This window comes from Coloeus monedula, assembly GCF_965178545.1.
Source record: "Coloeus monedula genome assembly, chromosome: 6".
Lineage (NCBI taxonomy): Eukaryota > Metazoa > Chordata > Aves > Passeriformes > Corvidae > Coloeus > Coloeus monedula.
Window position 1 is genome coordinate 54,805,033 of NC_138786.1, and position 52,069 is coordinate 54,857,101.

General features: G+C 47.2%; 1 protein-coding gene across 1 annotated transcript; it reads left to right on the top strand.

The window, feature by feature from the left end:
- Positions 1-13,267: 13,267 nt before the first annotated feature.
- Positions 13,268-30,921, top strand: TNFAIP2 (TNF alpha induced protein 2). The gene is made up of 12 exons (XM_082282996.1): positions 13,268-13,325; positions 19,047-19,398; positions 21,091-21,718; positions 23,000-23,114; positions 24,335-24,460; positions 25,190-25,290; positions 25,380-25,478; positions 25,667-25,790; positions 26,762-26,884; positions 27,773-27,928; positions 28,997-29,118; positions 29,536-30,921. The coding sequence occupies exons 2-12, from the start codon at positions 19,059-19,061 to the stop codon at positions 29,675-29,677; spliced, it is 2,076 nt and encodes a 691-aa protein (XP_082139122.1). The 5' UTR covers positions 13,268-13,325; positions 19,047-19,058; the 3' UTR covers positions 29,678-30,921.
- The last annotated feature ends 21,148 nt before the right edge of the window (positions 30,922-52,069 follow it).

The window sequence follows — 52,069 nt, forward strand, 5'->3', positions numbered from 1 at the left end:
ACCAGTTTAAGGTTAACCCCATTATGGCAAGGCCACGGTTCAGTCCTGCCCCAACAGCTGTGCAAGCAGAGAGGAGGGTTGAGGATGGGTGAGGAATAGGGGTGCCCCTGAGCAGGGGGATGCTCGGTCTGGGCTGCAGAGCAGACCCTGGAGCCAGCTGAGCAAGCAAAAAGGAAGGGATGTGCTTTCCAAAATGAGCTGCTGCTGTCCAGCTGTCTTCTGTGGAAGACCCAGTGTTCATTACAGCCATATTTCACATTCCAAAAAAGAGAAGAAAGGCCTCCCAAGGCTTTAAAATGTGAAATATGCTGGTCTTGTAGGAAAGTGCCTGTTAATTCCTTCTGCTTGTTGTTTCTCTGTGAAGAAAAACACCATCATCCCTATTCCTATCCCAGCAGGGAGTTACATTCCCTCCCAGACACACTTCTCACTTTTACCCCAGAGGGCCCAAGCTAGTACGTGCACATGCATCTCTGGTGAATAATGCTGTCTCAAAAGTGTCAATCTAAATGGAAAAGCCAAACTCTCTCCAGATTTAGCTTCTCAGGGGTGGATGTTGCATTGGGGGGGTGGGGTTGGGGAGGCAGATCTGGCTCAGCTGACAGTGCTGAATGGGTGGTGAAAGATGGTTTTTTTTGTTTCAGAGGTCTCTGATGTTTCACAATACTGTTTGTTTCTGGTTTGGGGTGAAAAGCAAAGGGTCATTGACAGCAGCCAGGGTGCATGAGCTGACATTTGCCCTCTGAGACCAGCCATCGAGTGCCACTATTTCAGCAATTTTGCTCTGTGAAGTTGTCTTTTCCTGGATTGAAGATATGGGAAACAAGCTTGCTTGAATCAAGAAAGGAAGAGTACTAAGACATTGCAGTGAATGACCAGGAGGCTGTTCCTCAGCAGGGGATGATAATCAATCAGTCAAAATATTCCTGAAAAAAGCCTTTTAGTGCAGCACCACTACAGTGTTTAGCTCCCTGTCATGTGGTATCTTCAGAAATGAGTTCTCAATTGGTTTAAAATATTAAGGATGATCAGAAAGAGGAGGAATGATGTATTGCATCCACTTTACAGGCTGAGTGATGTCCCAGCACACACACCTGGGATGACAAGAGGTGCCAGGGCATTATTATCTCAGGGATGGCTGAAAATTAAAGTTTTATTAATTTTAGGCTTAACTGCTTTAGTAGTTTATCACACTTCTTCCAAGTACCAGTATTTAGCAAACATTTATCTTCTTCTTATATTCTTATTCTCTTCTATTTTGCATCTTTCTCCATGAAATCTTGTGTCTGGATTATTGCCCCAAAGCCAGTTATTTTGGTTCTTTGGTATTGGGCAGATACAGGAGTGCTCTGCTCAGGATCACCATGCACTTCCATCCCTTGAGGACAATTATATGTAATACTGCTAACGACACCATGACATTACTACTGGGATTGGCCCACCTCCCCCATAAAACCTGAGCAAGAGAGCAGTCAGGTTGCTGGAGCACTGATTTAAACTATTTGCTATCACTGTTACAGTAAAAAGAGAGTATTGGGAAAAGGTAACGGCTGATGTACATTAATGGGTAGCAAAAGTGCATTAACTTTTAAAGAACTACATGAACTTTCTCTAGTCCCAGCTTGAGGACACTGAGCACGTGAACTTTGCCTCCCTGCCTTCATCTCTGTCACACAGAGCACTGCAAATAGCCTCTAATACTCTTCCAATGTAGTACTCAAACAATTTGTGTTTGTAAATTCATACCACGCCATTAGAATGCATTTTCCCAGAAAAGAATACGTAAGGCAAAGAAAACTCTGGAAAAAGGCTGTTGTAGTATTTTTGCCATCTTCATACTACCTGAAAGTCCTGAAATGCCTGTGTAAGGCTTTCCTCCAAGCTGCACAGAGATTGTAGCTTTTGCTAAATGAGGCAGAAAGAGTGAATGGCAGATTAAAGGTGTGCACCTAAGTCCCAAGACGTCTGACCAGGCATAGTTTATGCTTGGCCAGGCATGAAATTGTGCCTGGCAGCACAAGTAGGCCTGTAGCCTGAGCTCCATAATGAGTGTGGGACTGGAAACATGCCATGGCTTCATTAGGGGGTGCAGGATTATGCTTTGGTTCCCAGGACTGTGGGGAAACTGGCATCAGGTGAGACAGAACTGTTTTTGTGTGAACAGCATTACACAAGCGCAGAAAAAGCAAACAGAGCCAGAAGGCAGAAAGGGGGCTGCACTCAGCCCCTGGGAAGGGGATGGTAACCTGCAGCTGGGAAAGAGAGGCTCAGAATCAGAAGAAAGCCCAGAAAACAGGAATGATTTAATGAACTGCATCTACAGAGAAAGAGAGCTTTGCTTAATATTGGTCAATGCAGAGCAGTGGCCTTCAATTTTTTTCTGTCTATGGACTAAGGAAGTACTTCCAGGGGAGGCATAGAGCACAGATGTGATAATTGTCTTTCAGTTGGTTAAAAAATGCCTGCAAAAGGGAAGGAATGTGCTCCTCTCCATTTTCTGTGGGGGTCAGGCATAGAGAAGCTTCTACTGCTGTAAGTAGATCCAAGTTAGCAGCAAAACCACCACTACTGCTGACAGGGCTGGACTGCTGAGGACAGCGTCTCATCCCAACCATCAGGGGCTTTTACAGAATCACAGAATGGTTAGGATTGGAAGGGATGCCAAAGATCAATTTGTTCCAACCCACCTGCCATGAATGGGGACACTTTTCACTAGACCAGGTGGCTCATTTCCAACAGCACTTCCTGGTGAAGCACATCATGGGAATCCCAGAACTGAAATGAAGGGAAAAATCAAACTCATCACAGAAGCCCAGCACCTTGAGCAAGGCACAGACTGCTGGGGATCATTTCCTGAGTGAGAGAGCTCACAACTTTTCAATACTTCTGTCCAAAACTTGGTGAAAAAATTTTCCTGAAAGAACTGTGCTATGAATAGAAGGTCATTGAGTGGATAAGAGGCAATCATGGAATTAATCATCAGGGATTCATGAAGAGGCACAAGGCCAAAAGTCTGGTGGCTTTTGTCTCCAAAAGCACGTCATGTGCTCATGGACCGTCATCTTCCCCTCATAGCCCCAGCTACAGTGCAGGAATGAATTGGTCATGCTTTCATCTTGAGAGCTCTTTAAACAAGCAGGCCTTGAGCCTCCAAAGCACCATCAAAAGCCCACGGTGCCTCTTTCCCTCAGTAGTCTCAAGGCTGAATCCACCCTGTGCCTTGCTAAGCAGCTGTTAGTCACCCTCTGAAACAAAGAGCGCTCCCCTGGATGATGGGAACACTGTCTGCAAGTGGACACGGACAGAAACAACAGCCCAAAGGCCAGGCTGGATTTGCCTGTGGTAAGATGTCCTCCCAGCAAGCTCAGCATGGAGCTGTTATTTGGAAGCACCAAATGGAATTCCACATGTGACATTTCAGCACTGCCTGCAGGGAGGAGGCTGAACGTGAACATACCATTTCCTCTGCTTTTGGCCCGACCCTTGCGTCTGGGATTTCTCATTTCCCCCAAAATGCCTTTTGCAAGTGATTAAATACTGAGACAGCTCAAGGTTGTGTATCCTAAGTGAATTAATTTTTTTAAAAAAAGAAGATTTCTTTGCCTTGCAACAGGGCAGGAATACTTGAATGGATGTCTAATTTTGTTCTATTAAACATTCAAAGCAGGAAAAAACGGTGAGTTAAAAAAACTGCCTGCAGACAGGCATGACAAGTCACAGCAATATTATTCTGTTTCCCAAAGTTATTCACAATCCACTGCAAACAAGAACTGCTGTGTCTTCACAATCAGTTGACCTTCAGCCTTGGTGTATGGATTTAGATGCCATTGTTTTAGTCACAGCAAGAAAAATGAATTGCATTGTTGCTGTTCCAGCTGTGTTTCTGGGAAAATGCTTGCATGGGGTGTACCAAACAGACCCCTCAAAGGAATATTATTTTCCTCAGTTAAATATATATATATATATATAAATATAACTGCCCTTTCAACCTCTTATGAGTGAAGCAGCTTTTTCCTGATGCAGGTGGAGAGAAGCCCAAAGGAGTTTAAAACACATGCACGGGGCTTATCTTTACATACTGCATCCGAATTATTGACTTTACGTAGACATCGCAGCACTGGATTTCATATCCAGCACTCATATTTACTTACTTTAGATATTTTCCTCTTTTCTCTGAAGGTGATGTTCAAAATAATTATGACAACCCCATTCATTTAGCAAGTGGTTTAGGAAGGATCCATGTCTGGCCACTGTGTTATTGGGAAAAATCCCAGGAGAACAAATATGTACAAAGCACCTTACCCAGCCCTATGGTGCAGGCCGTGCCAAGACAGGGGAGGCAAAAGATGAAGTTATTGTCCTGAAGATCTAACAAGATTCCTCAGATATTTTTTGAGAAAAGGACAATTTCATTGCAAGATCAGTAGGAATTTCAGTCCTCAGGAGGACTGTAAATCTCATTCAGAAATATGCCCCTTTTTACAAAGAAATGAAGGGCTGTATTCTACCACCAGTAAGTTTGGCAGCAACAACTCTGTTGATTTCAACAGTGAAAGATAAACAATGAGCTCCTTACTGAGTCAGAGGGCTGTCCTCATGGCTGCTTGGACTTCCCCTGGAAACTTCCTTCTCTGCCACTCATCAAGCCAAGTTTCCTGGGCACATGAACAGAATGCCACAGGAGAGAAGCCAGGAAAAGGAAGGGGCAAACCTTGAGGACCCACAAGGAAGTTCAAAACAGAAGTACTTCTTCTGTTCACTTTCAAGACCTCAAAGAGAAGTACTGCTTTTGCAGTTTCCCAGGTGCTTTCCCCCAGTACTTTCCACCACCATGTGATGGGAAGTTTATGGGATGCCTTTCCTGCTGGGCAAAAAGAGATGCCCCAAGAGAGAGAGCCTGGGGGCAGGGAAGGTGCCTGGACTGGGGTAAAACAACTGCAGTGAAAAGAGATCATGATTAGTTCCACCAAGTCTAAACACGATGCTGCTGCCATCATGAGGGCCAGTTGGAATTTGGTCCCATCCAGTGACCTTTCCAGTGTTTCATTCCCTGATCTAAAATTAGGCCTCTCATCCCTTGCACACAAGCCCTGTGCCAGCCCAGGCACAGCCATGGGTGACCGGAGAGGATCCACCAGCTGAGCACTGGTGAGGACAGGCATGGCCCAGTCCCAGCTCTTAAATACGGATGGACACATTCCTCCCACACCACAGGAGCTGCTGACACAACTGCCACCGGGTGGTTTTGGCAGTTCCAGGGCTCAGCTGACAGAGCAGCTCTGTCAGGACACCCAGCCCTGTGCTGCGCAGCACAGCTGTGCGCTATCACACCTGGAGCACTCAGCCACTTGCAGAGAGCATAGGTGTCTGATGCTGCTTGGGATGTGGCTCCTTGCACCATTTCTTGTAGCTTAACTGCTGAGGCAGTTCCCATTTGCCTTCCCTCAGCCCCTGGCTGTGCGAGCCTCTGAGGGCATACAAGTAAAAAGCATCCCAAACTTAGAGACCCCTATTTAATGCAGGAGCACTGTAAGAAAAGCAACTTGCGTCTTGGAAGCACACACACATTTTTCTGGCTTCACAGAGAGCTGGTCCTTGTGTCTTTATGCTGAACCTCAAAGGCATTAGGAAGTTGTAAACAGAGAAGCAGTGTTATAGAAAGAAACAAGAGTAAGTTGGTATAAAGAAAGGACTATGGGATGCTGGAGTACCTTAAAAATGGGGTGCTAAAAGTAAAGGTGCTTTTCTGTCAGAGGATCCCTGAACTGTCTCTGAAGCAGCTGTGTTTTTCAGAACATCTGTGCTACAGGCAGCTGGGAATCCCCCACAATGGCCCCAGCCAAGAGCTCTTCCAGATCTGCTCTGAACCCCAAGCCCGGTGCTGTGACCCCACAAAAGGCCGTCCATTTCCCAACAGGAGTGGGATAGCAGGAAGTGTGAGTTCCCACTCATCTGGGGTGAGTTGTGGTGAGATGACTGGACTTCCACACAGGAAAAACACTTCTGGTTTCCTTCAGGTGGAAAGGAAAAGCTACACCCTTCCCTCAGCACCTGTTGTTCCTCCCTAAGTCATCATATGCCAGATGTGGCAATTGCCCACCAGACTGCAAGTAGCATCAAACACAGGGACAATATCACCCCCTCCAATCCGTGGGGGAGGGTGACTTTTCCCAGGCTATGAAGATGCCTGGCTGAAGGTGCAGGGATAGCAAACTGGGAACACCTGGCTGCCAGGGCTTTCGGGTCAAGGGGACTTTCCTTCCAGCACATGAGGCCTCCTGCCCACCGTGAGCATGTCAGGGACAGCTGCCCCCAGCCAGAAACCTCTGACATGAATCCCTCCTCCCTCTCCATGTCAGAGCAACCACAGAAATGCACACTTCCTTTGCTCCAATGCCAGGGGAGGGTGCCAGGACAGCCTCAGGGACAGATGCCTCATCTACCAGAATATCACAGCAAAGGTGTCATCAGCCTCAGCCACAACCACTCCTCAAGCAGAAATACCAGGATGGGGATGCAGTCCACGCTTGAATACAAGCTCTTCCTTTGATGAAAATTTAGGACATTCCTGTCAGGTTTGAACTACTGGCTCATTACTCAGACATGTAGTATCTCTAATGCCAGAAGAAACCAAAACCAGGAAAGCTCTCTTTGATTAGCTTCATCCAGATATGACCAGAGAGGATAAAACTATCATCATGTGAGGCTGGTACCATTGGTAGCAAAGTTCCCAAGAAGGGTTCACACTGTTGAAGCTACCAAATCACAGCTTTGCTGCAGATCAGATCTCCAACATTGACCTCCTTCAAACCAACCTAGGAAAAAATGTGTTTTCACCACTTGGAGAGGAAGACAACAGAGGCAGGACAATGACAAGAGGATGCGGATAAACTGCTGCCATGGATGTTTCTGCTTGGCTTTCACAGCTGGATTCAAAAAATCATGAGCAGATCAATCTTCTCAGCACAAGGGCAGGCTTCTACCTGTGGCACCAGGGTCCGTGTTGGAAAAGACAAAGTATTTTGCAGGAGAAAGGAAACTTTTTGGATCTGAGAACACTAGGTTAGGTAAGTGCTTTAGTACTTTAAAAAATATTCCGTATTGTTTGGCTTTAAGATCTTGGGTTTACATGTTGCTTTCAAGGAGTAAGACAATACTAGAATTGGCCGACTTGGTTGTTCCCTTTAATCTTAGGCTGATCTTCCACAGATACAAGTGAAAAGTTATCACAAAACATAACCTGCACATGGAATTCTTTGGAGAAGGCCACAAGCAGGCTTCAAAGACAGCAGATATCTGTCCCTTGGTGTGCTTCTGTGACAATTTTGAATGCCAATCAATGTTGTACTTAAAACTATATAACTTAACACATGCATAATCATCAAGGGTTGTGAAGCACAAATGAAAACAAAGTTGAGGCAGGGAAATAGTTCATGAAATAACAAGAAAAATGAGAGGTTATATCCTGTAGTCTAACGGGTGTCTCAGACTGGCTAAAAACAGCAGTCCCCTCAGACAGACAGGTTTCAGACTTGCACCCAAGAGGTACTCTCCATTCACTTGTGGGCCCTAGGGCATCTAGAAGAACTCCAGTTAGTTGCAGTCTAGGAGGTTCTCTTGACACATACAGAAACTGGAAGAGAAAGCAAAACTTCATCCTAGTGATTTCCACTATTGTCTGGAGGGAGAAGTCCTGGATATCCAGTCTTTGCCCACCACTACTTGGTTATATCTCTTACACAAGGCATGGCCTGCCACAGGAACTTTTCCCGCAGTAGTAAGCACTGTGTGACACAATCTGCTGGTGAATTCAGAGCCCCATTGCCCAAGCCCTGCTCCTGTCCCTCACCACTACCCAGCTCCTATGCTGGAAGGCCAATACTTGGATGTATACACATAGCTCTTCTGAGCCTAGTTGCTGATGGAGGAAAAGAAATCCTGCTTTTATTATTTGTAGTCATCATGAATACGGGAGAGGAAGACACCTCAATCAGTTGGAAGTAATATTGTTACAAGCTGACCCAAGTAATCAGAGTTAAAATGCACAATAGTCTTCAGAGTTGGATCCACCTCCTCTAGACCTCCAACCACTTACTGGCTGCTCTGCACCAGCTGCTGAGCAGTGACAGCACCTTTGGAGCCAGCAAGTTCCTCCACAGCTTACTGACCTGTCACATCCCTGCACTCAGGGAGGGGAACTGGGCCCCCTCATGACTGAGCTGACATTGCTCTGGCCTACAGAGCTGAGCCAGCCTTCAGAACCCAAACTTTCATTCCTTTTGCTGACCTCAAACTTTATAGGAAAGAGACAGACAAATGTGGTAGGTGTGATCTCTTGGTCTTTTACCTCATAATGAGAGGCCCAAATCCTCTTCTGCAACCCCTTTTTGCACATGCCCCCACTTTTATAAAATTATCCCACAGTGAACAGAAATAAAAGAGCTATTTCCCAGCACAGGAGGATGAAAAGCAATCAGCTACAAGCACATGCAATCAGGTCACAGCACATGCTACTTCACATGCCTCCCCAAGCACTGCAGGGAGGTCAGCCACGCTAGAGACATCCTTCCCTATTCCCCTCCCCAGGCAGCTGCACACCCCATCCCACATGGAAAAGCTGCTGGGTATTACCTGACCTGATTTTGCAGTGTAACCTCACCCTGAGAGTACTTTCTGACTCTCTCAAGCAACAATTCAGGCACCTCTACTTGGGCCTGTGTGCCTCACCAGCTCCAGGAGATAGCCCCATATTCCCAGCAGAAGGTGGCAAAGAATGCCTGCTTACCCAGAAAGCTGCTGCCAGCCACCTGCACCAGACCTGCTGCTTTTCTACTCTGAAACGTGCACAGCTGGAATTGCTTAGTACAAATGAGCTCAGCTCATAGAAAATCCCACATGAAAATTACTATCTTCCCTGTCTGGTAATAAAGGTAAAGAAAACAAGTTTAAACAAAAATCTCAAATACCATTCAATGAATAAGCATATCAAATTAATGGACTCCAGGAAGAACATCTTTACTCTCCTGGCAATCTGCTTCTTGACACACCTTTAGCTGGCAATGAGGATAACAGCTTTTCAGCATCTTGAAAGAGGGAATTAAAACCACACTTCAAAAATAATCTCCTTATAAATGCTTCTTGTTGATAGTATCTTCATTTTTACAGGTAAACCTTTCATTGTGTAATGCAAAGAATTTACAACTTTTTCTAGTAGAGACACATCCCATTTGCAGGCTCCTGCTCAGCTAAATCTGAATATTAGGACTGGCAAAGAGATTGACTTTGATACTCAATAGAGAAGGGGGAAACAATCCCATGCAAGTCACTGTTCAAATTTAAGGAAGCAGCTGCAAAACAATTACAAATCTCTGAAGTACATCTGGCTTTTAAGTGTAAGTTTCAGGTGAGAAATATATTCTGTGTATTAGAGAAGTCAGGCATAAATCCCTGGATTCCAGGGATTGCAAACTTCAGTTAACTTCTTAGGTAGCATAAACTATAAACACAGAGTATCAGTGTAGCTCTATGCAGTGCACTGAGTTGTTACAGAGCACAGAAAAATTCCTGTGCAGCACTGGAAGATGGGCAGCCTGGTTTAATGGGGTTACACCCTACCCAATATTATTTAAGTAAGTACAAGATACCTGTGTCCGGAATCAGGCTACATAGACAAGCAGTGTCAGGCTGGTGTATCAGGAGGAGGTCAAAGTGCTCTGATACGTTTGGTTTGGGTAAACAAGGGCACCCAGAGGATGACACCTAAGCTCTAGGTTTTCAATTTAAGACCAAATTACAAGATGCTTCTTGTTCTCTCTGCTGGCAGAAATGCCCTGACCCCACTGAAGTTAACTTAAAACAGATAAAGATGAGGCCCAGCAGCAGATTCCACTACATGAATTCAATTTGGATCCCACATAAATCATTCTGTACAAACATTTATGCAAGAAAACAACCCAGGACACCCACAGATCTGCAGCTACATTTGCTAACACCAGCTGAGCATCCGACTCCCTTGGACTTTCCCCCATCCCTAGCTGCAAGACTCTCCTACAGTCAGGGTCCCCAGTGCTAAGCTGGGGATGAGACATTTGTCTGAGCCAAGTGCAAAGACTCCCTGAATATTTAAAGAGAGGTTTCAGTGGGTCTGAGATGTGTCACTGAGCCACTTCCCAATGCAGATTCCCAACACATCTGTGACAGACACCCCTGCACCCTTCAGGGATCACATAACTGAGGATGTGAAGAACCAGCCCCAGGTTCCCCCTTGCATCCACGACATCATCCTCTGCCTTCAGACAATCACAAACACTGCCTTGCCAGCCATGCCCTGATCTGTGTGTGCGTGCGTGTGTGTGTGTAACCCTTGGACCACACTAGCCACCCTGGTTCCTCCCAGGAGCCATATCCCTTCACCTCCTGCATGAAAAGGTCATTGGATGCAGCATCAGGATCACTTCCAGCTGCACTGCACTGTCCCCAAACCAGCTCTAACTGCTGATTTCAAACCTTGTCTCCCTTCCCTTTCACATTGGCATTGGAGGAGGTGATGAAATACAGAGAAAGTTTCTGCACTCCAGGGCCAAATCTTGCACTGTTTCTGATGATTTTCAGACTCATGTGACGCAGAATTTCCATCCCATGAACACGGTTATTTCTGGTCATTGGTTGTCACGGAGCAAGGGGACCCAACCCTGGGGCAATCCCAGAGAGGAACCCTCCGCCCAGCACAGCCAAAGGCTGGCGTGATATGAATCAATGTTTTCAAGAGACCGGAGATCATGGGTTTGCCCATCAGGGTGGCCCCTCCACTTCTGCTTCCTGTTTTGGCAGACATTGCTGGGGATGAGGTTTTTCCCTACTACCATGGACTTCTTAGGAAAAGAGTTCCAAGAGAGGAAAGTGTGAGTGCCAGCAGATAGGATGCCTGCCAAAAAGCACAGACCAGGAGAAGCATCTGTTCTCCAGCATTGTGCCAGCTCACCTGGGCATCTCCTTCCAGTACAAACCATGGCCCCAGACCATGTCTGCTGCTGGGGGATGTCCCCACACTGGACCTCCATAGATGAATAGCCCCTCCAAAAGTTGTGCGGCCGTATGGGCATCAGCAGCACCAGCAAAGCCCACAGTTCACACTCAGCTTTACATCTCTGGACCATTTTTTTTACATTTTGCATTAGACCAAAGCTATCAGATGTAAAACAGAAATTGTCCCGAGCACAGTAACCAGGAACTTGGACTTTCTACCTGCCCCACTCCCCACCCCACATCAGCTTCCCAAGAAAGAGGGAAGAGGTAGGCTCTGCAAGACCACAATATTTTGATTTTCCACCTGCAGGGCAACTGCTTTAACCCAAATCTCATCCAGATGTGTGCAGAAGATGCTTCCCATTGAGGCTATCTAAGCAAAGGATGGCACAGCCCTCACAGACCCTCTGCAAAGGCCCCCCACAGCCACTGCTGTCACCCAGGCATCCCCTGGCTGCCCTCCAGCCAGCCCCTGCTGTGGCAGCACACATACTTCCCCAAGTAACAGGCTCGCCACATCGCACTTCATGGCCAGGGATGCTGGTGCCTAGATATCAGGAACAGAAATCAAGGAAACAAATCATAGAATAGTTTGGGTTGGAAGAGATCTTTAAAGGTCATCTAGTCCAACCCCCCTGCAATGAGCAGAGACATCTTCAACTACATCAGGTTGCTCAGAGTCCTGTCCTACTTGACCTTGAATGTATCCAGGGAGGGAGCAACTCTCACCTCTCTGGGCAACCTGTTCCAGTGTTTTACCCCCCTCATCATAAAATGTTTTCCTTATCTAGAATTAAATTGACCCTTCTTCAGTTCCAAACCATTACCCCTTGTCCTATTGCAACAGGCCCCGCTAAAACCTTTGTCCCCATCTTTCTTACAGGCCCCCTTCAACTACTGAAAGGCTCAAGAAGGTTTCCCACCCACAAGTGGAACACAGAATTTCAGAGGCTTTGGGGTAAGGAAGGAAGCCTGTCTCTCCCAGTCCCTAGGCAGGGAGTTGACCCCTGCTCTGAAGATACTGGAGGGTGTTGATGTCTCCTGGGAGTGCTGTGAACCCTGCTCTGGGGAAGGGACAATGCAGGACCCAGATACAGCCAGCTGTGCTTTCAGGCATGCACCTCACCCCCAACAGCCTGCTGGGGGCAATGCCCTGCTCAGAAAGCAACACTTAAAAGAATCATGGAATATCCTGAGTTGGAAGGGATCTATAGGGATCATGAAGTCCAACACCTGTTTCTGCACTGGACAACCTCAAAAGTCACACCACATGTCTGAGAGCATTGTCCAAATGCTTCTTGAACTCCGGCAGGCTTGATGCCATGACTACTTCCCTGGGGAGCCTGTTCTATTGCCCAACCCTCCTTGGGTGAAGAACCTTTTCCTAATATCCAACCTAACCTCCCCTGACAGCTTCAGGCCACTCCCTCGGGTCCTGTCACTGGTGAGAAGCGAGATCAGTGCCTGCCTCATCTCTTCCCTTTGTGAGGAGGCTGTAGGCTGTGATGAGGTCTCCCTAAGTCTCCTCTTCTCCAGGTTGAACAAGTCAAGTGACCTCTATTGCTCCTTGTATGGCTTCCCCTCCCAACTCTTCACTATCTTCTTTGTGCTCCTTTGGAAGCTTTGTAATAGCTTTATGTCTTTCTTATATTGTGGCACCCAAAACTGCCCCCAGCATTTGAGGTGAGGCTGCCCCAGAGCAGAGCAGAGCAGAGCAGGACAATCCCCTCCCTTGCCTGGCTGGTGATGCTGTGCCTGATGCCCCCCAGGACAGGGTTGACCCTCCTGGCTGCCAGGGCACTGCTGACTCATGTTCAACTTGCCATCGACCAGGACCCCCAGGTCCCTTTCCTCATTCCCCAGCCTGTTTGCAGATCCAGAGATGACCACTCCAGGTGCAGAACACGGCATTTTTGGAGGCACCTGATCTATCCCTGACGGTGCGTTTCCAAGCCTTGCAGTGGGACATTTCCCACAGCCAAGGCCTCGGGCAGTGAGCCCAGGGTGCCGCATTCACCGGTCTGTCGGGACAGGGTGCCGGGGCTCCGCTCCTGTGCAGGGACCGACCCTCGGGGCAGGCACCCCGCGGCCAGCCACTTTCTCCGCCGGAGGGGATTTCTCGGTTCCCTTCGCTCGGGGGGAGGTGCAACCGGAGCTTCCCAGCAGCCGGGTCCCGCCCCCGCCCTCCTCCCCTTATAGGCGGGCTGCCCCCGCCCCGGCCCCAGAGCCTGTGACAGTGCCGGTGCCGCTGTCCCGCATCCAGCCCCGCATCCAGCCCCGCCGCCCGGAGCCGCCGCAGAGTAAGTCCGTCAGTGCTCCGTGCCGCCCGCCCGGAGCTCGGGTCTTTCCCCTTCCCCGGCGGGCCGGCATCTGTCCCGCTTCTCCCGAGCCGCTGTCCCGCTCCCGGCTCGCTTGCCGTGAGCTCGGGGGCTCTGTGCTGGGTCCGAGAGTGGGGAATGAGTGGTAGATGCTGAAGGGTGGGTTGCCGGATACGAGGGACAGGTTTCAGCCCCACCTTGTAATTATCAGAATGGGGAATAAATCGGACTGCTGGCAGAAGGACAGCAGCTCCAGGCATTCCCCAGGGCCGGGCACAGCCAGGATATGTGCCTGGCAATTCCATTGTGACAGCTGGGTCTGATTTCTTCTGCTTTTCCCCAGAATTTCAGGGCACAGGCTCCAGCAGTGATTACTGTAAACCGTTCCCACCTTCCTACCCCTCTGCCTTCCAACATCTTTCCCAAAATCCAGATGTAGGTCTTGGGCACCAAAGCATCCTGAACCCAGATCTGGCACTGGGTTCCAGATCCAGCGTGGCACTTCTGCCCTCTCCTCTTTGTCTCTATTCAAAGGAAGTGGTTTTCTCCCAAACTACAGGAAAGTAATTGGATTATGATTCAGTCAGCTTGGCTATGCTTAAAAAACACCATTTCAGAGCCTGGACCCTGGATGGCCCCAGGCAACCTCTATGACTTGCACCTTGTCAGGGTCACTGTGCCAAGCTGGCACATTTCTGCATTGCCATGGTCACCCTTTTGTGACTGATTTTTCCTAGTCAGAGAAGTCCCATAGCCCCTAGGACTTGCTTTTTCCCAGAGCACTGAAAACCCTGTAGAAATTCCCTTACATCCTTGTGCAGCAGCCCCATATCCACTGCATCAGCTCCTCAGCACAAATTGAAAACTTCAGCCCAAGGTTAGGATCCTTGGTGTGTTTAAAGTAGGATATCTTTTTGAGGCTGCTGCAAAGGAAGAGACTTTCTGTGACTAAAGCATATGGCTGATCTAGAAGCCATGGTCCCTTGCCATCACATCCAAGTTCAGAGAAGAAAACCTGAAGAAAAACTCGTTCTCCAAAGCACCAGGGGACTTTGAGGCTTTCCAGTTCTGATAGAGCAAATCACAAGGGAGCAGAGAGCTCAGGTTTGGGTTTGCTTCATTCAGCCTCTCTATGAAAAGATGCCTGGAAAGCCAAAGAATTTGAAAGTGCCAAGAGAAGCTCCCAGGGAATTTGTTTATCTACTCAGTCGCTGTTAGCTCTAGCAGTGAACTTAGCAAACTCCAGGCCTTAAAGGAGGATTTGGCTTTGGAACTGTGTTATGAAAACAAAATTCTAGACAGCAGCAGCTGGTTTTTCTTTCAGCAGCAACAGTTCAGAATTATGCTGCTCAGATTTGAAGCAAGAAGAAAAAAAGGAGGGTATTACAGTGCATTCTGTCTGCTTTTTCCCAATAACAGTGTATATCTAGAATTTTCTCTTTCACTATTTGAAAAATTCTCACTAACAACAGGAGATGCTGTTTTACAGGATGGTTTTCAGGTGTGTGTCAGTAACTTAGGGAAATCCAATTCTCATTTGGCAATGACTGATGCACTGCACAGCTCTATCTACACGTGGTTTAATGCTGGTTTAAAGTATTTGTCTCATGCCAGGTGAGATGCCCTGGAGTCCTCTCCCTGCTCTGCCACTGCCATTCCCCTGAGTCCCTTGGGTTCCCCATCACCCCCAGCCCTGTAGGGGTGCCTGGTGATGCTGAGGCACATTGATTGAGTCCTCTGGGGAGGTTCTGCTCCTGCCTTGGCTTCTTTATTGGAGACAAGCTCTGTTTTCCCTCAGCTCCCCATTAGGAGCAGAGCTTGGCCACCATCAGGATGCTGCTGGACCACATTGGGTGGTGGGTGTCTCGCAGGGGTCTGCAGACAGGACTGTGGATGTGAGCAGCACAGTAAAGGGTCAAGGTGGGGCTCTGGGTGGCCCAGCTCTTCTGCGGACTGTGATTTCCCAGGTGGAGCCAAGTGGGAGTCCCCAGCTTCATGGTGTCTCCATTCAGTACTTAACCCAGGTAACAAAAACTGTAGGGGGAAAAACCCCCACCTCATAGGAGGGCTCCCAGCTCTCAAAGATTGGGTCTGGCATCTCTGTGGACTCTTTGCTTTGATGAATTAGCAGTTTATTTAGGTGTCACCACATGGTCTGAGGTACACTGAATTCAGACTGTCTGCATTGCTCTACTGCTTCAGAGATGGCTTGGCCCAGTGCAATTTTCTTGTGTGGGCAGAGATAAACGCTTTTCCACAGGGTAGGGATGGGGAGAGACATGGCGGATGCAAATACAAAGAATGAACTTTGCTAGATAACTCTGGATTTGTGAGAGTCTGTGGGAGAGTGGGAGATAACCACTAAAACAAGATATAAATACTCATGACCTAGGATGTCAGCAGGCTGCAGAGGACCAAAAATCCAAACAAATGCTTGTTAATTCTGGCAGCAGCTCAGGAAAAAGAAGTCAAGAAAAAGTTCAGCAAAAACATTCAGAATAGGGGTAGTTAATAAATCTCTTCCCCTGAGTTCTCTCTGGCACGCCATGAGCTGCCCCTCACCAATGAGCTCATTCTGCCTGAAAGCTGTTTCCTTTGAGGAAGCAAAGGGGAGAATAGGAAGCCACTGTGCCCAGAGTCTGAGCTGGGTCCTTCTGTGTCTTGACTCTGCTCCAAGTGTTTCCCTTGCCCTTGCTGCCCACCCCAGAAAAGCTCCAGCTTGGAGGCAGGTGCTGTGATCAGCAGAGCACTCACTCTATCCCACTGCCTCTACGCCAGAAGTCACAGCACCACGGTCTCAGTGCTGTAGAGCCTCTGGACAGGATGGCAGACAATGCTCTGTGGGCTGTGCTGCTCTTCTGGTTGGAAACCAGAAGCTGAATATACTGTGTCAAAAATAATTGGAGCTAAAGACTCCCCTGGCACAAACCACATAACAATAATGAGGATGACGATGGTAACAGTAAATTAGTAATAATACTGAGTTGGGAACAATGTCAACTCTTGACCTCAAATCATTACATTTCCCAAGACTTGAAGTGGAGTTCTGTGCCTAGGAAATGCTTTAGCATTTCTCCTGCTAAAAAAATTAGAAGCCTGCTGGAGTTTTAGCAAGCTTTGATTTGTTAGAAGAGCACAGGCATACAGGAGCAGCCTGTGGCCTTCCAAGTCAGAGCCAAGCTCCTGCCATATCCTGTCTGCTGTATTGGGCAGGAACACATGCTGATGGAGGCAGGAGGTGCAGTACCACCTCCTTTTAGCTGAGTGTTTCTTGCAGAAAGTTTCGTCATTCTTTTCTATAAGAAAGTTTCTTAAAGGCATTTCTTACAGTAAGAGCTTGGCTATCTAACAATAAAGAGAAGAGATGGATGGGGAGTGTTTGGTACCCCTTGACATTAAGACTGGGGCTACGTTTCAAGGCAGAAGTGGGAGCTGGGGTTTAGTGGTATTTCCTGCTGCAGATACACAGGCCAACTATCAGTGGCACATGATAATCACTGGGCAGGAGTTCAAATGTGGAGGAGGAGGCCAAATGTGAGAGCCTGGCAGCTATTGCATCGACAGCCTTACCTAGGTGCTTGAGGCTGGCTCTTTTTGAGTACTACCAGGAAAAAGTTCTCACAGACATTAAAAACAGCTTTTAACCAGCTTAATCATTCCTTTATGTGTATGGGTAGTGTCACTTTGATGCTTTTCAAAGATGCATTGCATTCATCTTGGCATTGAAGAAGAACCAAAGCTGTTTGAAGACCACCTTTGTGATCATCATTCATCAAAATGAAAGACCTTATGCTTTTGGAAAGGGAGAGGTACTTTGTTTGGTTAGAAAACAAACAAGCCAAAAAAAAAGCCTAATAAATGCTTTGTTTGAAATAATAGGAGAGAGAGAAAGGACTCAGCTGAGTCTGAGTCTGTGCTTGAACAAACAGGAAGGAAGGGATTTGGCAGAATTAATGTAAACAGAGTGTTGTATTGGGAAATGCAGGTTAGGAAAAGAGCCCTACAAAAATTAAGAAAGTTGATAGGACTTACAGGGCATGCCTGTTACCATGACTTTGGTTGGTTGCTTGGTTGGTTGGTTGTTTTGTGGTTGTTTTTTGCATTGATTTTTTTTTTTTTTTTTTTTTTTGGTAGTGGAAATGTAACAAAAAGGAGCTCTTTTCCACTGCTTTCAGGATTCTAGTGGGGCATCCTCACTAGGGTAGCTGGAGTGAACTACAGGGGGTTTCCTTCCCCCTCCCCTCCTCAGTACATGTGCTGGGGACAAAGATAGGTGCACAGATTCAGCCACAGCACAGCTGCTGGCTAACCTGGGATTAGCTCAGTTGGTTCGAGTACAGTGCTAACAATGCCTTGGTTGTGGGTTCAGTCCCTGTATGGGCCATTCACTTCAGAGCTGGAGCTGGTGATCCTTGTGGGTCCTTTCCAGCTCAGACTATTCTGTAACTCCTGTCAGCTGAGCTCTGGTGCTCAGGCCCCCTTTGCTTGCTCATGCAAGCAGAACTCCTTCCCAAATGAGTTTTCATCTTTGTTGTGTTTAAAAAGTAGTAGCATTACTAATCCTGAACATGGCCTGGCATCCAAAGCAGGAAGAAGGAAAGCTCTCAGCGAAGCCAGGCTCTCACTGCTCTCTGTACCACTCAGCTGCTACCACTACCTTGATGCTTCAAAGCTCTCCAGGAGCCAGCAGGAGGAAACACAATTAAAATGGAAAGCCACAATCTTCCAATCAGTGTGCCCAGAAATAAGTATCACGTTTTGTATCATCATGACACACATCAACAGTGTAAACTTCACAAGGATATTTGGAGACAAGCACATTGTGGCCTTATAGCTGAAGCCAAATTCTTCCTTTATCTAAAGTCTAATTTTTCTGCCATTACTCAGATCAAGTGAACTAAAACTTGACTGAGAGATCTTCCTACAGATGTGCTTTGGTATCCTAGAAAGTCACTCTAAATAAAGCGTTATTAAAATAGGGATTGGAAACTATAAGTCACTTTATTTATTTGCAATAATTGCATAATTATAATCATTATACAAATGGTTATAGTTATGCAAATAAATATTTAGCAATATATTGAATTATAGAGGAACGTAATTTTAAATATGAGTTCTGAAAAGAAGTTGTAACAGTAACAAATTTCTTTTGTTCATTATTTGTAGTGGAGGAGTGTTGGTGGTAAAGCAGGACTCTGGCAGGATCATGTCTGTTTTAACAAGGCTAAACAACCCTGATCCTTGTGCCTTGTTCCCACTTACCCTGAGCACAGATCAGAAAAAAAAGGCCCTGAGGAAGGTGGGAATTGAGCCCAATGCCATATAAGAGTATGAGAGTTTTGTGGTTGCTTTGAATAGGCACAAGACACTTGTCCCACCCACATCATTCATGTGCACCATCCATGCTCATGTCCATAGTCACACAGCATCCCATGGGAGAGCCTGACAAGCTCAAGGGCTCAAATCAGGACATCTGAATTTAAAATGGCTCTGGTTTTGTCTAAGTTAGACAGAGAGCTGCTTCCATTCTCTCCATTACCTGGGATGGTGTTGCTCAGGAGCTCTCCTGAGCTGTGCTCACACCAGACCTGTAGCATTCTCCATGTTGCCCACACATATACCTCACCACACTTTCTTCATGGTATTGTCCTTCCTAACTGTTATAATCTGATCCTCTTTTTTTTTTTTTAATGAAATTTACAGGCTAGAAGGAAAATGCTGAAAATGTTACCTTTTCTCCAAAGTGGTCCTTTTGGAATACGCAGTGGATCAGAGGGCTGCATTGATGCAAAAAGACCATTTGAAAACACTTCAGCATCAGTAGCTGAGCAAGTCCCTGCCTGTCCTGAACCTTCTGCAGATGAGATCTGGTCCAGGGACCAGGAAAAGATGAATGAAAGACCAGAGGCAGCCTGCAGAGCTTCACGTGCCTCTTCCATCACGAGCAATGAGAGTTTCATCTCTGCTGGGGACGTCCCTGAGAAAGGGAACAAAGGAATAAAGGGAATGCTTAAAAGTGCATTCAAAAAAGTTAAAAAGACCAAGCCACCCAGTGGTAAGTGCTCCTCCATCCTCCTTGCACCATTTCCATGGGCCGCAGTTACCTCTAGAGGAGCTGTATGAGGTGGAGAATTGTCCCCTAAAGAAACAAAGGTACCGATAGATTGAAGTGGCTTTTCCAAGAAGCCTGGGGGAAATTGGGCTGAGGGAGACATGACCTCAAATCCTAGTCCTTTGGTACCAAGGGCACAGTCCTTGAGGTACTGTCAGTTTGCAGGTTTTCTGTCCAAAACAAAACTTATTTCTACCTCTCATGGGGGCACAGAGAACTGTGGGTGGGTGAGAAACCAAGGTTTCTCTCAGCTCTCTTCCTCCATCTCCTCCTACAAAGTCTCATTGTTTCAGTACAAATTATTTCAATTCCAGACAAGCCCTTACCTGTCTAATTGGTATCTTTTTCTCCATGTGTCAAATGTTTTCCGTAACTGGTGGTTTACCTTCTTGGCCTTGAATTTGCTGCTAAAAACAGGCCTTTTGTACTTTTGTTCTTACCACTGCATTGCCCCATCCCCAATGTTTTTTGGGTTTTTTTTAAGCAGCCAGATATTTTAAAGCAACCAGAATTGCAGAAAATATTCCAGATGAGATGCCACCAATGTGTGGTACAATATATTCCCATTTTCCTACCTCAGCTGGATATTCCTCACTGAGTGCATCCTGGGGTCATAACTGATATGTTCACCATCACCTCCCAGTAAGGATTTACTTATTCTCCAGGCGTCTCTCTTCCTCCCCCATCTCAAGCTGATTCACATCCAGCTTGAAGCAGAAATTCCTATTTGTTGCTAAGTAACTTTTGTTCTATTGAATTTGTATCTCGTGTTTTGTGCTGTTAAATTTCAGCCCATTTACTATTCAAGTTGTGCCATTGTTCCTGTAAAATACACCAAGCCCTCCATTTTGATAATGTCTTTGAATTTGTGCAATCAGCAGATGCCAATAGGGCACTCCCAGCTTTTGTGCCACAGTCTCTAAGGACATATGAGACTGTAAAGTAAGACGAGTTTCATGAATAATGTAAGCTTTCTCCACACCAGCTCCTCCATGCAAACATTACACACCTAACAAATCTTATTTCAGGAAATAACTTCTCCATTTTAACTAATAATTTCCCATGTTGCACTGGCTCATGTAACTGGCTGTAAGAACCAGAACTATCAGATAAGGTAGTTCAGTTGTATTTATCTTGCCTGCTAAATGTGTCCTCCCAAACAATTTCACAGGTCAGGTTGTGCCAAATCTATTTCTGGAAAATCCATGTGGTATTTCCTTTAGCACATCTTATTTAGTTACATTTTTCCATCTACATTATTTCTAAAGCCATGCTTCTGACTTGAGATCATATTAATGGGAAGGGGTATGAGCAATAACCAACTAACTCGTTATCTCCACAAGGCTAAGTTTTGGAAAAAATTATAGGTGGCTCATGAATTTTGGAAAAAAATATAACTGTCCATATGCAACACACTGGTGATGGGTATTCAAATTTTCATTGCCCCAGTTAAAGGCAAGCTAGAAATAATCTGATCTTTAAATAAACAGATTTTCTGAATGGTGAAGGAGCCCAAGAGCTAGCCTTTTGGAAATATACGCACTTTTAAAAAATATTCCAGAGCCATCATTTTGCATAAAATAGAAATCTAGATCTTCATTCTTGGCTAAAGAAAGGCTGTTCTTTTTTCACCAGTCAAACAAGTCATGGATCTCCTTGGAGAGCAAAAGCTTTGTGATGCCGTTCAACATCTGATTGTCCTGGAGAAGAGCCTGTCTAGCAAAAGTGAGGAGGGCCTGAACACCAGCCAGGAAGACATCGAGTCTGTCTATGAAGTTCTGAAGCACAAAGTCTTCAGCATCCTGAAAGATTCTGTGCTGCTTGCGAAAACAAACCTGGACCTGCTGCAGCAGGCAGTGGAGGCTGTGAAAGAGCAGGAGAAGGAAGATCAGAATTACATGTCAGAGAATCCACCTGACCAAAATATGCAATTTAGACCTAGAAAATGGAAGGAGCTTTGGATGGCCACAGTAAAGGAGTCAGTAGAGGCTCGAATGAAAGACACAAGCCATACTCTTAGAACTGAGAACCTCTCTGCAGTTGGCCAGAACCTCCTGCACATGGGAAAGACAATGAAAGAAGATTTGACAGTGGTTGCCAAGTCTATTAAACAGCTTTATCCTCCTGAGTTTAATGTGTTCAGCATATATGCAGAACTCTACCACAATTATTTTGCCTCCCAGGCAAAGAAAAATGCTGAGTCTCATCTGGAAGACAAGGATATTTACCTTCTTCTCTCATGGGTGCACAACTTTTATCCAAAGTAAGTGAGGCTTTTATACATGTTTACCTCTGGCAATCAACACAGGCTCATTGGCTGCAAATCCAGGCATTTGCTTGATTTATGGATTGGTATCGCTGTGATGCAGTCCAGCACCTGGCTAAGTTCTGGTGTTACTGATGATGTTCTGATTTACACTCCTGGCTGGGACAGCCAGAAGGGACACACTCAAGGCTGCTTGTCTGTAAATAAAGGGCTGTTCCCACCATTCTGTCTTCTGGGCAGCAGACACACAGATGTTTAGGGCTTCATTTGTGGGGTAAAGTGGTCAGGTTCATTGCCTTGATATCTATTCCAGTTGCAGACCTGGGCTCACTCTTGGAAAATTTGGAAATTTCAGCCCTTTGTACCAGAGGGTAGACAATAAATAGGACAACCTGAGATGCAATTATCCTGGGCATGGAGGATGTTGCTTAGGTGCTACCCACAGTCTATGTTTTCCTCACCTTTAGGAGAGCCAGGGGTGCGCCCCTGGGAGAGGACACCATCAGCCAAGGGTGCCCCCAAACCCTGTATGTTATAGAACTGAAAATATTGCTTGTTTTGGCTGAAAGTACTGGGTGGATAATTGAGGGGTCTCACTTCTTAGGTGGAAACCAGTAAAGACACCAGCAATGTCTTTTCTATTCTATTCTATTCTATTTCTATTCAACTTTCACCTCTACTTTTTCCTTATCGTATTTCACTGATGAGTATAATGATTCAGTGTTGATCCTGGAAGTTTTCCACAGCCCATGTTATGCTGTAGGTCAGGATATTCAGGCCTGAACCAGCCTGTGTTTGGAAATCAGCAGTTGTGAGGAGCAGGGCTCAGCCTGGCATTGGGGACAGTGTTGGCCAGGACAACAGCTGCCTTGAGAGTGTTTCCAGAGGCCATGTCCGGGTGTCTGCTGAGGGACCAGCTCCCAGCCATCAAACACCAGCTTTTCATCTGCTCACCTCTCTATATTGATGGAGAGAGGTCATGTCCAGGTGCTAGACCCTCCTGCTTGCCTCAGGTCTCCCATCCCCACCAGAGCACAGTGGCTGGTACTCAGGAGTTTGACAGACCATGACTCAATTCCCAGGGTTGCTTGTGGTCCCACCCTCACAGGTGGCACATACTCATTCGGCTTCTCCAAGTCCTGCCTGGACTAAGGACAATGTACATTTCCATCTGTTTTTTCACTGATATCCTCAAAAAGTGTTAGTGATTTGCATCAACAGCTGTCTTGAATTACACTGCCCTTGGAAAATACAGTTGTTTGGCTTTTTTCATTCCAGAGAAATGAGAAAAGATCATGCTTTAGCCATGGAGTTGGATAAAGTTAAGCTTGGAAGCCTTTTGCCATCAAGTCTGAGCAAAGAGCTTGAAAAGAAATACCTTGACAGTGAAGAGGTAAGAAAGGTTCAGTCACTCCTCTTCTTCCCTTCAGTGCTCCCACATGACTTCTCAGAGAAGCTGTGACTTGTCCTGCACACACACTTCACCAGTGAGCCACACACCCTACACACCCTTCCAGGGAGAAGCAAAAGCTTTTGTTTGTTTTTGGGGAACAGGTCACCTTTCTGCTAGATGGGACTTGCAGAGCAAACTTCTGCTTTGCCCTGGGAGCCATGAGAAAAGAACTGCTCTGTTCTTGTAAACCACGTGGTAGGAGCAGGGGAAAACCCAACAACAGATCTTTACGGGAAACTTTCCAGTTGTCTGATAAATCTCCAGAGGGATTTATGGTCCCTCTCACAGGAATCTCTTGGATCTTGGATTACTCTTGGTTTCTGCAGAGGTGCCAGACCTTGGGTGAGCACAAAGCATGGAGATTTGGTCTTGAAAAATCTGTTTCTTTGATGGAGAATCGCCTGGTCTGCAGAAAATAAAAGCTGCTCTGGTTTTTGTATTGCTCTTCCCTTAATGGAAACAAGCAATTTTTACAGTACTCCCATAGCATAGTGTTTTTGGCATTTGGGGCTGGAATTCCCAGAAAATGAGAAGATAAGTTCCAAGTTTAGATGTAGTCTGTGATGGTTTGCATATGGGAGAGGTGGTGTGAGGTCTGCAAAGCACATGAATGGGGCTCTGGGGGATCAGCAATACATGCCAGCCACTGCACAGACCATTTCCAAAGCCTCACTGCAGCACAGAGGGGTCGGAGAAGAGAAAACCTCAGAGCTTTTTGTTTCCCAAATGCTTGTGTGGCATCAGAAGTGCTCATGAAAAAGCATTGCAAAACCAGGTAGCTCTGAGTGTGACACACATGCAGTGTGTGGTGGGGAGAATTTGGACTCTGGCACATTTAGCTGCTGCAACCTTCCTACTCATTGCTCCCTTCCCTGCCCTCCTGATCCCCCTGATGTGGTGGTGTAATGGGATCTTCATTCCCACCTTGAAATACTCAACTCACTATTGCATAGGTGGATATCGTGAGGGGGTTGTCCTTGTTGTTGTGAAGTTGTGGGTCAAGAATCTCCTCACAAGGAGCCTTTATTTCCCAGCCATGACTGAGGAAAAAGTCTGCTGAGCCAGACAGAAGGGGGGAGGGGGGGCAAATAAAACCTGCATAAGGCAGAAGCTGTTGCATCCATGTTGTGCTAAATGCTATTGCTCTTCCATCCCTAAAGGTTATTGTCAAAACTTCGCTGAGCAGATGTTTAGATAAAGAAATCCAAAGATGGAAAGAAGACAAGGAACCAGAGAAGCTAAATGGGCATTTTCAGAGTGAGCTACTGGGAATATTTGTTATCCAGGTAATACAGAGCTGTGTTAAAAATAAACAGTTGCATCCTTTACCTACTTAGGATTTGAGACCAAGAGTGGTCAATGCAGAAAAGAAAAAGGCTGAGTCACTTGTGTAGAGTGGTAGCAGAGGTGGGTGGTACAGGGAGGCCCAAAACCATGGTCTGTCTTGGGCCTGCTGTACCACGTGATGGAGGCAAACCTCTATAAGCAAAGTGAGAAAGAAAACTGCCTTCATTCTCCCTGTGCAGTCTCTTCTGCATCCCCAGCAGCAGAGAGACAGGAGACAGGCTCATTTGATTGAGAAATGGGGAGTCTGTTTCTTCCTCCCAGGGCAGAACTGCCCCTTTCCACATTTAGCTCTCTCCCTCCTCTGGCTGCAGAGGATTAGTGGAGTTTATTTTTAAAAAATAAACCTCTCATATGTTGAGGTTGTTGTGATTAGATTGTTTATTTAAATGCAATCTAATGACATTCCAAAAAAAAGAAAAAAGGAAAAAAGAGACAAAACCAAGTGTCAAATTGCCTACTTTCTCAGCTGTTTTCTAGATTTTCTTCATGCTTCTTTTGAACCTACCAAATAAGTAGAGGTGCTCTGTATGGTTCCTGGCTCAGTTGCAGGGGGAGATGTGGGAGAGCTGAGTGCAGTTACCTCAGTAAATGATCTGCAGCCTCATCACCCAGTGAACCTGACCCTTTTGGAGCAGGTGACATTTAAAATTTTCTCACTTGTTTGTTAGAGTATCTACAGTGGCCAGAAGCGAGCTGAGGACATCAGCAAAGCCATGGGTGAGGAGCTGTCCCGTCGGCTGCTGAAGGAGCTGCCAGCCTTCCTGAGGAGGTGAGGTGGTGAGGGGCTGTGGGCAGCGGGGCTGGCACAGCGCCTGGACAACCACTCACCCACCTCTCCTCTTCCTGTCTCCCCTCCAGCTACAGGGATGCCTTTGAAGACTTCAAGGAGAAAAGCAAGAAGCACACATACTACAAGCCTATACTGATTGCAAATATTAACAACTGCTGGAATTTTAGGTAAGGGTCCAAAAGAAAAGGTTTTGTTCCTTTCTCTGGAGGCAAGGTATAATAGTGTAATAGAGGGGAGGTGCTCCAGAATGAGCAGAGGTAGGTCCATCTGCCTGCAAAAGGGTTGGAGACCTCTAGATTTCTCTCTCTCTCCTCTGAGGATAGACTATTCTGACCTGGCTGATTTTTCCTTGCAGAGAATACACGGAGAAATACATGGCAGAAAAGGATGACAGTAAAGCCGATATCCTCAGCACTCTCACTGATATTGAAAACAGTGGCTTTGACGTGCTGCTTCAACAGCTGTTTGTCCAGCTGAAGGTACCATATCTGTGCCCCACACCCTCCTGCCCCATGGTTCAGCTGATGACAGGGCAGGGCATGTTGCCTGCAGTGCTATCTACTGCTCTGATTCAAATCAGCCAAGTTCAGAAGGGGCCAGGTCCCAGGATCGGTCCTAACCCACACTGCTGCCAGAAGACTCCCACTAAACTCTCCTTGAGCAGTTCCTCAAGCCTGCAGGCAAAATGGGTGCAGTGACATAGGCATGAGTCTGCAGGTGAACATAAAACCTGCTGATGGCATCTGAGACAATGGCTGCAGCAGGGAGAGTTTCAACCTGCAGCTGTTTACTCTCCACACTGTAGGAAGCCATCACTAATGGCATAAACTGCAATTACGCAGCTTTTGGCTTCGTAAAGGTGACCTGAAGGGCATTTTGCACTTTCGGCTTCCTTTTCTTTTCTTTTTTTTTTTTTTTTTTTTTTTTTTTGTTTATATATATAATACAGTCTTTTTAAATTAAGCAATTTTGGTGGAGGAGAAGGAAGCGTAGGAGTCAGGAATGTTCAGCTACAATCTCTCCTGCTTTCTCTGTTGAGCTTTTTGGAAGGCATGAGAGAACAGGGGTGGGATTTTTTTTTCATTTTCATATTTATTTACTGTGGCTGAGAAAAATTATGATTGAAAACATCTTATAATGACTCATTTTTTTCCCCTGATGGTTCCATAATTCTCTAATCCGACAAGACAGTGAGGAAAGAAAAACGCAGAAATAATAAAAACATCTCAAATTTGAACCTTTCAAGCCCTTGGTCTTCTCCACCGTGAGGAACCATGAAGGGGACACAGCCCCTTGTTCCCCTGTCCGTGTAAGGCATCACCACACATCCCTGCTCAGTACAACATGCCATGCTCTCACTACATGGGATACTCTACATGTAGAAATGACAAATAAACATGTGCATAGAATTTGTTTGAAGTAGCTTAGCAGATTTTTCCCTTTTTTTCAGCCAATGTACAAGAAGTTTACAGAGAATAAGTGGGACTCCAGCAATGAAATTATGAATGAGATCATTAAAACCACCAGCAAACATATTTCAGACTTCCAGACCTTAAAGGACCCATTTTACCATGTAAGTCCGAGAAAAATATTGGAGGGATTCTGGGATACTGAGGCTGCATTTTCAGCTCTGATCCTCGATGGCTTGAGTTGCTTTGACCTCTGTTGAGCTGGTGAGCTGGCCCAGCATCAGGAAGCCTCTCAGACAGGGTTTCCATCAGCATGCAGTTTACCCAGATTAGGCACATAAATCTCACCCTTCTCTGACAGAAGCAGACTCCTGCAGCTCTGCTGCACTGTTTGCAGAGCAAACCACCCCTGATGTAGAGAAAGTGCTTTACACTTTACTTTAGAGCCAACACATGGCTTTATCTACAGATTTGGTTTAGCAATCTTGAAACACAGACACAGTCGCACGGTTCAGTCTCATTGCTCCTTTGATTGCCCTAGGGACTGGAGGAGGTGGATGCAACTGGAATAAATCCCAGAGAACTGAGCCAGAACCATGTCTTCACTGGTGCTGGAGTATATATGAAATATCATAAAACAGTATTTGATTTCCTGCCTTTGTCTTTTTAGTAGCTGAGACAAATGATGATGTTTTGTGTGTTAGAGAGAAGAACAGGAAGGGCAGCATGAATTCCTGTTTCTCTGGAATACTGTTACTCCTCTAACACATGAAAATCTTTTCTGCGCTTTAAACTCTTCCCAGAAGGAAACAACATTTGGAAATTCCCATACTTATTAGAGCACAAAGGAATTCTCAGCATCCAGGATGTGGAGTAACCAGTCTTGGGAAGCTGGCAACTAGGGCTGTTCTGCTGTGTAATCAGCAGCAGGCATTGGTGGGGCATGTCTCACAGCACCCAGGATGGTTTTTTCCTCCATCTGCACACATGGTTTGTTGTGTCCCTAAGCAAAAGAGAGATGGATGATGATTCCCTCCTCTCCCTCCCAACAGGCTATTGTTGAGAAGATCCACGCCCGTTTGGTTAAAGAGTACATCGTGAGGCTGCTGAAGAGGAAGGTCAGCCTGAAAACTCCAGCACAGCAGCAAACTCTGGCCCAACACATCTCCAAGAATGCTGCTGACTTAGAAGCCTTCTGCACCAGTAATGTACGTGAGTGCTTGCCGCGAACATGTCAGCACAGGGCACAGACACACTGAAAAACAGGAAGAGAATTCTGGGAACTCTTGTTAACCTTTTAAACTCAGCTTAATTTCCTGGAAGGCAGGACCTTCGGCAGAAAGAGGTCTCTAAGTGCCTGTAGGCAGAAAGGCTCTCCTGTCAGCAACCTGCCCCTCCCTGCTTGAAGACACATGATTTCATCCTCCTTTGTCCCACAGGCAGTTTCCTTTTGAAGGTTTATATTAATAGGGTCAGAAGACTTAGATAGCCTTTTCCGGTTTCAGTACAGCTTCCATGAAGTCTGGATTTCCTCTCAGCCTTGATTTCCCTCACACTGCAGCTTTTAGGTCAGCCAGGTGCTAAAGCAGGCAATGTGGGGTCTGTGGTATGCAAGGAATTCCTCCATGAGAGCCACAGCTGGACCACCCTTCTCTGTCCTTTGAGATCATCTCCCTCCTCCCATGCCTCTAATTTTGCCTGCAAAAAAAGCTAACAGCTAAGCCAAAACCTGTCCTCCACCACCCCCATGCACGTTTGACTGGAGCAGGAACAAGCCTGAGTTTCACACAGTGTGGGTGGGAGGTCAGGCAGCTGCACCTTGGGAATTCCAATGGCAAGGAAAAAGTTCCAGCTGAGGCTTCTACCCGATTCTGGCAATACCTGGCGATGCTAAAGGCAGGGCTATGTTTGGAGCTGGAGCAGAGCAGCGCATGGCAGTGATTTACCTGATCCATCAGACCTTGTACACACACCAGGCATTACAGAAACCCAAGGAAAGGGAAATGAGCAGAGAGAATCTGCTGAGGTAGATGTGGAAGTCTCAGTCTTATGGCAAACTGTACACCATTTGTGTAAAAGGATTAAAAACCATCAAAAAGCTAATCCAATTTTTCCAAGGCTGCCTCAGGCAGAAACGTCACTGAAAACAATGAGGCACCTAAAATGACTGATGTGTCCTTTCCCCTCTCCAGGAAACAGCCTCAGGAGCCAGCTCCTGGGGTGGGGGGAGGTTTGCACCCCCATGAGGTCCTGCTAACCACTTTCTCTTTTCACAGGGCTCTCAAGCTACGTGGCTGAATTCAGCACTCCCTAAACTGGCCGAAATAATCCGACTTCAGGATTTAGGTGCTATTAAAATTGAAGTTGCAACACTCGCCACTTCATACCCAGATATCCGGTAAGAGATGCTGAAACAGATTTGCTAATGCTCATATGAAATTTTAATTGAGCCAGGAATCAGTCAAATATGAATGTAGGCGAGGTCCATATAGCCTGAGTCTATAAACCTGGGTGGGATCTGCCTGCCAGGCTGTGACAATCCCAGTGCTATCAGAAAGCCAAGGAGATATGAATAAAAGCTTATTGATACATTCCAAATTCTGGCCTGATTTTCTCCTTTACCTTGGAGATTCCCTTCCCTACCCCAAACATCCCAGGGCAGTGCAGGGTCTTGTGGAGGACTGCCAGATGCTGAGCTGGCACCCACAGGGGACGTCAGCGCACGCCACAGGGAGGGGGCCACATCCTGGTGCACTGACCTTGGCATATGGAGGTGTGTGGGAGGAAATAACACCTGCCCGTTTCTCTTCCACAGTAAAAGGCACCTGGAAGCCTTCCTGCACATCAAAGCCAATTTGTCACGCAGTGAACTCAAAAGCATCCTGGGCTACTTGGCAGACAGCACAGCATCCACACAGCCCAGGGCCCCGCTCTTCTCCAACATAAACGTGTCCTAGACCAAGGCATCCCTTGGCACCGCCCTGTGCTGGACTGTAGGGTGAGCTGGAGATGGAGACCATCCCCTGGAGCGATGCACAGCACACACTGCCACCTTTTCGTATGGAAAGTGCTTTGTCCCAGTCTGGTGCTCAGCATCTCCGTGGGAATCATTGTCCTCTCTGTGGGGCTGGGCACAGGGTGCACCCATGGGAGCTGCAGTGCCCTCAAGGACCAGGGCTGCTCCTCACACCAGTCATGGATTCCCCCCAAGGTCTCCTTGGTGCCACCATGTTCTCTGCCTGGACACTGCCTTGGTGCTCTGAGCTCCAGCTACCTCTCAGGGTGCCTTAAAGACCACACCTGCCAGCCCAGACCAAGCAGGTACCACCTGTGTAGCTTTTTGTCTTCTAAGGAAATAAAGGGATACAAAAACTGAAACCAAAATTCAGAGATGTTGGAAAAGTCCCATGTGAGCATGGTTGTGATCTGCCTGCCTTTCTCAGAGCTGGGCAGGGCAGCTGTGTTAGGCTGGTGGGAGAGGCACAAGGTTTGTGGTGAGAAGCTGCAGCTCAGCTGTGGTGGGCCTCCTGCCAGCCCCCTTGGACCAGCTGCAGGCTCTGACCCAGAGCAGAGGAGCTGCCCAGGGCCTTGGGGTTTCTGATGGAGAACTGGCCCTGGAGAGTGTGTGCTTCCTTCACCTCTGTGAGGTGGGAGCACCTGGGCCCTGGCAGCCAGCCCCTCTGCAGTGACCCCATCCCATGCATCTGCACAGAGGGACCCCCGCTACCAGAGGCTGAGAGCAAGCTGCCTATTGCAATGCGTTCTGTGGGCTAAGCCAGCATCTAGTAAAGCACTTTGGATATTACTGAAGCCCTCCTTTTCAAGGAGAGGACTTTTCCAGACCCCATTAACAACACAGGCTTTGAATGGGGTGTGGATCTGGTCTCCAATGTCATCAGTATGTACTGAGCCCCCTGTATGTGTCACTGTTCTCTTGCTCGCTCTTTCCCCTCTTGCTGTGAGGTAGATATGATGTGAAAACACAAATGGGTCTCTTGTGAAACTGTGTTTTGTTTCTTACAGCCCAGGTTTTTTGGGAACTTAATCACTTACCAAAACAGCCCTGTGTATATTTGGAGACCTTTCCCTTCTGTTTTCCTCTATTTCAACTTTGGTATCAGTCTGTGGAAAGTCAGTCCAGAAGGAAGACGCCTGATGACTGTGCAAACTACATAATGTATTTATATGTATATGCAGTATACCACCGGTGTATTTTTGCATCCAGTTTTATTTTTTCTCAGTTAGAGATACTAATTTGCAATGTTTATAATAAACAGTGTTCAAATATGCTAGAAAAGTGACTCATTTATTCCATCTCTGGCTGTTGTTTACTGTGTTGCCACATCTGTGTCCTCCTTCAAAGGGCCAATCCTTCCACTTCTCCCAGCCTGCTTTGGTGAATATCACCCACTGGTTCCAAGGCTGGACTACAGACAGGCTGGAAAAGCATTGCTGCTGCCCTGTAAGACATTCACTGAGCACAGTGGGCTGCTCACTAGCAATGGCCAGTGGCACACACTCACAGGAGTCCTCTGCCAGCAGGTCCTGTGGCAAAATTGTGCCCTGAGTGAAAAACAGTGCTTCTGCTTTTGTCTGCTGCCTGGCCACAGGCAGTACAAATCACCCTCTCCTTCCTTAAGCACACTCACACAAAACTCATATAGACACGTGGGTTAAAAAATTATTATTTGAACACTTGTCTCAGCTACAGTTTAAAGGCAAATGTCAAAATGACTTCTGACTGTGCTGAGCACTCATGGCAACTGTCACCTATTGGGTAACATTTTCTTTCCCAATTAGTGAAAGGTCATTTTATTGCTATAAAAATATGTATTTTGATTTAGAGATCTGTTAAAGGCTGACAGAAATGCATCATACAAGTGATTGTGATGATTTTTTAAAAATAAAAAAAAAAGATTCCAGCTAAGCAAGTGCCCAGAGGAAAACAGTGTATCTATTTATATATCATAATTAGCATGGGTAGGGGAAAATGGTTTTCATACACATTTCATAAGCCATATGGAAGTGAATTGTGCAATTCTCTTCATCCTGCTATAAAACCCCAGCTTTCATCTCTAATGAGCCCAGGAAGCTAATTTATTTATCTTCCCGTATGATTCGACATTTACAATGGCATTTATTTATAGGTGGCATATTACACATAGCCAGGTAGTTTCAGGAGGTTGCACAAATGTCTTCTGATAACAGTGTTAGTTCAATATGATAAATAGAACCTCTAAAAACTAAGTAAATAAAATTTTCTGAGGTCAGTGTGGCTCGATTTTCTTTATCACGCAATCTCTGCTGATGCTGATGCCTGCCCCTCCTTGGAGGCAGAGCAGATAGCCAAGATTAAAAAAATAAGATCAATTTTACAGAACAGTTAAGAAAGCTGGTTCCTGGGCACAGCTGCTGTGGCATTACCAGCTCTGCCTGTTTGCTGTCATCGGTGTCTCCAGCACATCCACCCACAACAGCCACCACACTGGGCAGAGGCTGAGCTCAGACATACACTCACACACACTCCTGGCTCCCTACCCATCCGTCCCACCTGGCACTTCCATCACTTGACAGACGACTTGCAATTTGCAGTGCAAAAGACACAAGGACACAAACCACAGCATAGCAGGCGTGGTCTGAGGCATTATTCCCTCCTCTGCTCCTGCAGGAGCTACCTGTGCTGTGCCAAGTCCCCAGGGACACCTGGGGAACCTCTGCCCTTGCTGCAGGGGAAACCAAAACCTCCAGAGAGCTAGCAGACTCTCCCCAAGTGTGAGTATGATGGAAAAAAAGCAGGAATGTTTTGTTGTAGCCTGCTGAGAAATTTTGGGATCTGCTGACCTGGAAATGAAGGGCTAAGAAGAGAATGCCTGCAATTCGTTCTCTTTGAGCCTAGATCCTCTCTCTAAAATCCTCTGAGAAATGACAGCACTGGATTAAAGGCCACAGGACTTGCTGATGTGCTGATTTTAAGAGGGAGATGCACTAGAGCAAAGTGGTTTGGTAGGTGGGTTTTTCCAGGTGGAAGTCCTGGCTTCAGTGGTGTGCCTGGGTAACACAGTTCCTCACCTACTAGTTGCTGTAAAGCAGGAAATGTACATGCAATTACATCTTCGCCAAGGATGTGGCAACAATTTGCCAACATCCATTTTCAATTCTTGTATTTAGCTTAGCTAATATGAACTTTATTAGAAGAAAACCTGGAAACCCCAATCCAATGGGAAGAGACCTGAAGCCTGGCAATGCATCCCACCCCTGCAGTGAGTGGGATGGCAGAGCCTCCTTCCCAACAGGAATTAGGGCACTCAGGCTGCAGGTCCTGCATCTCTCAGGATGGTTTCACTTGCTGCCCCATCACCTGTCTCCACTTTGCACAGCTTGGGTCAAAAGCCAGTACTGGGCACCAAATGGGCAGGAGCCAGCATCACTGAGCATCAGGAAGGAAGGATATTTTGGGAACGTGCTAGCAGTAAGTGAGCTTGAGTATGGCACTAGCAAAATCATGCTTTCCTCTGCTGTAGATTGAAAGCCATGAGAATAATTGCTGCTTTCCTGCATGACTTAAAAGAGGATGTGGCCACACCACCACACTGATATCCTTGAAACACAAAACAGCTTTACTGTAGCCACAATAATAGAGATGGCAGCTAATGTCAGGGGATTTCAAGAATTACTCATCAGGAACTCATGCAGGAACCATGGATTCCCACCCTAGAAAAGAAGCAAATCCACACTGATGGGAAGAGAGGTGAATCCCACTTCCTAGGGGGAAACCAGAGGAAATGCAATGGAGCAGACACACACATCAGGAGCATGTTACAGAGGAAAAGTGAACTGTGTCATTTAAAGCAATATGAAGTCTTTAAGGTTACTGTGAAGTGAATGCTTGCACCTGCTGGACGTCATTTCTCCTTGCTACTAGAGGCTTTCTCCTCTGGAAATCAGGTTTTTTAAAAACCCTTTTGAACTTACCAGCTTGGAACCTTCCCTACAGAGACATTTTTCATCTCTTCTCTGAGTCTTTTCCTCAGGTATTCAGTTCCTTCTTTCACCTCTCCACAACTCTCCTGATGTCTCCCAGCAGTACCCAGTGAGGCCCTGGGACCACATTCTCCCAATTCTCTCAACCTTCCAGCAGATGGGACACACCAGGTCACATTATGTACCAGCGCCCAGAAAAACCATCATTTGAGGTTGAGGAATTCAGTACTATTTATCCAAACAGTTTTTATCCAAACAGGACAGAGCACTTGAGCTGCAATAACTCTCATACTGGACTAATGAAAGAGGAAAACTTGTTATTTAGCAGAAAAGCTGAGCTCTCAAAATTACTCCTTTCAAAAGGGACAAGGTTATAATAAGCCCTTAGGTAGAACAATATTGGTCCTGGAGTCTTAAAGAGATTTTGAGCTTGAGGCCAACCCCCAAGTCCCACTGGCAAGAGCAGTGTAGCTGAGAGCTCAACCAAGTGCACGGTTTAGAGAAAATAGCAGGATAAAGTTAACAGTGCTATGTCCTAGTTAACAGAGGGCTGTTTCTGCTCTTTGGTTTCATTGCAACCCCCTTTAATCAACACCAAGGCTGTAAGAAGTGGTGAAAACCCTCTGAGCTGTGGGACAGGACTGCCATCTTCATGCTCCTGCACAGCAGACCCCTTGACTCAGGCAAGGTCCCAACCCCACCTTCGCTCATTGTGACACAGTCCCTTCACAATCTGCACAGAGCTATACAGAACCAAAAATCTTGGTTGAAGCTACCTCCTCCCCGTGTTCAACATGTGAGGAGTGACAGAGGTATTTCCAGTGCCCCAAGAGAGGCATTCAGCCCTGCAGGATCCTGGCAGCCACCTGCTTGTGACAAGCTTATGCAGACTCTCCTGGACCACACCAGCTTTGAGGCAAGTGGGTGTGAAGGGAATGTCACCTGCAGGAGTCACACTGCATTCAGGGGTGTCATTGCTGTCCCGCCTGGGCACAGGTGGTTTGCAGAAAGGAGCTCTGAGCAGCATTGTGTCCCTCCTCTAGGATGCAAAAAGACCCCTAAGATTTACTGAAAAAGAATTACTGAAAAAGGGGAGGAAACTCTTGCACATGCCAGGTGAGCTAGACCTGCTCATGAACGAGCCTTGGCAGCTTGTGAAGATATCACAGGTCAGACCAAGGAGATGACAAAGAACCCCAGCATGAGTAGTAATCCAGATAACCTTTGCTGTATGTCAGTAAGGGAAACTTAGGAGGCTGCAGAAGTAGAGACTGAGGTGGGAGAGTAACCTTCAAGTATCTGCCATGCCTCTGGCCATATTCAAAAATCTTCTGTAGGTCTTTGTTTAACTGTCCAGCTCAGCATCCCATTCAGATCCATTAAAAATATCACCAAGACTAAAGTATTACTGTGGAATGCATGAACTGCCCAAGCTCCCATTTCTGTTTGATTTGATTTCTCTATGAAACCTCTCTCAAAGAGCTCAAATTGCATTTACTTGGGGAGGATTTTGTCAGATCAGCACGTACAGCATGAAATCAATAGCAGCTTTTGAAGAAAGACCAGATTCATGCATTGTCCAGAACAACCTCTTCAGCCAGCTTTCCTTGGATGGAAACCACATTTAAGAAAAGGACAAGTTCTACCTTCCTTCCACCTACCTCAAAACCCTCCCCTCAATGTTCCCTGTGGACAACAGGCAAAACCCCATCTCCCCATGTAATATTATCTCTGTATAAAAACCTATTTCTGTACAAAATAACACTGCATCTATCCAGATATGATGTTATTCTTTCCAGTGTCATTTTCTAATATCTCTTATGAACAACTCTATACTGCAAGCTTCAGCTTATTGTTCAAAATTATACTAATTGCCTATTTTCATACATTTAAATATAACTTAACTTGGAAAGCAAATTCCTGTTTTCAGTAGCACATGAGCAGTGCTTCCATGTTAACGTGCAAATTATCATGAAGAGAATCAACACACAGCAGATCTCTGCAAACTGTTTACCTCTCTAAATACAGAAATACCCTCTATAGGGGTGCTTTCCAGGCAGAAATGGAGGCAATACAATCTATAGGTTTTTGAGAGCAGATAACTGGAGTTATGATGAACACACAGATCATTTCTTAGTCAAAGGCTCACGTATCACACATGCACACAGTGCCCCCACACAGATGCTACTACCATAACAACTGTTTTTCTTACAGACACTGTATGCAGCCTTTTGCCCAGTTTCAGCCCTTCAAAGAACAGTTTTCTGGAAATTCAACGCCTTTCCTCCACAGAAAGTGGGCAAATATGGGTATTTTGTTTGGCAAATCAAACCGTGAAGTCTGGGACTCAAGAACTGGTTGTGCTGATGTGTGAAATCCCCCTTCTCTTCCCATGCTCTGCCACAGTGTGGCTTAGATGAGTCCCAGCATGGGTTTTGGTCATATTCCTTCTGCTGACTTTCTCTGCAAGGAAAACATCAGAAAATTCAGACCATGAAAGCTCACAGTGTTGTAGGAGCTTTAACATATTATGACAGAAATACAAACAACATGCAGAGGACTTCTCTGTCCTGTCCAGGTCCGTGAGCCATCAAGAACATCAGCATTCCTGTTGTGCAGCTCCCACCTAATGTAAAAAAATAATTCAATAATCAGAAAACACGCTATCATCTTACAATCTCTACTATGTCTTCTTCCAGTACTCAGGACTGTCAAATGGGAAGTCCTGAAATTCTGAATTCTCTGCATTCTGAAGCATTTGCTGTACAAATATATGCCGGGTACGCCCAAAAGGACAAGGTGGATGTCAGTCACTCAGAGGCTGATGTGTCTGCTCTCTTGAGCCAGTGATGAGCTACGTGGTTTGTTTCTTAGGTGTTTCAACTGTGTGTCATCGGGGCAGCCTGTGAGCTCTGGTGCAAGAGGTGTTCTTCTTTAGGACAGGCTGAGAAGTCACCAGGGCCAGGGGCAATGTCACCCCTCCTGGCAGCAGCAGAGATGTTTGTCAGACAGCTGCTGAAGGAGGGAAATCCCTGCCTACACATGTAAGATGGGAGACAACCAGCACTGCAATCAAGTGGTTCTCCATCTCCTTGATAAGGAGGAAACAGGAGGAGTTCCCAGGAGAGAGGTGATACATGTCTGGACATCCTGGGATGATGGTAGAGGAGGATGGCTGTGCTGTGGAAGAGAAGGGTGACATAGCACCAGGAAGGGAACCCAGAGCTGTCCTCTGAGCAAAGCTCTTTAAATACTGCCTCTGCCAGAGGATCCTCATGGGCACAAACCACTGTCTTGGGGTGACTTTATGATGTGTATCCCATATCGCTGCCCTATGCCCAGAAACAAATTCTTGTGCCTTTCTATGCCTTTAAACTGAGCCTGAGAGGGGGGAGGAAAAACTGAGCAAAACTTTTTCAAAGCAGTTTGCAGCTTGTTCAAGGTCACACAGAGATAGAGACTTTTTTTTTTAGCTGCAGCAGGAGAGCAGGAAGGAAGGGAAGCACCTGGCTTGCTTTTCTTTCCAGTCAGCTTTTGGCAGGTTTTTTCCTCAGCTCCTTTTCCTCTGGAGAGTTGAACTTTTGTTTTCCTGGGACTTCGTTTTTTTCCTTTTCTCTCTGCTGGACTGTTTCAACATCAGAATACATTGGGAGGACTTTCTACCAAGGCCTCGGCCCTGGAGGTGGGCCCACCACTCCGTCCCAGCTCCAAGGAGGGAGAGAGAGATCTACGGAGGGACACTGAATTTTCCCAGGTTTCTCTCAGCAGAGCAGGAGGTTTTATCATTTAGCATTATTATCCTTTTCCTGTATGTTTGTTAAATAAATAGTTTTTATCTCTTTCACTTTCCTTTGAGGAAAATTTATTTTTTCCTGAACCTGGTGGGGGAGGGGTGGTTGTAGCCTGCCTTCTCTCAGAGGATATATTTCTAGGTTTGGCCAAACTGGAACACCACAGCACAGGAGCAGGAAGAGGTAAGAAGCCCCTCTGGTGGAGCATTCGTGCAGGTGGTGACACTGGCATGCCTTTTGTGCCTTCATTTGCATCTCTCATGAGTACAAGCCATGGAGTTCTCAAGTGCAAGAACAGATTATGAACACCTGGCTGTGCTTGTGCTCTTACTTTCACCTGGATTGGGCAACTGCATCATGAGGTGACTGGGTAGCAATGGGCTATCCCAAACAGACCATGGCATTCCATCTCCAAAGATAAAACAAAACCACATTCAGGGGATGGAGCACTGTAACACACTGGCCCACCTTCCTCAGATACTCCTAGCCAAGGGCACGACACATGAAGTCAGCAAAGGCATCTCCTGGGGGCCTGGGGTGGGTCTCCAGTACACAGCACAAGCTGGGGGCAAGTGTCTGGGCACAGGCAGAGCCACAGCAGGGACATCAGAACTGTGAGGGAAAGCCAGGGAGACACAGTCTTCAAGGTCAGACGATGACCAGCCTAGGACATATGGCTCTATATTTGGCAGTGATGCAATCAGCTGGAAGCATACACTCATTTTCCCTTGAACCGTAGGCAGGGGCAACGGCTGCCAGATTTAACATGAGCACCGTCAGTGACAGATGATATGTTGTCAATGTTCAGACCATCTGACTCTCCTGTGTTTCTGTGTATTCCACAGCTCTTTAATGCATTTTCGTTTCTCTTGGAAAAACACAGGGGAAGAGTGGGTTATTTCCTTCCCCCTATATAATACCAAGCATGGCAAGAAATGGTGTGGTGTATCCACAGCCTGAGGCAGAGGCTTCCTTTTCCAGAAAGGATTTCTTCGTCAACCTGCAAAGCTTTGGTGCTGTCAGCTGCAGCTGTGCTGCACACAGAAGCCAGTCTGAGGCCAGAATTCTATCAAGGGTGAAGATTCAGGTAACAGTGTCTGACAAGCCAAAGCTGAGCTACATAGCAGGAGAACATGGAGAAAGGGGTGCCCTACCCTGCCCTCCACTGCCCCTCTGCCGCAGGAACCACAGCCCTGCAGACACACCTTCACCAGTCTGTAAGCGATCAGTTCCACAAACAGCATCTTGTCCTAAACTCAACCCTGCCTTCAGTCACAGCATCCAGAAAACAGATGCCCTTCTTGAGCTGCTTGGCCAGAGCTCTTTCCTAGCCCTGATTTTAGCTGCCATCTACCCAGATCAAAGCATTTCCTTTAAGACAGAGGCGTGTGTTTCTCAGCATATGACCGCTCTCCCATCTGTCCTTAATGCAGTCAAATTAAAATAATGCCACTAATGAAGGTCATCAAGCATCACTTATCACCTCTTATAGCCAAACCAAACTGTCTAAATGCTGCACATTATGAAGATCAGTTGAGGGGGGAGCAAGAAGGAGATGGCCACAGAACAAGAAAGTGTTCACATGCAGTGCACAATTCCGGGACAGAAATGCCCCTGACTTACACCAAACCAGAAATATGCAGAATTGTGTCTGCTGGGGTCCCAAGGCATCGCTCCCAGTGGGCATTGATCCTGCTGGCACAGGATCAGCTGATGGACTGGAGATCGTGGGGATCAGCAGCCTCCATCCCCACAGGGCTGATGGATGTTTCTACCTTGCTTACCTCTGCAACCACCCACCTAAGTCATGAGGGAAAGGAAATGGAGGAATGAACTGTGTTGGTGCAGCGTGGAGAGTTGGCCATGGGGAGCTTGGAGAGTGTCCTGTTGAGGTCTGGGGCCTACTGCAAGAAGAAGTGAGCACCAAGCTTCCTCTTGAAGCCAGTGTCAGGGATACACAATGTTTGTCTCAGAGGGGACCTGGTAGCTCTGGAAAGCAGACTGAACTTTCTCATTTATCACATGGAGGAAACAGGTAATCCATCAGTAGTGTGAACTTTTGAAATCCCTAATGTGGCTGCTCAGCTGTGAAGAGAAGGAAACCTCTGCAGGCAGATCCCAGGTAGCAATTGCACATTTGGTTAAAAACTTCTCCCAAGAAATACCTAGAGAGATGATGATGAACAAACAGAGCACAGAGGTGCATAGGGAGCCCATGGCAGCTGAACATCCCTCAGACCAGCAGCTGCACAATTGCTGTCCTCAGCCTCCTTGGCATCGTGGGCGTTGTGTTTACCCTGCACAGAACCAAGACAGATGGCAACTTCATCAGCCCAGGAATGCACATGCCCTCTCAGCCCTTAGTCTCATGTTTCCTCGGCTCTTTCACTTTCCTTTCCTGTCCAACATGCTCTCTAGCCTGTATCTCTGTGGGGAAGAGGACATCTCTGTAGGGAAGAGGCCATTTGGGTCCCCAGCCAAGCCATGTTTCCAAGCACAAGCAGAGCTGTCCAGTGTCTCCGGCAGAGCAGTACACACATATATCATTGTGTCCCGGTCCAGCTGACATCACAATGTGTGTACAATAGGTCAGCCCACATCAAGACAAAAGTAAGGACCTAAGCATTATTTTTATTGGCCTTCCTCCACACAGTTGAATTGTGTTTGCTTCACTTCGTGTTTATTTGCTTTAACTTAACCCTCATTACAGGAAAGCATTGGCAAGAGAACTTTGAGCCATCTCAAGTCTCCTTAACAACGGCTGGGAGAAATCAGATGCAAACAGCCTGTGTCTGTTTTAGACTGCAGTCTAAAACCTGCAAGTTGGCTCAATATAATACAATCCATATTTCTATACCTATACTTGGTTTTAGCTACACAAGTGATTTTGAGTCATTCTTTTCTGCATAGATTTAAGCACATAGATAATCTGGACAAGACTGGCTTTAAAAATCTTTGCTACAAGGTGCTGCCTACTTTATATCTCCAGTGCAAAGCATTTGCCTGGTACCACTGAAACATGCTTCAGCTGCCAATGTAAATGGAATCAAGCCAAGCCAAAAAATTCTTCAAGAAGTGGACTACACTTTTTTCAGACCACATGCACAGCAATAGCCCTGCAGAATCCCACAGTGTTCCCACCAACTCAAACCCCACTGCTGTTTCAGTGGGAGAAGAGGTTCTTGCCCTTGTCCCTCCATGGAACAGCCATCTATTTAGATGGTCCCTTGTGCCCAGGATCAAAGCTCAGTGAAAAGTTTATTCCCTCTGTGCACTGGGAAAAAGGGCTGATCTGCATTTTACAGACCACGAGATGAAACACAGATGTGCCTGGCCCTGGGACTCATGTTGTGGTCTCGCAGCTCGTTTTTGAGCCTGGGCCCAAAGGTACCTGGGCACTCTTTGGCCACCAGACCAGCTTACATTTTCAATCAGGCTAAGGCAATGAGTTTGGCAGTGGAGAAAACCAGCCCACCGCCCTCCCTCCTGATATCTACTGTGCAATACTTGGGGCATTGTGGTGCAAAAGGCGCCAGCAAGAAGATGCGAGATGTGACTTGGAAAGTCCCAGTAGTGCATGCTGCTGGGGCCTGGACAGAGATGACAGAGAGCATCCCTGTGGGACTTCTGGGTCTTGCATTCCTTCCCTGACCACCATGAATGGCTGGGTTTTGTTTTCTTTTTTTAACTGTTGCAAAACTGATGTGGCAAGAACATGAGGAATGGACAGCTCATGAACTGTGCAAATTAGTCTAATCACACTTCATGGATGGTTTCAGTTGTACTGGACCATAGCCATTCTCATCAGGACTCCCATCAGATGCTGCTGTTACCATATGTTGCCACCATTCTTGTTTATCTCCTCTCCTCCAGCACCTTTATCATCATCCATGCTGGAATCTGTGTGAAAAAGGAAAAGTCAACCTGGAAGAGCTATTCCTGCTCCAGCATGATGAAACACACTTCACCACCCTTGCAGTAGGACCAACAGATAATATTTTCCTGCTGCTCTTGCTGCCCCACACCCCTCTGCTGCCTACCTGGTGCCAATCTTCACCCTTAAAAACAGTCATATCCAGGGAATAACAGAAATGATGGACACAGGAATCAGAGAAGATGTAAAGATCCTGCAGTATCTTGGTGCAGCAAGACCACAGCTCTGCCACAGCAGGTCACTTCTCCTGTATGTTCCCTGTGTCACTAGTTGCTCAGTGGATAACTCCCATTTTTCTCTTTGTTGCATGGTCCAGTTTCACTTCTTTATCTGAAAGTTTCCAACCTCAAACAAAGTCAGTGAATTCTTACCACAGGATTTTACATCAAATTTTTCATTCTCCCTGATCACGTCTGTTCATGTTGAGCTGGGATGGCTGTGGTACTCCCTGGGCTGCCAGACACATACTGAACCTGCATCTCAATCAACCCAGGTTAATTGGTCAGAAAACACCAGGCAGCTATTTATGCTGGGAAAAGACCAGGATGTGGAAGGACATTAGGTCTTGAAACACTGTCTTTTCCCACAGAAGGATAGCTCCAGGAAGTTAATGCTTTGAGGCAGAATTTTCTTCCCGGAGCTCCTTGGTGTATTCCAGAAAGGGGTTGGTCTTGCTGAAAGATGAGTGTCACAGCCCTAGAGGTTTTATTTCATTTGTAAATCAGCTTTTGCAGACTGGAACAAGCAAGTTTTTAACTACCCTACAGAAAGCAGGGACATAGAGAGGTTATTGTGTCCTTGGCCAAGGAGAGCAACCCAGCCAAACCAGGCTGGAGGGAATAACCCAAATTCCACCCCATGCCCCAGGGCAGCTGCCCACCTCCACACTGTCTCAGGGTCTCAGGACCTGCCTAAAGAAACTCTACAGCTTTGGAACAATTTTGTTTCTGGGGGCTCCTGGAAATCTGGCAATTTATATCACTTTCCTGTATTCAAAGTTGTCTGCATCTCGCTCTGGAAGGCCTCCCTGGAAGCCACGGGCTTTGCACTGCTGTAAGCCAACAGCAGAGGCCAGCCCCACATGGGACATGTGAGGGTGACTGTCACATGAACAGCATCCCTCAACACATGTACTCCCTCCCACTCACAAATGGGTCATTTCCCTACCACAAAAAAAAATTACTGTTTTTACCATTAAGTAACCCCAGAAAATCATCTGTTTACCTCAGCTATCATCTGTGTGTCCTTTTCACAGACACCATTACTCTCTGTCACAATGATCCTGTCACATATTGACTTTCCAATTTGAAAAAAGACATCTACAAGATCTAAAGCTGAGGACCCTCTCTGTACTCACAGCTTTAGCTTCAAAGCATGTCTGCTTGAAACTGAGTGAACAACTTCCAGGATGATCAGAAGCAAGGAGGAATGCCATTGTTATGGGTGCTGTGGATTCTCCCCATGGGATGTCTTCCAGACCACATCTGGGACACCCCTGGTGTAAGGCAGCAGCCTCACCAGCAAGTCCCCATCTGCCTCTCTACCATTCTTGTGAAACAAAATTCAAAATGCTGGGGACAACACAGAGGAAACCATCTGCCCTGAGATGCAAAACTCAAATGTAGTGTGTGGAAGGAGAAAGGGTAGGTCTGTGATATGCTTGGACAGACAGGTGGAAAGCCTCAGGAAACCTGGCAGATCTGTCTCCTTTTGCATCAGATTCAAGTGGGAAGGGCATAAAACTCTTGTGTGAGCCTTGGAGGAGCACAAAGCATCAGTAACCCCATTGCAGTGTGGCCCCATGCCCAGTAAGTGTCCTTCACTGGAGCAGGGACCAGCAAGCTCCCTCCAGATTAGGATCTGCAGGGCAGCAGGCACAGACCTTGCAGTAAATGCAGCCCTTGGATGTCTTCAAATAACCTGGAGGACACCCACCAAGTGTGGGCCCCTGTGTCAGGTGTCACCAGCACCTGGCCAGCACCCCTCTGGCCTGTCTCATGGTGATTCACCAGGGAAGAACCAGCCCAGCCTGGCACCTCACCAACCCACAGGGGTTCGGGGATGGGGAGCAAGGGAGCACAGGGGAGAGGCTGTAGCCGAATGAGGTTTCCAAAAGGCATTTGGAAAGCTCTTGCCATAGGCTTGGAGAGAAACTGGGGAGCAACAGGTGAGTGAGAGGTTCTCACAAGGACAAGTAACAGAGCAAAGATGGGAAATAAGGTGAAATTTTACTGGAGGGCTGTTCTTCTATGTAGGGTTGTGCTGGGATCTCTGCAGAAACCTGGGCTAGGTGGACAGGCAGGTGACAGCTGTTGCAGATGACACCAAATGGCTCATGGCAGTAAAGGTGACCTTACGATGCTTAGCAAACAGGTGTTCAAGTGGCGGAGGAGATTATGCAAAGGGAAGCAAATTCTCGTTTTACATACAAAACAGGGGAGCCAAATGAGACCCTGGGCAGATAGCACTGTGGAAATGTTACCTATGAAAGGAAGAGAGAAGAAACTTCAAATTCAATGTGAGGAGTTACTAAGAGAGGGGGAAAAAAGTGAACAAATCAGGAGCAGAAAATCATGTCATAACAAAAACTCATGGCAGCCCCAGCTCAAGAACTGTGTAGTTTGGATCCCTCCACCTTAAAGAGGTGCTAGCAGAGGAGAAGGTCCAGAGCAGAGACATGGCAGAGCTTCTGGATGAGCAGAACAGGACTATTCAGGCTGGAAACGGGCCAGCTGAGGATGGGAGTCTGCAGAATAGTGGAAGACTAAATAGGGTGGAAAGAGGAAAACTGCCTCTTCCCACACAAGTGGTATCAGATGAAGGCAGTAGGTACATAACCCAAAACCAGAAAACTGAAGCTTTTTTTGCACAAGGTGTAATTAGGCTGCAGCAGCTCCTGCTGCAGGATGCTGTGGTTACTAAAAGTTCAGCTGAAAGCAGGAAACAGTCCTGGAGAAGGGGCAGGAAGAACAAAACAGCATTGAGGGCTCTCAAACACAGACACTGCTCTGGCTCAAGAAATGTGTAAGCTGAAAAGTGTTGGGGTATGGGAGAATACAAGGGGGTGGTTCATGCCTCTCCCACCACTCCAGCTATCCCTGGGCATCTATTCTTGACACTGGCATGTAGAGGATGCTGGGATGGAGAGATGTTTGGCTTGAGCCATGCTGCCATCCTGCACCCGCTCCCAGATGCCCCAGATGTTTGAGGTTTGTGCATTGGGTCATTTGGCTCCATACTATCCAAAATTTGTGTTTATTTTAATAATTTTGGTGTAGCGCTCAGAGGTTCAAGAGAAGCAGTGAGTGACACTGTGAAAGGTCACCCTCAGACACTGCCAAACCTCATTTTCAATTCCAAAGGCAGTGTAAGTCAGATTGGTAAATCAGTCTTCTCATATTTCTTCACAAAAATCATCTTCCCTTCTCTTTCTTCTTGTCACCAGTAGAAAAACAAACCAAAGATGATGCTATGTTAAATATAGAAGATGTCTTTACAAGACACCATTTATAAATTCCATAAATTGCATTTATTAATTCCAGTCAACTTTATCTCATAAAAAACTACCAAATCTTTTTACTCTGGACTTAAAGGGAGCCTGGAGCTCTGCCTCATGTCCTCGCGTGCAGCTGGGACATGTGTTTATGCTTCAGTCATGTCAACAAGAACAAACATTCCAAGCAAGCACCACTTCTTGGTTCAATTACTTGAGAAAGCAGGGCCTTGTGGGACATTCCAACCTTGCCACAGCCTCTTGGGAGGCCTTGCTTCCCAGGAAGCAATACAAAAATGTAGGTCCTTGATGCCAACATGCTTCAGACTGGGAAGGATCATCCAGTGACACAGGGAAATTCCTGTCCTTCTATTCTGCTCTTATCTGGTCCCTGGTAGGGACTTTGTCTGTCCCACATAGTGTTTGGTGAAGAAAAAGACTCCTGCCTTTGAGGAGATGCAAACCCCTATAGTCTATTATGTTTCCCCTCTCTTTGTTTGTCCTTTCTCTTAGTACAATAGGTCAGTGTTATAAAATTACAGATGTGTCCTTCACCAGCCCTCTGCTCCATCCACCTCCCTTGTTGCATCAAACTTGCCAAAGCTCACAGAGCTCTCACTTCCTGTTTATTTTCAGGCAGGTGAGAAGACATGCTCCATTACACATAAGCACTCACACAAGCTGTAAGTCAGTTTGGCCTGGCCACAGGGCTCAGAGCTGGAAGTGGGCTCTGGAGGCTCCACTCCACCTTCCACTCAAAGCAGGACCATTGCCAATACTAGCTCAGGTCATCCTATGGTTTTGCCTAGAGAAGTCTTGAACAACCTTCAAGTGGCAAGTCTGCCACCTCTCTGGGCTGAATCATCTCCTAGGGAAGAAGTTTTCCCTTGATGTTGAACCTGAACTTTCCAAACTACAACCTGTGCCCATTTTTCCTTGGTGTGTCACCTGCTGACACTGAGAATATTTTGACTCTGTCACCATTGTAACCACCCTTCATGTGAGTTGCTGTTAAATTATCCTTTGTCTTCCTTTTTGCCAGGTTAAGCAAGTCCAGCTTGTTCATGGTCTAGACCCATCCGCTGAACCCTCTGCTGACCACACATCCATTACTGGGACATGTCTCTCCTGCACGCAGGCATGGAGTAGAGACTTCAGTGGAGATCCTTCTGGCCAACAACAAAACTTTCCTTTCCAAAACTAGTGGCTGTTAGAGGACAGGCTGCTACCCTTGTGTCCAAGCCCCCTGACATCAGCTCTAAGCACAGCCTGGGGGTGATGCTGGAGGTGTCAGCTCAGGCTGGGGAACAGCCTTTGCTCTTGGTATCAAACTCTCAGCACCGCAGTGGCACAGCAGTGCTGCCCTGCCTGTGCTGGCAGAGCCTGGCAGTCCCAGGAGAACCTGGCCAGCACAGGAATTGTCTTCAGCCCTCACTTATGGCCGGGAGAAAGGCACCCATCTGCATTCTATCTGAGGTGAAAGGCAAATTTCATCAGTGCTGAAACCAAAGGAGCCCAGCATTGTGCAAAACATTGGAGGCCAACATAAACATCTCTGTTTTTATGAAAATGGAAATCAGATGGCACCTAAATGAACCCAGAGTGCTGTTCCTCCAGTGCAGTGTTCTGTCATTTGTCCACAAATGGAAGAACTGGGATCTTAGTAATTTGGATTTTCCAACCAAATTACTCAGGACACGCTCTGCCTTTGTTGGTAGCTACAGCCTTGCTTTGACACAGTGCTTAAAGCATGCTGAAATATGAGCTTGTGTCATGTCTGGCAGCCTGGACAGTTTCAAAATCCTTGGAGGGACATGTGATTTACCAGAATCACTTCTTTTCCTGCATCCTTACAGCCCTTAAATAAAGCCCCAGCATTCTGCTGGTATAGGAAAGGGACAGCCCTAAACACACACCTTAACCCAGGGGGTTTGGCAGCTCAGACTCTGCTGAAGACCAGGACACAAATGAGCCAGACACCAGCCCAGGTTTGCCTGCAGGGCCTTGCAGTGAGACAGGACAGACAAACCCCCTGCACCTTCCCACAGCTGGGAAACGCCTGACAAAACACGACAGGACATGCAGCAGCAGCACTGCAGCTTTAGAATGGAAACTAAGGCACAGCACAGATGTGTGATAGTGATGCCCAGGGCCGTGTGCCTTAGTGTCCCCAGGGATCCTGCAGACTTTTCAGCCTGAAGCTCAGCTGCAGAAGTGGTTAATCTGGAGTTCACCCACTCAGGGTAACTCCCATTTCCAAAAGAGCCCTGTGCTGGGCAGACGCTGTCAGCATTGGAGGCACCCATGGGGTTGCGGCATGGCTGCCCTCAGCCTCTGGGCTATCCCCCTCCTCAGACCTCTAATATCCCCCAGTCTGCTGTTTTGGAGAGACCACACTTTCCTTCCCGGATCCCCTGCTCTGCTGATGTCTCCCTGACTCCTTCCAGAGAAGCTCAATTTAGCTGTACCTGGGGGCTGCCAGCTTCAACTCTAAGGATGCCCCTTGTGAGCCTGAGCCTCCACTGATGCCCTGGGAAGTGCTCCTCACCCCTGCATTGAGTACACAGGGTTCAGTACTGCTTTTCTGATCCCCCTCTTCATGGGTGGCAGAAAGGATCCAGCTCTGGGCAGAGGAAAACAGGACCAGGCATGGGAGGACCAGAGTAATGTCAATTCTCAGGATGGAAGGAACTGGAAAAATGAAGTAAGTGAGAGCAGGTAACAGACACATATAAAACAGGAGAGACCCTGGGGCAGGTTGGTCTAAGAGGAAAGAGGAATTTAGAGGAGCAAGCAGCTCCTCAGGACGTAATATTAAAGGCATGAAGAAACCTCCCAATCCAGCAGGAGGATGTGCAGCATGTTGGGAATTCAGCTGAATCATAAATTCCTTAATCCCTTGAAGTTCAAGAAGGAATTACATAAAGAAAACAAGCTGTTCAAATTCCAGATGAATGTAAAACTGTGGCACAGGCATCTGGGGAGCAACTGGAAAGCTGAAGCACAGATGCCGGTACCGAGGGTTGAGAAACACCACAGGAATACAATTTTAAGTGGTCAGAGGTGAACCTGCTCCAGCAGAAGCCTTGGCTTAAGCAGCCTCTGTCATCCCCCTCACCACTTGCCCAGCCCCCAAGAGCTGCACTAGCACAGGAGAGGTCACACATGCAGAGGGGGCTGCTTATGCCAATGATGCTGGCAAAAAGTCAGTGAAGTAAGATAATGCTAACAAACTGTGCACCCACTGCAGCCTAAATAAACCAGAGGCTTCCAGAGGTGGATTTCATCCACCCAACTTGTCCCAGCACAGCATATTTGGAAAAGCCCTCCTGCAGCCAGTTGTCCACCTCAATGGCCAAGAGGGAGGTCACTCTCTGGGCAAGAGCAAGCAGTGCTGATCTTAAAAGACATTTCCTAGAAAAATATCAGTAGAATTAAAGAGTTTTCAGCATGAGAATAATACCAAGACAATACACCAAGACTGTTTTAATCAAATTTGCTCTGCCTAAATCTATTTGCTTTCCCTCCAGGGCAGGAGTTTCACTTGCCTGAAAGCAGAGCAGCTGCTGATCGCAGAATCATGGAATGGATAATGTTGGAAGGCACCACTGAAGGTCATCCAGTTGTTGGGGTTTTAGGAGTTCTCCTGTTTTCTTTTGCTCTTAAAGAATTTTCCCCATACATGTTGCCAGGGGGACAAATTACTGGGTGCTTAAAAAAACAAAAGACCAGGCTACAGGGGGAGAGGTCCAGCTGTACTACTCTCTTTCACCTGGGCTTGTGGGCGGTGAGTTCTCAGCGTTTTGGACGGAGAGGGAGGCTGGAAGGAATTTGTCAGCACTGCAGACTTCTGCTTTTCCGGCTGCCTTCCTTCTGCCGGAGAAACCCCAGGATTCCCAAGCCCGCCTTTCCCTGCCCCGCTGGGAGCCGGGCTGTGGCCGCCCTGCCCCCGCCGTTGCTTCGAGCCTTTGCTGCTCTGTAGCCCCGCTCGCCCTGCCTGCCCAGACCTCCGGGGATTCCCACCGGAGCTCCGGAGTTCGATACATCTCGTCTGCCACCCGGGATTTGTGCTCATCCCTGCCGTTCCAGCCTGCCATTCCAGCCTGCTGTTCCCGAGGGTCCGGCCGGACACCGGGATCAGCTGCCCAGGGGTTTGTGAAGCCTTTGTCCCATCCCTTCCCGGGATCCCAGGCCGCCAGTGCCGCGTGCTCCCCGAGCTCGCTCCGGAGCGCCCCCTGCAGCCGCGGGGGAACCATCGCACCTGCCCTGCTCACCGGGAGCCGCCAGCGCCCCTGCCGGCTGCGAGCGGAACTGCACCCGAGGGGAAAGGGCCCGACAGCCGAGAAGGCTGGCACTGGGTTTGTGATTGTTTGCTGTTACTGCCATAGTTATTGCTGTTTGTTTGCCTTATTATACACATGTAGATATATAATAGTAAAGAACTGTTATTCTTGTTCCTCATATCTTTGCCTGAAAGCCCCTTAATTTCAAAATTATAGTAATTCGGAGGGAAGGCAGTTGCAATTCTTTTTTTCCATTTCAAGGGAGACTCCTGCCTTCCTTGGCAGACACCTGTCTTTCAAACCAAGACACCAATCCAACCTGCTTGCTCAAGCAGGGTCCCCTGGACCATGTTACTCAGGATTGTGCCCAAGCTCCTTTTGAAAATCAGTGCTTAGTCACCCTCACAGCAAAGAAGTTCTTATTCATGTTCAGGTGGGATGGTTGGGGCTGTTGACTTTAACAAGATTTTTAACATTGTCTCAAGTACCATTCATGTAAATAAATGAGGGAGAGACGACTTCTGACCGTGACTTGTCACAGGCCTGGGAAGCACCACACCTCTCTCTGGACATACAGACCTCAGGCTGGGGGTCCACTCTTGCAAAGGTTCTGGGAGGCAGACACAAAACTGGATAGAGATCCATGATCTGAGCAAAACCACAGGGGTTATTGACTGCAAGTCCACAGGATCCTCATCTGAGCCAGATTCATTAATGATTTGAATGCTGAAATGCAGAGAATGCTTACGAGAGATTCAGGGACTGCAAGCATGGTGGCCAGAGACAGGGGACAGAATCTCATCTCAGAATTATCCAGGAAAATTAAAAAACCAATTGGATGCAGTTCAAACACAACAAGAACAGCATATGGCAATGCAACAGAAGTAAACAACTGTACAAACACTGAGAGGAAATTGCCCATTCAGTAATAACTCCGCAAAAATTCAAACACTCCGGACTAATGACAGGTCACGAACGGGCTGTGCCAGCACATTGCTGTGAAAAAGGAAGCCTCTAGCTAGGAAATGCAAAAAGGAGTGACACTAGGACAACATGGAAAGAAACTCCCCTACTCCAGCTGTCATCGTCATAGCTTAGCTACTGTGCAGTGTCTGCTCTTGGCACTCCAGATGCCAAAAGGCAAGAGGGAAAATGACTGACAGACCAGAAATGTGACATCTGAGTAAGCACTGAAGGAACCAACACAGCTTAATTTAAAGAAGAAAGTAGGCCTAGACAGGACGTTGGCCCTCAAAGAGGTAAAAATTGCTTCTAGAAAGAAGCGCAATAGCAGGATGGGAAGCCACGACAAAACAGGGAAGGCAAAGCAGTCTTCAGGGAAATTCAGCTTCACAATGGCTTTGATACAAAGCCCTGGTCGTGTGATGGCAGTTCTTCCCTGATCAGTCTCAGGAAACCACTCATTCAACTCTTCCTCATATGTTGTGAATGCCTAAGGTTCACTGGCAGCTCCACATTCCTCTAGGGTACTATATTTTAGGTAGGCAGTAGGGAAGATGATGACAGAGCTCTGTTTCTTGAGCCTCAGTCTGCCTCACAGGAAATGGGCACTTGGCTCCTGCAGTCATTGCCACTTCTCCTCCCTCCCTGCAGCAAGTGTTGGGTACACAGAGACATTTCCCACTGTGCTCACAATAATCCCAGTCCATCTGGCTATCAGGCACTCTTGGGGAAAACATTTCGGGCATGACTATTTTTGATTATGATATTGTGGTCTGAGTTCCACCAGCCTGGCCTTGTTTGGTTTAAGAAGGAGCCAAGAAAGTGCTGCTGACAGGGCAGTTATCAATGACCATGCAGGACATGAAACAGCAGGAGGCTCCCTGTTACATCCCCACTGGCCCAGGACAACCTTTATAAAGAAACCACCACAGGTTTGAGCTATGACACAGCGCACCCTGTTCCTCTTGGCATTCTCCCCTTGCAGCACAAAGTCCTGCCACAGGACTCCCCAGAACACCTGTTGTCCTCTGGGCACAGGCCTGAGCCAGGGCCAGCCAGGGCAGCTGCAGCAGCCCCGGGGTGAGCAAACCCCATTGAGGCAGTGGAGCTTGGCTGCAGGGCTTTCCTCAGGGCAGGCAAGGAGGCAAAGCAAGGATGGGCACTTTTTGCCAGGTCTGACATTCCAGGGAGGAAAGACGAGTGAGTTGGTGGGGATTTTATGGGAGACCTAAGTGTAAACAGAAGGAAGCCCCTCGAGACTGAGGGACCAGGGAGCCACCCCAGGGCCCAGACGGGTGTTAGGACAGGGCTGAAGCCCGTATCGGTCTTACGGTGGTCCGAAGAGGAGGCAGATTTGTCTCTGCAAATGAGCCCAGCTCCACTGCCCTGAGTTTTAAAGCTGACAGTCGGTGGGACAGGGCTCGGGAACATCAGCTACCAGTTGCCAATGGGCGACAGTCGGCACTGGCGCTGGGCCCGTGTCTCGCAGGAGAAAGCCTCCCGTGCGAACCCTGAGGGGCATCCCCGCCCCGCGCCCCCACGCGTGGGCCCGGCTGTTCCCGCAGGTTTTACTCCCATCTAGTGGCGGATCCCGGCTCCACACGGGCGCCCGGCAGCCGGGAGAAGGCAGCCGGGGGTCCGCTGGGGCTGGGGCAGTCAGACCCTCGCTTTGGAGGGGACCAAGTGACACAGGCAGGGCAGGGCTGGGGGCTGCCCTGAGCGCGGCCCCTCTGCCAGGGGACCTGCTGGTGCCGGGCTGAGCGGTCATCCCTCAGCCTGTGCTCAGGAGGGTTCTCCCCCCTTTTCCACAGATCTCTCAATAAAAAGCTCATGCTTAACATCTACCCCAGCTTCTCCCTGAGCCGCAACACCTCAGCATGGGCTTATTCTTCCCCTTCCCAGAC

Coding starts and splice junctions, on each gene's coding strand:
- TNFAIP2 (XM_082282996.1), top strand. CDS start 19,059: ATGCTGAAAATGTTACCTTTTCTCCAAAGTGGTCCTTTTGGAATACGC. Junction 23,115..24,334: donor AATACCTTGACAGTGAAGAG/GTAAGAAAGGTT, acceptor CCATCCCTAAAG/GTTATTGTCAAAACTTCGCT. Junction 24,461..25,189: donor TGGGAATATTTGTTATCCAG/GTAATACAGAGC, acceptor CTTGTTTGTTAG/AGTATCTACAGTGGCCAGAA.